This window comes from Sorex fumeus, unplaced genomic scaffold (genome assembly GCF_029834395.1).
Source record: "Sorex fumeus unplaced genomic scaffold, SorFum_2.1 ptg000122l, whole genome shotgun sequence".
Taxonomy (NCBI): domain Eukaryota; kingdom Metazoa; phylum Chordata; class Mammalia; order Eulipotyphla; family Soricidae; genus Sorex; species Sorex fumeus.
The window spans coordinates 26,633,881-26,705,969 of record NW_026606179.1 but is presented as its reverse complement, the minus strand read 5'-3'; the positions used below and the strand labels follow the sequence as shown (position 1 = coordinate 26,705,969).

Below are 72,089 nucleotides of genomic sequence, written 5' to 3'. Positions count from 1 at the left end.
TTTATTCAGCCACTGATTAGCTGATTGAATTGTGCATGAACTCCGCCTTACTTTTTTTTTCTTTTTCCATTTTTTATAATTTTATTTATTGAATCACCATGAGAGCGGTTACAAAGCTTTTGGGTCTAAGTTTCGGTCATACAATGAAACACCCGTACCTTCACCAGTGCCCATTCTCCACCACCAAAAATCCCAGTATACCCCCATCCCACACCCTCCCCCTGCCTGTGGGGCAGATGATTTCTACCTTACTCTCTTTCTACTTTGATCACATTCACTATTTCGACACCAGACCCACCATTATTTAAGATTTTACCCCAACACTCAGATCTGCTGAAAAGGCAACAATAGACAATTTGTGTTCTATTGCTGGTTATGAATAACATATGATGTAGTGTGGCTGCAGTAGGGCCATGTGGTTTTGAAATTCTGAAATTTTAACACTTAAATCTGTAGGGATTTCTGCCAAAAGCCACTGGGTTTAGAGATCTGCTCCTGAGTCTCTGGGATCATGGCCTTTGAGCAGCTTGATGAGGAGCCAAAGAGGCCATTCGTGAGCGATGACTTGGGGTCTCATTGGGGTGGGGAAGACAGGCCCGGCTCCACCTCCCCCCCATCCCGTGAAACCCAACAAGTTTCATCACTGCGGGCCCAAGCCTGACTGTTCAATGGCCTCTGGAGGATGACAGCCACCAAGTCGCCAAGAGGGAGCAGGCGGAGGGACAGCACCCATTCCCCCCTGGGGTGGCCCGGTGACAGTAACCTACTGCGGGGTCCGGACACATTTCTGACAAAAGCTGCTGGGTTTCGAGATTTGTTTCTGAGTCTCTGGGATCAAGGCCGTTGAGCAGCTTGATGAGGAGCCAGAGAGACCGTTTGTGGGCGATGACTTGGGGTCTCATTAGGGTGGGGAGGACAGGCCCGGCTCCACCTCCCCCCTTCCATCCCGTGAGACCCAACAAGTTTTGTCACTGTGGGCCCAAGCCTGACTGTCCAATGGCCTCTGGAGGATGACAGCCACCAAGTCGCCAAAAGGGAGCAGGAGGAGGGACAACACCCTTTCCTCCCTGGGGTGGCCCGGCGACAGTAACGTACTGTGGAGTCCGGATGCATTTCTGCCAAACACCACTGGGTTTTGAGATTTGTTTCTGAGTCTCTGGGATCATGGCCGTTAAGCAGCTTGATCAGGAGCCAGAGAGGCCATTTGTGGGCGATGACTTGGGTTCTCGTTGGGGTGGGGAGGACAAGCCTGGCTCCACCCTCATCCTGTGAGGCCCTGTGTGTCTCATCACTGGGGGCCCAAATGTGACTATCCAGTGGCCTCAGACGAATGGCGGCCCAGTGGGAATAGGCCAAGGCACGAAACCTATTCCCATCTGGGTTGGCCCAGCACCGGTAGCCTACTGCAGAGACCTGACGCATTTCTACCTGAAGCCACTGGGTTCTGAGATTTGTTTCTGAGTCTCTGGGATCATGTCCATTAAGCAGTTCAATCAGGAACCAAAGAGGCCTTGCCTCCAATTATATAGCTGAGCCAGAGGTGGTTTGTGGGTGTGTTTCCCACATACCTAACTTTTGGCCGTTTACTTTCTTGGTAAACTTTGCCCCAAGTTTTTGGTGTCTGGCCAAAGGCACAGCAGCAATTTGGGGGTATCTGGAAGTTTGAAGGCGCCATCATGCTGCTGATGCACTCGCCTCACAGGTACAGATTGACCTGCTGGTGGCACCATACCCCCGACAACTTTAATATTAAAGTCCTTTAGATTTCATAGAAGTCATGATTAACATTAATAAATAAAAGCGACACAGCTATCAATCCATTTACAGTGGAATATCAATATAGAATCCTAAAGACGGCTGGAAAGGAGACAATAAGAACAAACTCTCTGCCCCTCTTAGAACGAATCCCTGGAGCCTGGTCTTCATTTCTCTCCTAGTCCCCCTCTGTTCCAGCGATGGTAGTCTTTGCTCTGCTCAGCTTGCTGGCCTGAACAACAGAATATCAAGATTTCTCTAGGGACTTTCCCAAAGCATCTTGAACACAAGAACCATCGTACCATAGATTGACCTAAGTCCTGATGGGGCATACTGAACTACACTGGCAAAGAACATGGCTGGGGGCTGGAGCAATAGTGCAGCAGGTAGGGTGTTTGCCTTGCATGCATCCAATCCTGGTTCAATCCCTGGCATCCCATATGGTCTTCCAAGCACTTCCAGGAGTAATTTCTGAGTGCAGAGCCAGTGGTAAACCCTGAGAGTACCACTGGATGTGACGCAAAACACACACACACACACACACACACACACACACACACACATACACACAGAGAAGCACAGGGCTCAGCCAATAGCATTGCATATCATTGGGCCTTTTGCTGTTTTCTTTCCATAAAACAACCTTAATCAAAGAGAAAACATGGGATAGGAACATTGGTTTGATCTCTGGCACTGCATAGCTCCCTGAGCACTGCCAGGTGAAACCCTGGAGATCTTCAAGCATTGTTGTGGCCTTGATAGCTCCTGGCACAGCAGTGCCCGGGCATCAGTACTTGAACTCTCTAGCCCTGTTAGCCAAGAATCACAGGAGCCATCATCCTAGGTCCCATATTCAGTACTCAGGAAGCCTCCCCCTTCCAATTCCCCAGAAAAAAAGGTCCCCACTGGACCAACCTTCATCTTCCTTCCAAAATATTTCTGTCCTCCCCTTTCTAGGTGAGGTCACGCTTACCCACTACAGGCCAGCAGAAGACGGGGTCCAGAGCTCCAAGTTAACACCTAACCTCCAGTGTGGTCAAGATTTGGTGCCTCCCTATTTTCTAAATGCATAAAACAATGGGGGAAAGGGTTTATTCTATTCCCATAATTAATCATGGAATGTCCTTTCCATCTGTAGAAGATACAAGCCTCCTAGTTCAATTTTTTTCTTAATAGAAAATTTTCATTATACATATATATATACATACATACATATCCACAAGACTGATGATGAAAACAAAATTTCATGAAAAAAAAACAAACAAATCTCAACTAAGTCTTTTCAAGATCTGTTGGTATTTTCTGTACTGCCACTTTGCAGAACAGTTTGTTGTTCATGCTCTGACTCGGGAACTTTCTGAGATGGACTGTTCTCAAAAAACTGTTTCTCAGAGAGGTGGCACAAACAAGTGAGTCACAGTCATTCTGTGGACAGGTGGACTGAGAAAGAAGTTCAGAGGGCATTTTAGAGTGATTTACAACATCTCAAGAAGAAATATATCATCATCCTTTATCCTCTGTCGAGTCTGGAGCTAAATTCACACCTTTTTTTCTCCCCATCACTTAAAATCAAATTCTTGCCCTTAATACTTCTTTTCAGAACTGCACCAAAAGAGATGATGTCTCCTCTTGCATATGAATTACCCAAAGTGTACAAGAGTAAACCCCACAGGAGTGAACTGAAGTCTTAGTCCAACTACATTTAAAGCTGCTAAGCTTGGTTTAAGACAAAGGAGTCCTTTCATTTTAGAAGACACTTAGGACAGTTTATGTCACCCAGCACAGATGCACTGAAATTGACTGTGGGCGGAACTATAAAGAGAGCATATGCTCTGGTCTTTGTTTCTGAGCCAGGTAGGATGATGAATTCTGATATGGGACTAAGGCAAACCACAGCATCTGTCTCCCCTGCACACACCTGTCTGGACAGTGGTCTCAGACCCTCTTTCACCATGCATCTGAAACAAGTGGTCCATTTTCAGCTGAGATTATACAGATGGATTCTCAATTATTTGATGAAAGGAGTGAACAATACAAAGCATGATGTTTTATCTAAGTATAAAGGTATTATACGTTTGTCCTCCAATTATTTCAGATACGTTTTGACTTTTTCTTTAAAAAGGACTGAAGTAGATAAACAAAACAAAACAAAAAAAAAACAGAAGAGACTTTTCCTCTTACTAATTTCTACCTACCCTACGTATTTCTGGTTTCACTGCTAAACGTCTTCAAGACATGAATGAAAGGTGCCACAAGGGGGTGTCAGAGATCAGGAAATCCAGAAGCCGGTTTGAAGCTAGTCAAAAGGCAACTTTGCATTTTAATCTAATAAACTAAGCAGTTCATCTTGGGAGAACTATACTTTGATAATGGCTCATATCTTTGCTACAATGAATTTCTATCATAGCCAATTTGATTAATGTATGTACCCTGCGGTTATATGGACATACACTTATCAAATTGGTCAAAGAACCCAAATCTCTGTATAAGCATCAAGAATTTTAAGTACTGAGGCCAGAGAGACTGTACAGTGGGTAAGGTGCTTGTATTGCACACGGTGGACCTGGGTTAGATTTCTGGAAATCCGTATGATCCTCCAAGCCCTCCAGGAATGTACACAGAATTCAGAGCCCGGAATAAATCCTGAGTACCACTAAGCGTAGCTCCAAAACAAACAAATAAACAAAAAAGAATTTTAAGTTCTTAGTGCTCTTATCCCCTTAGACCTTATGCAAGCAGAAATCTTACTTATCTACTTCAGTCCTTTTCTGAGACAGTTCATTTAGAGATACTCTTAACAGGGGTCCTTTACAAAGAATGACCCAAGGAAGGAACACTGGCAGGGTGGGATTATTTGAAGGGTAAGAACAAGGATGAGGGGCTAGAGCAATAGCACAGTGGGTAGGGTGCTTGCCTTGCATGCGGCCAACTGTGTTCGATTCCCAGCATCCCTTATGGTCCCCCGTGCACACTGCCAGGAGTAATTCCTGAGTGTAAAGCCAGGAGTGACTCCTGAGCATCGCTGGGTATGACTGCAAAAGCAAAAAAAAAAGAATAAGGATGAACACTAGAGAAACTGACAGAGAATGATAGGCCAGTGCAAGGGTATATATCAAGGCTAGCTGGTTGCTGCTGTAGACAGCCATGGATCAATCTCTGGAAACTTTTGAGAGTTTTTAGAAGGGAGTCGCAGAACTCCCTGCCTGGCTTCCCTTCACTGAGAGTTCCTGGGGAATATTTATCTACACTTTCAAGTTCATATGTGATATGTGTACCAATGGGCATTTTCTCTCTCCACATCACAGCATTATGGAAACCTTGGGGCTCAAAGGGGGAAAAAATGTGCTCAAGGTAAGGTGCTATCTGGACAAAGCAAACCAAAGTCTGCTCAATCACTTCACTATAGCCCCAGCTAGAGTCAGAGTTGAAACCAGATATTCTAGGACCCAAGAAATGGTAGAAATAGTTCACCCCATGTACTGCTCAGGTGTACTCAACCTGCATTAAAAGTAACACGTCACCAAGTCTTCAAGGCAGAGGGTGGTCAAACTGTCACTGAAAATGGATGCAGAACCAAAATCCTTCAACTCCTTCCTATTCTAAATTTTTCTGGTCCTGATTGGTATCATCCGAGTGCCAGATAAGGTAATCCTACCTCCCGGAGTTCTAAGTTCCTGTTTGCTTCCTCTTTGCTGCTGTGACTTCCCATCCACCTATATCAGAGGTGTATCAGCCTTCCATCAAACCCCATGACACTAAACAAGCTGGTCCTTCCTCAGTCTTGAGCAACAGTGCCTAATGGCAGTCAAGATTTATTTTCTCTGCCGCTATAATTGTTACTTTGCTTTTCATTGTGGTAAAATATAATCAGTATACAATCCTGTAGCATTAATTATATCCACAATGTGGCACAGCTATTACTACTCACTACTTCCACATCTTTTTTCATCACACCAAACAGAAACTTTACATAATTGAGAACTTTGTAACTTAACCCTCCTCCTTCCAGACACTAGGAATTTCTGGGCTACTTCCTATCAATTCACCTATTTTGTAAATTCCTATAAGTAGAATTATATAATATTTGATTGTTTGTGGCTGACTTATTTTATTAAACATAATGTTTTCAAGGTTCATCTGTGGTATACCATGAATTACAATTGCATTATTTTTTATGGCTAAATAATATTCCATTGGGGCTGGAGCAATAGTACAGTGGGTAGGGTATTCGCCTTGCATGCAGTCAACCCAACCCAGTTTTTATCCTCAGCATCTCATATAGTCCCTTGAACACCGCCAGGACTAATTCCTGAGTGCAGAGCCAGGAATAACCCCTGAGCATTGCCGGTGTGACCCAAAAGATCAAAAAAGAAAAAAAAATCCAGTGGTGTTTGTTTGTTTGGTTTGGGTTTGGGGGTCATAGCTGGTGGTACTCAGGATTACTCCTGGTTCTGTTCTCAGAGATCACTCCTGGTGGGGCTCAGGGGACAATATAGAGTGTTGGGGATCAAACCTGGGTCCGATGCATGCAAGGCAAGCACCTTACATGCATGTATGCCTTACCTGTACCTGCCAGCAACTGGAAGCACCATTCTTGCATAGTTAGGGAAGGGAACACTATGACAGTGGTAGAGGGAAGTGGTCATTCTGGAGGAGAGGGGCTGCTGGAAGGACATAAAGCATTATGCGTGAAGTAACAGTACTGTAATCCACCATCCACGGTAGCAATTGCATCCACGGTCCTCCCGTTGTTCATCGATTTGCTCGAGTGGGCCCAGTAATGTCTCCATGGTGAGACTTCTTGTTACTGTGTTTGGCATATCGAATACGTCACGGGGAGCTTGCCAGGCTCTGCCGTGCAGGCGAGATACTCTCGGTAGCTTGCTGGGCTCTCCAAGAGGGGCGGAGGAATCAAACTCAGGTTGGCCATGTTGGCTACATGCAAGCCTACCACTGTGCTATGGCTCCAGCCCACTGTAATCCACAGGGCCCAAAAAAGAAAAGTTTATAAGTGGCTATCGTAGAGGCAAACTAGTGGGTGAAAGGGAATCTGGGGACACTGGTGAAGGGAAGTAGACACTGGTGAAGGGATTGGTGTTGGAACATTGTCTGAAACTCAATCATGAAAATCTCTAATTCATAACGACTGAATAAAAGAATAAAAATTAAAAGAAAATTTTTAAAAGAACTGCTATTTCCTATGGTGGCTGAACCATTATATGTATTTATTTTGGGTTCGGGGACACTCATTGTGATCCTTGGGGGCTGTTTGCAGTGATGCTTAGGGATCAGATGATGCTGGGATCAAATCCAGGCCTCCAGCATGCAAAGCAAGCGCTCCAGCCCTGTGAGCTATCTCTCCAGCCCACAAAATGATTAGGATTTGGTTTCTTTGTGTTTTTTTTTTTGTGTGTGTGGTGCTGGGGATCACCTCACACATACATGACAAGTGCTCTATGACTGAACTACATGCTCTCTAGCATGCCCCATTTTGTGTTACCAGCAATCAGGCACAGGATTTCATTATCTTCACATCTTCAGCATTAATTCTTTTCAATAATAATCATCTAACGAGTTTAAAGTAGTATTTCATTATGGTTTTGATCTCCCTTTCCCTCATGGTTAATATTGCTGAACTTCTTTTCGTATGCTTATTTTCTATTTTGTGTAGCTTCTTTAAAGCTTCTATTCAAGTCCCCTGACCATTTTCAATTAACTTACTAGTTTGTTTTTGGATTGTAGGAGCTCTCGCGTATTCTGGTTATTAAACTCTCATAGAAAGGGGCCAGAGATGTGGCCCAGTGGCTGAGTACTTGCTTGGCACGTGTGAGGCCAGGTTTGATTCCTGAACCTGCCACATAAAAATAAAATTAGAAGCGGGGGGGCTCCCAGGTAATGCTCAGGTTGTATGAGCCCCACAGGGGATGCTCAGTCAACTGTGAGGGTGCTTCAGTGCCAGACCTGAGGATAAGACGCTGCATCTCAGCATCCAGAATTCAGGGTTTCTGGCTCATCTCAGGGCACCTTGTCCTGTCATGCTGCAGATACCTGACTGTGTCTTCTGCACAAAATATGTTCTGGTGGGTTTTAACAGAAGTCCATGCCATCTTCAACCTCAGGTTGAACAGTTGTTGCTCACCCCTTCCCCAGCTCCAGCTCCACTTGGTGGCAGTAGTTCAGCCTCTGTTGGCCTACAAGAGGCAGAAGTCTGTCAGGTCTCAGTTGTTAACCAGGAGCCAGTTTCCAGCATTCCTAGCAGCAGGATCAAACAGTGTCCTGCGGATACTAAAGACCTATGCTGCAACTCCCGTATGCGGCTTCCCACAGACCTCATGGGCATGTTACCCATCAGCGTGGCTACCGACTCTGCAGGGAAAGAGCAGATTTCTGTAAATCAATCTCTGGTTCCCATGTCCTCAAAACTGACAGACTGGACTGGAGTGATAGCACAGCGGGTAGGGCGTTTGCCTTACACGCGGCCAACCCTGGTTCAATTCCCAGCATCCCATATGGTCCCCTGAGCACCACCAGAAGTAATTCCTGAGTGTAGAGCTAGGAGTAACCCCTGTGCATTGCCAGGTGTGACACAAAAAGCAAAAACAAACAAACAAACAAAAAAAACAAAAAAACTGACAGACTGGCAATCTTCTGATGAATGCATTAGAGAAATCACTGGATGCTTCCCTATAGTTCTGGGTACCAAACTCTACTTCTCTCATAGCAGTAGGTTCTTACCTTACAAGGGGCGCCCTAGCATGTCCCAAGTCAGTGGTGCCCCCATCCATCTTGACAATTTGCAAGTCCCCTCAGTTCTCCTAGGATTCCCTTTCTATCCCTGGCACACATGCACCTTCTCACTAGGACACCCAGTTTTTTGCCATGTGCAACTCACCAGTCCACTGAACCTAATGTTCCAACAGGGCTGTCCTGCCCAGGATAGAGTGAGACTGTGAGCACTGAGGTGTGAGTTTATTTATGCTCTTTGGATTCTTAGTTTACTAATGCCATTTTGAGGGTAGTGTTTAGGCAGCATCCCCATTTGGTTCCCAACCCTCAGCACTGTCCTAAGCACATGGCAAAAGAGTCAGTCAACATTGATCGGCTTGACTGATGAATCCAGGAATCAAACTTATTCCCTTGGAACTTCCCTCAAGACATGAGGAAGTTTAACAGAATTGCCCAAGTAAAGTAGATGTCCTCAGGGCCAAAAAAGCAACTTATGGAGGGGCCAGAGTGATAGCACAGTGGGCAGGGCATTTGCCTTGCACGCAGCCGACTCAGGTTCGATCTCCGGCATTCCATATGTTTCCCTAGCACCGCCAGAAGTAATTCCTGGGTGAAGAGTCAGGAGTAACCCATGAGCATCGCTGGGTGTGACCCAAAAAGGAAAAAAAAAAAGCAACTTCGGGAAAGTTTTAATAAGATCTATATATTAGACAATAGTACCTTATCAGTTATTATTTCCTGATTTTAATAATGGAGCTGTATTTGTATAAGAGAATATCCTTGTTTTTAGAAAATATAAACATAGTAAACTAAAATTCAGGTTATAATTTCCAATATATACTAAATTTTAGGACAGAATACAACAACTATATTTTACTGATAGCATTTATTTTTACTCTACAATGATTTATTTTATATATAACTTTTACATTTCCATCTGTAACTTTTAGGAAGAAAGGGAATATACAGTCAAAACCAATCTTAAGTATTTCAGGAAAAAATTATACATCTATTTCAATTGCTAGAGAATGATAAAAAACTAACGTGATTGCATGAACGCAGTTGGAGCATGAGACTTTATGGAGGATCTGTGTTCTTTGTCCAATTATTGCTACTTTTATGAGAGTTGGAGAAAATTCAAAATTAATTCAAATAAATGATTTCTACGAGCAGATTTTATCAATAATAAACCAATGAGTTTCATTAAGTTCAAAAGCAAGGAACAAATATTGACTCCTTGAGAGTGACTCTGGAATGTTCCCTGGGAATAAAAATGGGACAAAAAGTCCTGAACAGATTCTACTTTAAGCGGGTACAAAATAAGATTTGCAATTATCTTTGAAATTAAACCTCTCAACTATTAAAAATGCTTTTATCAATGTGTTAGTGAACTAAAATTTAGGTTATAATTTATTTCCATTATATGCTACATTGTAGGACAGAATAGATCAACTATATTTTACTTATAATATTTATTTTTACTATACAATTAGCTACTTTATATACAACTTTTATATTTTTGTAACTTTTATTCTTGAGGGAGAATTCTCTGGCATCCTTTACTTACAGGATCATCACAAAAAGTTCACTTTTCTAATAACCTGCATCAACTGTCAAAGTTTCCATTGCTCCCGCCGCAACCTCACTCGCCCTGTGGGCCTCCGTCCTCTCCTGCAGAGGGAGCACGGGCTCTTCCTATGACCTGCTGGGATTCTCGTCCATCCTTGTAGGGTCTTTCCAGCTCACGCACTATCTGAGTGATTTGCTCTTCTTTTTTATTGTCTTGAACATACTGCAATCAGACCCTGTGCAACATGAAACCAGGAGAAATTCCTATGTTAAGAAGAAAAAGAAACGTTTGTTTTGGTTTGGTTTTGGAGCTGAGCTCTGGGTTTACTCCTCTCTTTGCACTCAGGGATCACTCCTGGTGGTACTTGGGGGACCACATGAGGTGCCAGGGGTCGCACACAGATTGACCACGTGCAAGGAAAATGTCCTACCCGCTGTAGTATCACTCCAGCCAAAAAAAATTTGATTGACATGTGCGCATGTTTGCAGGATTTCTCCTTCCTTGTAAGGGAGATGCCCCCAGGGACAAGGAGACAGAGAAGACAGAGCCATGCATTGGGGGCTTGATCGGACACCTGTGTCCTTCGGCTTATGAGCAGCTCAGCACTCACTACTTCAGCAGGCCAAAGTGGAGTCAGGGATCTTTGTGGTATTGCTGCCTTGTTTTGCCATCAGAGGATGACAAGAAGGTCAGAGACCTTTATGCAAGGCTTCTTTGAACTGACAATGGCTCTAATTGTGTAATCCAAATACTCCTTATTTCCTGAGAGTTCCTCAGTTGTTAACTGTTAGGATTCACACACACAATGACTCTTTATTTATTTATTTTTTTGGGAGGGGGAATCCTCATATTTCTATTAAAATTTTTTTTTTCACAGTGACTGTTAAGTGAAGTGGCGGGGGGGGGGAACTTTAAGAGGGATGGAAAGGATGGATGGTGGAGGAAGTTTTGTAATTTTTCTTCATTCCAGTAGAACCACAAGACAGGGATGTACACATCACAGCAGCTTGTGCAAACAGCAGCGTGGCAGCCAACAGGAGGAAGTGCTGAGGGATCCACAGTTTCGGGCGATGCTGATGATGGGGCACTGGGCATTCGTCAGCCTCTTCACAAACAGCCTTCCTGGTGGGGTGGGGGTTAGGGAATGGAGGTGGTGCTGGTCATGTGGGCACTCTGCATGGGCAGACAAGGAGGATTTCTGAACCTTTACTCAATTTTGTTATGGAACGTTAAACATTTCTTTTTTTTTTAAATTTTTTTTCTTTTGGGTCATACCCGGCAATTCACAGGGGTTACTCCTGGCTTTGCACTCAGGAATTACTCCTGGCAGTTCTTGGGGGACCATATGGGATGCCTGGAATCGAACCTGGGTCAGCCATGTGCAAGACAAACACCCTACCCACTGTGTTATCGCTCCAGCCCTGACAATTCTTAAAAATAATAAAGCCATTATATGACTGAAATTCAATCATAAACAACTTTGTAAATATGCTTAACAGTGTGATTCAATTTTAAAAAAATAATAAAAGCCTTGGGGTCAGAGAGAGATTACAGCAGAAGGAGCAAGTGGTCAGTGGTCAACCAGGTTTGATGACTGGCACTCTGGAGAGTTTCTTGAGACCGCCAAGAATGATTTCTAGGTACAGAGCCCAGAGTAAGACCTGAGCACTGCTGGGTGTGGCTCCAGAACAAAAAAGAAATAAATAATAAAATCTATTAAAATGCCAGGATATTTTATTATTTCTATTGTTTTTCTTTTTGGGTCACACCCAGCGATGCACAGGGGTCACTCCTGGCTCAAGCGCTTAGGAATTACTCCTGGTAGTGCTTGAGGGACCATATGGAATGCTAGGAATCAAACCTGGGTCGGTTGCGTGCGAGGCAAACGCCCTACCTGCTGTGCTATTGCTCCAGCCCAAAATGCCAGGACGTTTTAAAGTGGCTTCCATGCTTGAAATTGGAGGCAATAATCATACTTGCCATTTTCCTTGCGTTTCCAACTCTGAGCTGTGAGCTGTCTGTGTCTCATCCCATTGATGTCAGTGGTAAAACAACCTAATTTTAACAAAAGTACCTTTGATTTGATATTGAATTTCCCCTTTCCCATTCTTTGGTGAGGGGGTAGTGTTTCTGGGGGCCATCAACACCACCTAACCCTTCCTTGTACCTAAAGACCCCTCTAAGGGCTTGCCATCAAAGACCATCTCCGCCATCACCCCCTCACTTCCTGTCTCTTCCTTGCTGGAGTCGCACATCAGGTTCTGGGGCTCACACTGGCTGTGGTACTCACAGGGCTTGCACATACTCTCACAGTGGTGATGCACATGTGCTTGCCAGGGGCTCACCCTTGTGTTGTGCTTGAGCACATTCTGGTGGTGCAGCTGGCCGGTGGTTTCCTGTGATCTCTACTTGGGAACTCTTCAGGGCTTCCACTTCCTGGAGCTGCTGTGTTCTCTTGGTGGTGATCACTGGGAGTGACACCCCCTGCTGCGGTGCTCACACAGAGCCTGCCACGGTACGGATGGGAATGACTTGCAGCACTGGGAAACCTAGACCACAGCTGCTGGGATGATCTCTATGGAAGCACCGGGGCCCAAACCCTCAGCCTGAGGCCCACAAACAGTCATTAAGAGCCGCGGAGCTGAGGGTCAATCTTCTTTTCCCTACTGTCTGGCGCCTGCTGAGATTGCTATTCTCATCTTTATTTATTTATTGCTTTACTTTTGCTTTTGAGGTCATACCCAGAGATGCTCAGGGGTTACTCCTGGCTCTGCACTCAGGAATTACTCCTGGCGGTGCTTGGGGAACCTTATGGGATGCTGGGAATTGAGCCCGGGTCAACTGCTTATAGGCCAAACGTCCTACCCACTGTACCATGGCTCCGGCCCCAGACTGACATTCTCAGAGGACTGCAGGGAACAGGTGGGTGTGTCTTTCTTCCAGATTCTCTCCACTGTGGTCACTTCCAGCCCCCAGACACTCCAGCATCCTCTACCCATAAACCCTGTCAGTGGAAGACCTGAGCTTTCACTCAATTTTATTATGGACCTCAAACATTTCTTTAAAAATAATAAATCCTTGGAGCTGGAGTAATAGCACAGCAGGTAGGGCATTTGCCTTACATGTGGCCCGACCTGGGTTTGATTCCCAGCATCCCATATGGTCCCCTGAGCATGGCCAGGAGTAATTCCTGAGTGCATGAATCAGGAGTAACCCCTGTGCATCGCTGGGTGTGAACCAAAAGCAAAGTAATAATAATAATAATGACAACAATAACAATAATAAGGACTTGGGACCCAGAGAGATATTGCAGCAGGCAGGACATAATCCCAGAAACACGTGCCAACATGAGAATTTCTGAGCATTCTCCAGTTTCCTGTGCTGGGCCTTGGAGACTAAGCTCAGCCCAGCAAGCACCCAGCTGGGAAATCAGGGCAGACTCCCTCTTCCTGCTGGACCCCAGTTCATGTAGATGTGTGACTCAGTCCAGAATCTTAGCATCTCTGCAGTCTCCTTTTACCATCAGACCTCACGGTAAGGGGGTCATGGTCACTTTAAAGGGAGGCTAGGCAACAGCAACCAAGATCTTAAAAGTTAGTCAAGTAGACCTGCCCTTGAGATTTCATATGTAAGACGTGTGTAGCAGGGAACCTCCTAACCACCTATTTGATTGTACAGAATGGAAAAGTAAGTCAAAGACTGGGGAGATAGTTCACACAGGAGCATGCACATGTTTTGCATCTAGAAGCCCCTTTCAATCCCATAACACATGGTTCCCTGAACATCTCCAGGAGGAGCCCCCAAGCACAGAGCCAGGAGCAGTCCCTAAAACCAAAAACAAAAGTTTTTATTTTATTTTATTTATTTAATTTTACTTTTTGGGTTACACCCGGCAGTGCTCAGGGCTTACTCCTGGCTCTGCACTCAGGAATTACTCCTGGCGGTACACAAGTGAACCCTATGGGATGCCTGGAATTGAACCCAGGTCGGCCGTGTGCACGGCAAATGCTCTCTTCTCTGTGTAATCACTCAGGCCCTTATTATTATTTTATTAATTGGGGAAAAGGTTGCAGGTCCACATCTGGCGGTGCTCAGGGCTTACTCCTGTCTCAGGGGAAACCATATGCACCTCCAGGGATCAAACCAGGGCCAGCTGCTTGGAAAGTCAAGCACCTTGCCTCCTCCTGTACTATGTCTCCAAAATCAAAAAAAATGTTTACGATAAAAATCAATTTTAAAACTAGTAAAGGCCTGCAGAGGGCGCTCCTGCACATGCCTGTGAAAGGACGTGCAGAGCGGATTTGAGCTCAGGATTCCAGTTGGCCTCCAGCTCTGTCTGGAACAGTATGGGAAGGGGTGGGGAGAATGTCACTTGGAAACTGATCAGTTTGACTTAAAATTTGGCCCAGGTGAGAGAAGCAGAGATGAGGAGTAAGGGTAGGGTACACTGGGAGGTAGCATAGATCAGGCAAATGTTTATATTTCCTCCAAATTCACATGTTGAAGCCCCTGTGACTACAGTGATATTTATTAGAAGCGTCCTTGGGAGGAGAGGAGGTTTGGTCAGGTGACAAGGCTGGGACATGGGAATGGGTTAGGAAGTTGAGGTGACAGGGGAGTGCGCTCTCTCTCTCTCTCTCTTTCTCTCTCTCTTCCTCCTCTCTTTTCTTTCTCTCTCTCCTCTCTCCTTTATCTCCTCTCTCTTCTCTTTCCTTTATCTTCTCCCTCCCTCCCTCTTTCCTCCCTCCCTCCCTCCTTCTCTTTTCCTCTTCTCTGTTCTCTCTGTTCTCTCTCTCTCTCTGTCTCTCTCTCTCTCTCTTTCTCTTCCCACCCCCCCTGCTCTATGAAGACCCTGGCGGTGGTATCTGCAAGCCTGAACCCAGATTTCTAACCCCCAGGCCCTGGAGAACCCAGTGATTTCTTTGGTTTCTGATTGGGACAGGAGACTGCAGAGTGCAAGAGGTGGGCAGCAGGGATGGGTATGAAAAGGAGCAGACAGGACTAGGGGGTGGGTCCACCTTATGGTGATTCAATGTGGGGTAGACAGAAAGGGTCATCTGGATGACTGTTGGATCTCGGCTCATGCAGGCGACTGAGCTGTTCTAGGAGGATTGCGGAGAGATGCTTGGGTGGGCAGGGGTCTGGGGGGGTCAGACTCCAGAGCTCCAGCCAACAGATGTCTGAGCAAGGAGGGGGTGAAGGGTGGGGGTCTGAAACTGAAGTCTAGAGGGTCTATGGCTATCCAGGAAGTCCCCTCTTCACAGCCCACCCACATACTCCCCCACTGCCCCAGCCCTTACTGCCACTCACTCAGGCTGCGTCACTAGAAGAAGCCCTCTGGGCTGTCCTAGAGACATGAACCAGGAACTAGGAACCGAGATCCTTTACCAGCTGTTGATGCTTGTTCCTTCTGTCCTGGGCAACCTTCTCATTGCCGCTCCAGACCCAGTGGGACGCCCTCCTTCATTCTTCCTTTGAACTCCACAGTCTCCCTGGAGCCCTCTTCTACTGACCAAGAGCTGAGTGTGGGGGCTGATAAAATGATCCAAGGGGTAGAGCAAATGCCAGACCCTGAGTTCCATCCCCAGGGTCACATGGCCCCCAGAGCCCTGCTGGGTGTGGTCCTAGTTTTAAGGTAAAGGTAAAGGTAAAGGCCCTCCCGTTGATCGTCGATTTGCTCGAGCGGGCCCAGTAACGTCTCCATTGGAGACTTTGTTGTTACTGTGTCTGGCATATCGAATACTCTCGGTAGCTTGCTGGGCTCTCCGAGAGGGGCGGAGGAATCGAACTCGGGTCGGCCATGTTGGCCGCTTGTAAGGCAAACGCCCTACCGCTGTGCTATCGCTCCAGCCTAGTTTTAAAATAATAATAATAATAATTCATTTAAAAAGCATAAGATTTGAGTCTATTCTTGCCTGTTTTCCCAGGCAGGAAATGGACAAGGAGATTTCTGCAGGAGGAGCAAGGAGATCCAGCGCAAGAACAGGCGAGAAGGGTGACGGTGGGTACGGAAGGCTTCGCTGTCAGAATTCAGAGCTTGGCACTTAGCTTAATCTGAAAATATTTGCCAACCTATTATGAATAACAATATTTGCAGCTTAAAATGCCTTTACCTCCACAGCTCCAAAGTATGAAGAGGAGCTTCCACCCAGACAAAGATGTGCTTGCTGTGATTGAGCAAATTGACACAGGGAGCTTACCCACCTAATTGTTGGCACCTCCTGCTCTGTGCCTCCCCAGGGTCACAGCTGACCCGCTGACAAACACATTAGAGAACAGCAAGGAAGGGGGTCCACGGACCCAGGCCACAGCACCCCCCAACTCCTCTGATGTGATGGGGTGGGGGTCAGTGGGGAGAGGAGAAAAAGATCCAGAAAACCATTGGTTCATTAAAAAAACACAGGGGACAGAGTGATAGTACAGTGGGGAGGGCACCTGCCTTTCATGCAACCCACTAGGGTTCAATTCCCAGCACCCCCTATGACCCCCGGGCTCCACCAGGAATGAACCCTGAGCACAGAGCTAGGAATCAGTTCTGAGCACAGCCAGATTTGGCCCCAAAACAAAAAACCAATTGCTGATACCTCAGTTAACTAGTTTATTTTAGGGAAAAGTTATTTGGAAATTTAGAGCGCGGATAAGGTGTAGCAGCCTTCTGAGGGACTGTCCCATTTCCCATAGCCAGGAGTTTGGTTTCTGTGTCAGCTGAGCACTTGGCAACGCCTTTTCTGGAGGAGTCTTCACCGGCAACCCACCAGGGTCCTGTTGTAGCCACCCTGTTCTCTGCACCACTGTGAGTTACCACAGGCAGGACCTCTCCCTGAGGATGTGGCCAAACTTCAGAAAAGAAACAAAGAAAATTGAACAAGAAAAAGCTGGGAAAGCAGGCTGCCTTGGAAAAGGAAGTCCAGGGAGGTGTTCTGGAGGAGCTGGGTTCTACACTCTACACCAAATGATAAGAAGGAGCCAAGAAAGGGTCTGGGGGGGAAAACAGATGAGTTGAAGGAGCATCCAGAACAAAGATGCAGAAGCCAAGTGCAGGACTGGAAGGTGGATGTCTGGGGGCACCTGGGAACCTGTAAGAACAGTTCTTCTTGGCTAACCTTTCTTAACCAGGCACCCAGATCCCCACACCACACACAGGAAGTGGGAGCAGAGGCTGGGCCAGGTCCTTTGAAAATATCTTCAGGACCAAGGTCCTGGAGCTTCCAAGCTCCATCGCTATTCCCCACAAAAGGAGATGTTTATAGCAAACAGGTAATGAACCACTGCAGCATTGTCGAGAGCGCAAAGCTTGTTTTTGCTAACCCAGAATATTCCCCCTTTAAATCCTTAGCAGGACAAGGCAGGACTCCGGCACTCTTGTCAGTTCTGTGACTTCAGGGAAAGAATGTGATCCCTCTCACCCCACCCCAGGTGAAGTGGGGGCAGCTGGCTGGCAGAGGCTATGTCTGATGTCATTGTCATCTCTCCAGTGTTTTGATGCCCCATTAAAGAGAAGCTACCGAAGAGCCTTAAAGCACGGCCACATCAGATTATTCAGAGCGAGAGACGTGATGGTAGGATGGGGAGAGACCAGCAGGTAGAGAATCAGATGATAGTACACATAGAAAGATAAAGATAATAATAGATAAACAGAAAGATTAGTGATCGATGGTAATGCATAGAGAATGAGAGATGAATTATATGTACACACATACCTACTTAGGACAATGATAGATAGGTAGATGGTGGATAGGTAAAGAAACTGAAACTGTCTTCTGAAAATGGGGAAACCCCCAACATGTTGTCCCGTGCTGGTGCAGCCCTGGAGAGTGGTTTTGTGATATCTGCAGCAGACCAGGAAGCACTTGGAGGCCATGGCCCCAGGACCTTCACCGTGTGGACAGGAAGCCATCATTCGGTTGCCTGCAGTCTCCAGGTTCAAGACCCAAGTCTTGGGGACATTTTTCAGTGGTGGCTGCAATGAAGATGTATATGGGGAAGCAGCAGGCACCAGATCTCATCTTGCTTCCTGGAGGAGAGGTGGAGCTGGCCCTGAAGAGCGGCTGGTTTGAGACACATTTTGATGGGCCCATAATCTATGCAGCTCACGTTCAGGGCAGGGACTGAGCACAGTTGGGAAAAGGTCTGTCACCTCCAAAGCCAGCCTAGAGCCTGCCACATACTTAAATATTGACTTCCTGTACACGGGACCTGCTGATGTTACCAATCAATGCGGGTGTGGGACTCGAGCCTGCTTTGTTCTGCCCAGAGCTGATGTAGGGTTAAGTTCCGAGGGGCATAGTTCTGAAGTACCACCCAGTTCTATGTGAACAGACAGGCTGGCTCAACAAGGGATCGGCAACTGCATCTGTCACATCTGATAGCCAAGCCAGGACCTCAGATGTCTTTTCAGAATCCAAAAAATGATTTGCTGAAATTCACCCTCCTTTCCTGTGTAGTAAAGGCCCTTTCTGGGGACCCAGCCTCGCCTGCCTCCTTGGAAACAACCTCTCAAGTCCTGGTTATTCACACAATTCTTTGCACTGGATGGCCCCCCACTTAGAGCTCCCAGTTTCAAGGGCTTCCTGCTATTATTCCAGGCTCACTCTCCCTTAAGCAAAGGAGCTGTAGACCAGGAGCTGTATGTATAGAACTCTTTCCCCCAGTTACCCTCCAGGGGAGTGTGTGTGGTTTGAGGTCAAGGGGACATGTGTTTAAATTATACCACGGGGGTGAGGAGGTGTCTACAGCACACAATGCAGTCAAGGGGCTTTTCAGTTCGTATTCTGTATTTTTACATGCAGATTATTTCATATACGGCTTCTGATGGACTCATTTACTGAGAAGCTAAAGATACTCTTAAATGCCTAAAAATAAACCTGAACTGCTAAAAATTCAGATTTTTCTCTCCTTCGCCTCCACCAGCTGGGCCTGTCTGCTTTCACTCCAACACCATCAGGAGCTACAAACAAGATTTACAAAAGCGAACAAGTTTACACGGGCCTGATTAGCAGATTCTCTTTTATCTTCAATTTGCCAAAACATTTTGAGGATGTTATTATCGAGACAGACTCTTTTTCATTCCTTCTTTTTCCCTTCTTCCTTTTCTCCCTCCCCTTCTTTTTCTTCCTTTCTTCTATCCTTTCCTCCCTCTCTCCTCTGGCCCTCTTTAGCTATCCTTCTTTCCCTCCCCATTTTTCCTAATTTTTGTAACTCATGCTCTTTAATTTAGTATTTAGGAAAAGTTTTGTCCAAATGCAACCTTCTAAAATTTCAGAGCCGGATCTGCTATACCTCCTTTGTTTATTTCATTATTTTAAGAGACTCCTGGTTTTTATGAACACCATTTGGATCACCTAAGGGCCAGTTAAGAATAAACCTGTTAAACCAATAAATTGCATTCACCCTCATTTCCAGAGGAACCCTTTTAAATAAATATCTGCTGTAGAAATAAATCAGATAAATTAATAAGAGCTCCCTCCTCCCCCAAAACCAAACAGTGACCAGTAATGGTTATCAGACCAGTTAAAAGAATAAACCTATTAAATAAATAAATTTGCTCTACACCAATTTATGTCACCAATGTACTTAAGGGGAAACCTTTTAAAGGAGTAGATTTACAGTGCACACACAGAGATCTCCACTGGGTATGTGTAATTATGCATAAGAAAGGCATTACTTTTAAAGTGGATGAATGGGCGATACTTTTTTGATTTACTGTTAGAAACAGAAAAATGGTAATGGCATGAAATAAGCGTTTGCAAACCCATTTTGGAAGACAGGAAATGCTTGATTTACCTAGGGCACCCATCATGTTCTGTATTTCAGATCGAAGTAGATAAATGGCAAGGCAAATGGATATTTGGGGGGAAATCTATAGCCTTTCTGTCAACTCTGAAAGTTAAATGTTTGGAATAAAAACGCAGAGAGTGTCTATGTGCGAGGAAGGAATCACGATTCATCAGCAATCTAGCAAATGGAAGTGGGAAGAGCTTACCTGGGGAGGTGTGGGACTCCAGGCAAATCTGGGATCCAGAGAATCTTGCTTCCCTTCAGCCTCTAAACTATGCCTCCAGTGCTCTTTTTATTCAACTCCTACCTGTACTTGCAACTCTGCTATGCTCCACCCACCTAAAGGAGAAGGGACTGAGCACTACAGCGATGGGCTATTAATCCCTAATCATTACCATATGCAAGTTCTTGGTAAACGCCAACTTGTACATGCACCTTTGTCAGTTGCTGTTTATAGACACCTGCAAGAAATGTCTGCATTATCTGAGTGTTGGGGTAAAATCTCAAATAATAATGATGGGTCTGGTGTCAAAATACTGAATGTGATCAAAGTAGAGAGGGAGACTAATGTAGAAATCATCTGCCCCACAGGTAGGGGGAGGGTGTGAAATGGGGGTATACTGGGGTTGTTGGGGGTGGAGAATGGGCACTGGTGAAGGGACGGGTGTTTCATTGTATGACCGAGACTTGGACCCGAAGGCTTTGTAACTGTTCTCACAGTGATTGAATAAATAAAATTATAAAAAAAATGGAAAAAAAAAAAGAAAAGAAATGTCTGCATTATTTCCAGAGGCAGAAGTCAGTCTATAGAGATTGGTCCAGGATCTCAGGAGCCATGTTTACACTCAAATAAAAGATCGAAATTGGAGCCCAACCCCTACTTTCCCTAACTAGAGATCTTCCCTTCCATGATCTCATGAGCTGTATCCTCTATTTTAGCCCTTTGCATATAGCAAAACTCTGCTAGTTAAACTATCAGACTAGGCAAGATGGGGCCCAGATTTCAGTCCCAGCTCTGGGTGCGAAATCGTAGCAGAGTCACAAACTCTTAGCTTCTGCACTTCCAAAGTGAGTATCAAAAAGTTCGAAAGTCAGGGCACTTACCATGGCCATTGGTCAGTAAAGAGGGACAATTCCATGTTCAAGGAAGCCAAAGAAAAAGGGTTGGCCGGGTGACAGGCTGTATGCCTCATGGCTCCATGCCAGATGCTCCGAGGAGTCAACGAAGAAAGAAGGGTGCAGTCGGTGCTGGGCATGCAGAGCAGAGCAGGTGAGTGGGCTGGGATGGAGAGTAGAGTGAAGAGCCAGAGAAGAAATGGCCAGGCAAACGTCTGGAGGTGGCCAAGTGCACAGAGGATCTGGGAGACTGGAAGGAGCATTCTGCACACGCCGGGTGCCATGGTCAGAACACTTGACACAGGATGCATCTCTGAAGGGGCTCTCATGACAGACAGGGAGCTGCCCCCTCAACCCACCTCAGCCTGGCCTCTAGTGAGCAGCCAGGAGGGCCCCAAGCTCCCTCCTCTGGGGGGTCTCTGAGTGAATGGTTTCTGATGGGTGCAGACTGCCTTGCCTTCTGCCTGCACACCCATGTCTCATGCCTGGCACACACCCTCCACCCTGCCAGGGTCCTCTTTACGCAGGCTCAGCAAAGAGGCCGGCTGAGAACCTGGTGCTGGCAGATTTACACAGTCAGACGAGCTAATATCTTTTGACCGGCTTAAGAATAAATACAGCCCAACAAATTGTCGTTTTTATGGGTATTTACAACCAAGGCACTTTGTAAACCTAAGAACTAATATTTCCCACAGGAAATCTGGCTCTCAATTTTTGATAAATTATTGGAAATTCAAACCAAGCCCAGCCCAGGGTTCTCTCCTCACTGCTTTTGGCTCCAGAGGTGTGGCCTTCAAGCACAGAGGCTTGTCTCGGCCTGAATCACAGGAGGGCCTGGGCAGACTGAGGGCGCTTAATTAAATGATGATGCCATTAGTAATGATCACAAGTGCTTATGTAGCAATTACTGGGTCCCAGGCACTCTTCCAAGTTCTTGTCAAATATTAATTCAACAAACTTATCAGGCAGGGACCATTCCTATTCCCATTTTGCAGATGAGGAAACTGAGGCAGAGAAGGCTGAAAGTCGAACTCTCAAATTGGGTCCCCGGTCCCAGAGACAAAAATAAAATTAAATTTTAGGCAAAAAATGAAGCCTTTAAACACTTCTAAACCTTTAGCGCATGTTGGAGAGGGGCTCATGTGCCTTGCCTGTGTGGGACCCTGGATTAGATCCCAGAAATTTTTACACAAAGGGTCCAGGCCCTGCCCCAGACCAGCTGCAAGCCACAAAGGTCATGGAAAGTGCTGCTTCAGGCAGTCATAGGGGAAGGGCACACACACAGGGCGGGCCTGTCCTCTACCTATTTGACCCTTCTCAAAAGGGCTTTCCAATCTTGCTGCTGGTGCACCGTTAACAATTTTATTTTATTTTATGTTATTTTATTTATTTATTTGCCTTTTGGGTCACACCTGGCAATGCACAGGGGTTACTCCTGGCTCATGCACTCAGAAATTACTCCTGGTGGTTCTCAGGGGACCCTATGGCATACTGGGAATCGAACCCGGGTGGCCATGTGCAAGGAACACCTTCTACCCGCTGTGCTATCACTCCAGCCCCCACCGCTAACAATTTTAAAGCCCCTCCCATTCAGATATTAGGAAGTGGGGGCCCAGGTACGGCACCATCCACTTTTCACTTATGCCTTGTCCAGGGAGGAGGTCAGGGAAGGTCAAGAAAGGTCATCCACATGCACTGAATGAATGGCTGAGCATGTGTTCTTGTTCCATGAGGGTGACTCTCTCCCTAAGGCTGCGATGCCCCTTCCAGAGCCTCAAAGGAACCCTGGTAGAGGTACCATCCCAGGAGGCCTCCCCCTACTCCCAGCCTAGGCTCAGGCTCTGGTCACTATGGGCCCAGAGGATCAGAACTCTGCCTAGCTCAGGGGCCACAGTCTGTGTGGCCCTACTTCCCCAGCTTTCGCAGAGACACACATGCCTCCTCCTGTCACTTCCTGGGCCCCCCAAGGTCATGAGGAGGGCATTTCTGAGGTCCAGGCCATAAGGGAGGGGATTCCAGTGGACCTCGAGGCAAGAAGTAGGGTGGCCCCTGACCAGGGACTTCCCTCTGATAAGGACTAAATATCCCAGCAGAGACATTCTTACCCTTTGCTTCTTGAGGTGCATTGATGACAGGTTTTATTTCTTCTCTTCTCCCCAGTCCAGACTTGTCAGTGATCTGCTTCATATCTGATGACACAAAGTGTCACTGAGGCCCAGTTGCCACTCACAACAGGCAAGACCCAGCAACCGGGAGAAGCTAGGCCAAGACAGATGCATGGCTCTGTGGCAAGCCCTGCATCCAGGCCCCCCAAACCAGGCTTGGCTGCAGAGGATGGGTAGAGTGGAGACCAGAAATGACCTCTGGACAGTCCACTCTGCCCTAGACCATGATCCCCTGGCACCCAGGGAAGGCGTTCAAACAAAAGACAAGCTTTTGAGGAATGTGCTTGTAGCCCCTGAGTCCCTTCGGCACAGAAGCATCTGCCTCCATGAGCATAGTTAGGGCTGCCTTCCGGGAAGCTGGGGTGCCCACAGCTCCCCCCACCCCGCACCCGCTATCCCGGCTGTGACAAACAGGCATCTCCGCCCCTTCAATGTTGTTCCAGAGAACAACAATCCAAAACAAACATCCCAACTCAGCAAACATACTTTTTTGACAGCTTGAACATTAGAAGAAAAAAAGAGCCAACAAATGTTGCCTCCACAGCAGAGCCCTCTCCCCATGTGCTCAGCCTGGGGACTCCCTTGGTCACTGCTGGGGATGGCAAGATCCTCCATCCTCCAGCGCCTGTTCGCCTGGGGCCCGAGGGGCAGGCCTGACTCAGGAGCTGACCACTGGGCCCTGATTATCCCAGCTGGCCTAGTAGGTGGCCCTAACTAGGGACCTGGGAGAGCTCTGAGCTTCTAGCCGGAGTCGGAAAACATGGGCAGAGGACACAGAAAGAGAAGGAAGAGGGCATTTTGGTCACTGAGGGGGACAGTGTCACCTGTTAGCCAGTCTCACAGTCAAACAGCCCCAGGTTGGACCCCTCTGGACTCCATGTAAAAAGCAGAGAGGGTTATTTGATTTGATGCCTTCCAAGGTCTTGAGAGGGATCCTGAGACATTGTCCACAGATTCAGGGAGCAACTGGGTGTGTGTGTTGTAGGTGATGGGTTGAGTCAAGGTGCTGCCTGGGACAGAAATGTGGCAGGAAAAATTCATGAGGAGAAACCCAGACCCTCCTACTAATAAGGACATGTGGAGAGAGCAGCCCTTTCTGGGTGAGGAAGTTGAGGTGGCACCAGACACTTACTCAGAGGTGGGCCTCCCTTTTCTGCACACAGGACAGAACAATGCCTCACACGGTTCGAGCCTGAGCTGACATAGGACTGAACTGCGCCCCCTCCAAAATCCATATGCTGGATCAATAGCCAGGATGATAGCCAGCACAATATTCCTAGTCCCTCAGAATGTGCTGGAACTCGGAGATGTCCTTTAAAGAAGTAGCGATGCTACTACTTTATAGGTGGGAGAAAGGGGCTGTCAGGGGAATGTGACTGATGTCCTGAGGAGACAAAGATGTAGACACTCTGAGGAACAACCACGGGAAGACGTGAGTCACTTAAAGAGAAGTCCCAGATGACTGATGTGCAGTCCCAGATCTGTGAGCACGCAAACCCCTATGTTAAGCACTCTCCACCCCTTAATAATTATGGCAGTCCTAGCAAACAAATATGTGTAGATTCACCCAATCAGGTTTTAAGGGGGTTCACTCCTTCCCATATCCCCTTGTGTGATGTTTCTGCTTACAGAAGAGGAACTTCCCTTTCCCATGTTCTCCCCACTGCCCAGGGCCGGGAAAGGGCCAAGCCAGGCTTCTGGCATTTCTTGGTTCTTCTCCATCAACTATTTTAAATATTGTGATACTTCACACCATCTGACTATCCTTTAAGTATGATCAGTGTGGCTATATTTTGGGGAAATCTAACAGAAGAATACTTGCACCTCCCTTGTCCCAGATACTGTGCCTCTGCCAATGCAACCCAATTGAGCACTGGTTCGCTATTGCTCTTCACTCTGGTGCTGGACTGCATGTCCAGCACACCTCTTCACACAGACTCTTCCGGAGGAGGTCCTTCATTCTGTGTCTTCTCCTTGGGCTGGAGGACCCCACATGTATTCTTTTTAAGCCTAGTCATGGATGTTATTGTGAACCTCAGCCTGGGAGCGGGCACTGCTGGGGCTGGGGTAGGTGGGGAGATGCTGACACTGTATCTGCAGTGCTGACTGCTAGACCACCTGCCAGCCCCACATTGGTCACCCTTCAGCATGCCCTTGGCAGTTAGAGGATAGGTCTCTCTCCTCCTGGACTTCTTTACCCTGTGAAGCTAGAGTTGCTCCCGTTACGTCAGGTGATTTTGTTTCCCCCAAGGTTCAGCTTTGGTTCTCCCAAAGAAATCAGAAGAAGACTGCAGGGCTGGAGCGATAGCACAGTGGGTAGGGCATTTGCCTTGCATGTGGTATACCCGGGTTTGATTCCCACATGGGATGATGACCATCTTATATGGTCCCCCAAGCACCACCAGGAGTAATTCCTGGGTGCATTAACCAGGAGTAACCCCTGAGCATCACCCAAAAACCAAAAAAAAAAAAAGAAGAAGGCAGCATCCATTCGCTTGACGAGTCCGTTTGTGAGTCCTGGTTTCTTGAGCTTCAGAGGTAAGGGAAGCACTGTCAATCACACTAACCTAGAGCAGCAAATCCCAGGACCCACCGGCCATGTCTGCATTCCTTGCAGACTTGCCCTTTCCGATACTTGAGCAGTGCAGTCTTTGGCCAGTGAGTAAAAAACCACTTTAACTCTCCTCCTATCAAAACACCCATGAAAGCAGAGGCCTATGAGCTATTTTTCCTAAGCACACACGCAAGGCACCTGAGACCATCAGAGTGTATTTGTTAACCCCACACTGCCAGAACTTTTGTGGACACAGGCACCGTCAGGCACCCCAGAGTCCACATGACAGACTCAGACACTCAGCGGCCAGGAGCAGGCATCATCAGAGGTGTTCCTAGAGGTACACAGCCTCAGGGTCCCTTGACAGTCAGAGAGGAGGGAGTCGTTGCTTCTCCAGGGCCCACACAGGGTGAAGAGGGCTTAGCTCTGTTCTAAAAGTCCACGGGACTAAGTCAGAGGAATCAGGTGTTCCGTGAGACCCGTCACTGTGGAAGACAGCTGCAGGGAAGCATCCCTAGCCAGGACTTTCCAGGGAGGGGAGGCTCTCTCTGATCCCCGCTGGAGTCCCCTTCCCTCTAGACTGGGTTCTCAGCACCCAACACACTGGAATTTCCTGCCTGCTGCACATTCTGGGCAGGAAGCAGTGTTCCCAGCAGAGTTCTCTAGCCAGTGGAGCAATTTCGCCCCCTGTAGGACCTGTGACAATGTCTGGGCTCCTGTGGAATTTGCCTGGAGACGAGTTTTGGATTCTTACAAACCGGGGCAAAGATTTCACTGTTTGGGGCTGGAGCGATAGTACAGTGGGTAAGGTGTTTGCCTTGCACGCAGCTGACCCAGGTTCTATTCCCAGCATCCCATATGATGGTCCGCCAAGCACTGCCAGGAGTAATTCCTGAGTGCAGAGCCAGGAGTAACCCCTGAGCATTGCTGCTGGGTGTGACCCAAAAAAGCAAAAAAATAAAAAAAAATAATTCCACTGTTATCTGATAGGCAGAGGATGAGAATTTAGGATGAGGATGGCATATGGCATAATAACAAAGATGTGGTGGGGGGCGGGGTCACAAAATGTCAACAGATTCGAGGTTTGCCCTGGGCCCAGGGAGACTGTGGGGACTGTCTGTGGGGCAGAGGATCAACTGCACCTGGACAAATAGGCTGAGGTACACCCCTCACATAAGAGGGACAGAGCAAGGCGGGGGGGGGGGGGGGCGAAGAGAGGGGGAAAGAGGGTTGGTTCCAGGTGGCCATGTTCTGGTATGCCACTTCAGAGACAGAGTTCTAGAACCGAACTCAGCCTTCAGGGAAGCAGAGCAGTTTATTCCAGCATGTTCCAGTTGAGTTTGTAAGCTAGACATTTAAGCATGCTGTGCCCACACCAACATCATGCTCGGTCAAAAATCGCTGGGCAGGGTTGAGCAGGTAGGGCAGGGAGAGGACCCTGTAGGATCTGCAGGCAGGGGATGGCTGATCTGTGCAGGCACATTGCCAGGTGCAGGAGGTGCTCACGATAGGCCAACATCACCACCAACAGTGATTGTCATAGGGGTGTGCAAAGGAATGGGGAGGCAGGTAGGAGCTCCTGGTGGCCATTAACTTGAGGTACGTAGGCTCCCCACTTGGGCCTCCAACCCTGCTGCCGCAGGTGAGAGGTCTTCTTCCTCCTCCTCCCCTTCTTCTTCTTCCTCTTCCTCTTCCTCTTCCTCCTCTTCCTCCTCCTCCTCCCCCTCCTCCTCCTCCTCCTCCTCCTCTTCTTCTTTTTCTTCTTCTTCTTCTTCTTCTTCTTCTTCTTCTTCTTCTTCTTCTTCTTCTTCTTCTTCTTCTTCTTCTTCTTCTATTTTATATATTTTTTTTGCTTTTTGGGGTCACACCCAGCGATACTCAGGGGTTACTCCTGGTTCATGCACTCAGGAATTGGAATTACTCCTGGCAGTGCTCAGGGGACCATATGGGATGCTGGGAAACAAACCTGGATTGGCTGAGTGGAAAGCAAACACCCTACCCGCTATGCTATTGCTCCAGCCCCAGGAGGTCTTCTTTTGCCACCAGCTTTGAGTGCTGCCAGGACACTCACACTCCCCACCCCCACCCCAGGCAGCATACACACTGGAATTCACGTCTAGAAACATTGAAGCAGCAAATCTTTGAAATCATCACTATGCCCAGATAAGGAAACTGAGGCACCAACTTGTGTAAAGTGTCTTACACGGAGGGAGCGGAGAGGCCTGGTTTAGCCGGACTGGCCGGTTCCTACGGCTCTGTCAGTGCCTTTCCACCCGCTGCCCCTCGGGTGTGGGAGGGTAGGGTTTTCCAAATACCAGCATTCTTGAGTCTCCAAGGTTGCGTCCAGGTTCTGCTTCACTGACTACAGAGCTGTCACGGGAGCCCCGTCCTAGCCTGGCCAGTGTAGGTGACACCATAGGCACTGTTGGTTCTAATCCACAGAGAGCCTTGTGAGATGGCTCAGGGGGTGGATAACTAGGACAGTCAGGATAACCATGAGTAGAAGTGCTCACTTTCCACCTAACCTCCTGTGTGGCAAGAAAGTTCCATCTTTGTTCTCCAAGAGCCTTCTGCTCAGTCCTGAGGCCAGCTATGTTACTGACCAAAGGGTTCCTTTGGAGTCTTGGCCAGGAGACAGCTCAAGAGAGGGTCCTTGGGGCTAGAGCAATAGCACAGAAAGAAGGTAGGGCATTTGCCTTGCACATGGCCAATCTGGGCTCAATTCCTAGTATCCTATATGGTCCCCTGAGTACCACCAGGAGTAATTCCTGAGTACAGAGCCAGGAGTAACCCCTGTTCATCGCTGGGCGTGACCCAAAAAGAAAAAAAAAGGAGGGGTCCTTGCTATCGGAGGGTGGTCCGAAGAGCTACAAGAAGAAACTTACCACACATCTCACTGCCAAATGGGCCTCCAACCGGGCCTCTGCTTGTGTTGCATCTTGCAAAAATTAAAATTAGTCATCAAACAGAAAGCCCCATTTTAACCCATGAAGAGCCACAGAAAATTCATGAAGACCCTCCACTGTCACTAGGCCCAGGCTGATTTTCATGAAAAAGGCAATGGTTGCTCCTGGCCTGGAATAAGAATGTGAGCTGTGGGGCTGGAGAGATAGCATAGTGGGTAGGGCATTTGCCTTGCACGCGGCCGACCCGGGTTCAATTCCCAGCATCCCATATGGTCCCCTGAGCACCGCCAGGAGCAACTCCTGAGTGCAGAGCCAGGAGTAACCCCTATGCATCACTGGGTGTGACCCAAAAACAAAAACAAAAACAAAAAAAAGAATGTGAGCTGATTGAGACCAGAGAGGTACTACAGCAGGTCGGACAATTGCCTTGCACATGCCTTGCACATGGCCAACCTAGGTTCAGTCTCCAGCATTCCATAAGAACCTCGAGCCCCACCCATGTCACCCCAGACTAAAAGGCCTGGAATAAGCCTTGAGAACAGCCAAGTGTAGGTCACAAAAGAAAAATGTGAACTGACTCGAATGCAGAGTCCTGGCATGTTGGTCAGGGATAAGGGAGTGGGGCAGTCACATTTGCTCAGGTTGGGAAGTTGAAAACAAGGACTACTGAGCTTCACTCAAGAGTTAGACACAGGAGATGGAGTGATAGTATAGTGGGGAGGGCGTTTGTCCTGAACATGATTGACCCGATCCATCCATCCATCCATGGCATCCCATAAGGTCCTCCCCAGCAATGAGTGCAGAGCCAGGAGTCAGGCCTGACCATCACTGGGTGTGAACCAAAAAGCTGAAGGAAGAAAGAAAAAAGAATTTGAGATGAATTCTGGAGCCCTTTTGCCTGGACTCCAGCTTGATTCCAGCTTTGTGGATTTGGGCAGGTTCTGTAACACCTCTGTGCCTCACTTTTCCCTTCTTTAAAATGGAGCAGTTGGAGAGCCTCTTTGAGAGATCAGCAAGGCAGCATAAGCAAGTGCTTAGCGTGACTTTGTTAGTTTATACTAAGTCCTAGTTCTCATCATCATTATATATGGATGCACATATTATCATTGTGTACTTGGACTGAATCTGAGTTTAAGGGAAATCTGACAACCAGCAGAAAGGGGGCATAGCTTGGAGAAAGCTCTAAGAGTGAACCGAGTATTTCTGGGCAAAAGGGACAGGACAATTGACCTAGATATGGGCTCCACCAGGTAGTGGGGGCAGCAGGAGCAGCAAGGGACTGCCCTGTACCCACTCCCAGCACTGGCACTAAGCAGGCTGCTCCTTCTCCTCCTCCTTCTTTATTCTCTCTATTTTTTTTTTTTGTTTTAGAAAGAAAACTCATTTTGCAACAGTATGCGGCAGCCAGTAAAAACACGTTAATCTTTAACGTGTTAGCAAAACAGCCTCCAATTTGAATATTGGCTCTTCCTCCCATCTGTGGCAGTCTGCAGATATTTTAGAGTGGCAGTGTGCCTCATCCACACGCCAGCCGGCAGCGGGTGCCCTAGTGCCTCAGCATCCCCCCTCCCCCCTACAGAAGGCCCTCTTGTCCCAGACTCTGCATCCCAACCCTAGCCCTCTCTGCTGCCTCTGCAGCGTATGAGGTCCACAGAGGGCTCATCCCACCACCTCCTAGTCTAAATTTGCAGATCGTGCAGACTGGCAAAACTATCGCCCTCCCCAAATGGAGAAACCGTGATTTGTCAAGGAAAACTGAAAGAGGGAGAGAGAGAGGGAGAGGGAGAGAGAAAGAGAGAGGGAGAGAGAGAGAGAGAGAGAGAAAGAGAGAGAGAGAGAGAAGCAGTAGCATCTGAGATCCCCTTTAATTCATCAAAGAAAGGAAGGAAACCTTGATATCAAAAAAGAGAAGTTCTAAACAAAAAAATATTTAAAAAAAATTAAAAACAGGTCTTTGGATTGGAGTGATAAACACGGTGGGTAGGGCATTTGCCTTGCACACAGCTGACCCGTGTTCGAGTACCAGCATTCCACATAGTCCCCCTGAGCACCGCCAGGAGTAATTCCTGAGTGCAGAGCCAGGAGTAACCACTGTGCATCGTGGGTGTGACCAAAAAAGAAAAAAAAAAATAAAAACAGGTCTTTAAACTGAGCTCAGGACAGTACTGTCCATAAGGAATAAAACCAACACCAGGGAATTTGCAGCTTGACTCAGAGGGTTGTGAATGCAGCACCCTAGGTGTGCCCACTGGACCCCAAAGTACTGTGGATCAGCAGTCCCCAACTGCCCTTCGAGACAACCACATCCAAACGCTTAGTCTTTGGGAAACATACGCTGCTCCAGAGCTTGTCAAGTGGCAAAGAATCTAGGGAGGAATAAATAGCAATATTTTATAAGTTTTAAATTGCTATTTTAACACAAATACCAGAGCAACTATAGCATAAATCAACAGAGACACCCAAAAGTATGTTTGTACAAGAAATGTAATAAGCTGGTATGAAAAACAGTGTCAACTGGTGCAGATGGCAGAAAAAGCCAATATTCAAATGTATGCTGTTTTACTAACACATTAAAGATCAACATTTTGCTACCTGCTGCTCATGATAGCAGGATTTAAAACACACACACACACACACACAACACACATATACTCGTGCATGATATTCTAACCCAGAGAATGAAAGATTCTTAAAGAAATTGTCAAGCACTTTCTATACTTCATCTGGTGGTTTTAAAGCTTCCATGATTCTGAGAAAAATTTGCATCTGAGAATGTGGCTTACCCCCTATCGGCCTGATGTTTGAGAATACTGGGAAAGGCAGAGGAGAAAATGTCAGGGTTGGAGCACTTAGTGGTCTCCAGGATTGATTAGGGGAACAGTGAGGGCAGCATTTTCCTCGCTACACTTTAACAGGCCCTCTCTGTGCACAGCACATGGCCTCTTTCAAGGTGCCTTTGCAGTTGATCTGCAAGACCTAAATAGCTTCAAGGTGATCAGGATGGGGGAGCATTAGCCTCACATGGCGTATGGGCAGAATGAGACTCAGAGAGTCTAAAGGGAGTAGATGAAGAATCCAAATCCGCAGGGTGAGCTCATTCCCCTCTGGAGGATGTCTGAGAGCTTCGGCTGCCTGGACTCAGGCAGCCTGAGCTCAAACCTTAGCTCTGGCACACCTCCCCTTGGCTGTGCTTTGATTTTGTTTTGTTTTGCTTGGGTCTGGGGGATTGAGCCACACCCCGCAGAACTCAGGGTCTCCAGAGCCAGGAGCAGACACTGTGTGGTACTGGGCATCTAGCCAGGGTTCCCACGTGCAAGACAAGGGCTTTAACTCCTGTATTATCCCACCAGCCCTCCCCATGGACAGGTGATCTTCTCTAGGAGCATCTCCTGCTTAGTCTGAGAGATGAAAATATCAAGTCCCTCCCAAGGTAGAGTTCTGAAGTCCAAGCGGGGTAGAGAGGAAAGAGCTGACCAGTGAAGAGCCAGCCTGCCTGCCCTCAGCCCAGGCTACCAGAATATGTGTTACCAAAACAGATGGCCACCTGCCTCCACACACAGGGGTCCTCAGGACACTCATGGGATGGGCTAGCTGCTCAGCCTCAGCCCTCGTGCTCTCCACTGTAGACCCCTACTTCATGGGCCAGTTGACTTGACCCAGGGCTGGTCTCTCTGCTCTCTCTCTCGCTCTCTCTCTCTTTCTCTCTCTCTCTCTCTCTCTCTCTCTCTCTCTCTCTCTCTCTCTCTCTCCCTGTCCCTCCACCTCCCCCCACCTCTTTCTCATGCTTGGGCACTCTCTTTTTCTTTGGTTTGGTTTGGTTTGGTGTTTGGGGCCACACCCGACAGTGCTCAGGAGTTGCTTTTGGCTCCACACTTAAGAATTACTCCTGGGTTCTTGAAACCGAGAAGTTTACTGCAGAGATGCTTCTGGACCTATTTTTTTTTTTTTTTTGCTTTTTGGGTTACACCCAGCAATGCACAGGGGTTACTCCTGGCTCTGCACTCAGGAATTAGTCCTGGCAGTGCTCAGGGGACCATCATAAGAGATGCTGGGACTCAAAACCAGGTAGGCCACGTGCAAGGCAAACGCCCTACCTGCTGTACTCTTCCTCCAGCGCCCTGGACTCTAATTATTTAAAATGTTAGAATTCCAGGAACATCTCATGCTATTCATAACAAGCAATACAAAATAAATTTATCTAACATCTGCCTGTTGGACAGGTTCGAGTGGTGGCGGGAAAAATTCAAAATAATGGTGGTGAAAAGGTGTACTGGTGTTGGGATTGGTGTTGAAATATTGAATGTGATCCATTATTGTGAACATCTTTATGAAAATAAATTTGTTTAAAAAAGAACTACTCCTGGGGATGCTCTAGGAACCATATGGGATTCTGGGGATCAAACTCAGGTCAGTTACATGCAAGGCAAGCACCCTACCCACTGCACTATCTCTCCAACCCCAAAATCTCTCTGGTCTTTTGAGTCACCCAGAAGCCAGACACTCAAATATCCCAGGGATTTGAGCAGTGCTGTTCCATGTGTCAGTACATATGTGTGGATACCAGATGGACAGACGGGGAAACTCATGATGACCGTAGTGTATCCACCAAATAGACCAAACTCCAAGTCTACTAACAACCCAAACAGGAGAAAAGGTAGACACCCATGCAGGGCCAAGGGGAGTCTCTGCGCAGTCCTTGGGTATGTGAACATTTGAACCTGTCCCCTCTGTGGCCAGACACATGCCCAGGAGAAGTCCACTGAGTCCCATGTCCAAAGTCACTCCTCGATGGCCACTGGAAATGGCCCTGTGTACCGGCCCTCAAGGGGCTGTTCAGGAGAATTGGACTGCTGGGCTGTGAGGCTGAATCACACTTAGAGAATGATACACTTACCACAACATCATTGTGATTTGGGTTTTTTGTTTTTGGGGGGTGTTTTTTGAGGGAAGCACACCTGACAGTTCTCAGGGCTTACTCCTGGCTCTGCACCCAGAGATCACTCAAAAAAGGGGCTAGGGAGACTAAATGGGGATGCCAGAGATCAAACCCAGGTTGACTGCTTGCAAGAAAGCATTGTACCTACTGTATTATCACCTGACCCCATTATTGGAATTTTTTGTTTTGTTTTGTTTTTGGGTCACACCCAGCGATGCACAGGGGTTACTACTGGCTCTACACTCAGGAATCACTCCTGGCGGTGCTTGAAGGACCGTATGGGATGCTGGGAATTGAACTCAGGTTGGCCGCATGCAAGGCAAATGCCCTACCTGCTGTGCTATCACTCCAGCCCCCCAATCATTGTGATTTTTAATATCCTCTCAAGTCCCCATAAAGTACACTACAATCCTCTCAACACTGCTCTGGTCTAATGGGGTAACTGCAATAGCATGTGATACACGCTCCATTCATTGAATTATCTCTCAGCTCCAGTGTCTTTATTTCTTGGGAAACACCTTTTATAAACTTTTGTCTAAGTCAATAGACAAGGACTAACGAAAGAGGGATTGTCAGAATGGACCACAATAGACCTGGGCTGACCTGCCCCCCACTGTGGCCCTTCAGGGCAGGGCAGGAATTTATGCCAGAGGCTTGTATTAGTCACAGTTACTCTCACAGTCTCGTCCAAGGGCCCTGGCACCCCTCCCGCTTCAGAGAGGAGCCAAAAGCGACACCAACACCAGCACCCTATTACGTTGCCACTTTCCCATAATGAATGTGACTTTAGCAACTTTGCTGAGTGTTTTTAAAAACAGCTTATTTTCACCAAAGCATCATTACCAGCAAATTTGTTACAGCTTCCAAACCAGCTTCACAAAATCACCTGCAACTCACGGTTACAAAGTACCTCCTTCTTCACAAGTGCCTACACATACTCAGTGGGGACAGTTAGCTGAGAAGGAACGCCCGTTGCAGTGCCAGCATTCACTTTGAGTCCAGCAGGGACCAGACAGGGCAGGAAGCATCTATACTTCCTTACATCAGTGTGACAACTGACTCTGGCACCTCATCACATGAAAATGCTGCAGATGTTGATGGTACCCGAAATTATTGCCGTTGGATCTCTGCACAGTGACCCAGTTATCCAACCTTTCTCCTCTATATTTAGACAGATGATAGATTATTAAGAGGGTTGGATGGATGATAGATTAAAATACTGATGAGAGAGAAATTTGCAATCACACAAGAAATATTTTTTATCTTTTTTTGTTCTATCAATAAATGGTACAATATTACTCCTAGCCTTACCTTTCCCTACTTTCTCAACACATGCCTTGGAGCTCTTCCTTTGCTGCCCTGTGCTATGAATCACACTGGGAACTCAATCAGGGGGGCATGCCAAAGGGCAAGTGGAGGCTGGAACCAGGAATCAGCCTTGCTCACTGCCTGTGTCCGCCCAGAGGCAGGCCTTTTGGGAATTCACCTGCCCAGAGGGAGTCACTTTCTGGGACCCACACAGTTGTTGTCAGGGTGGCTGATCTGTGCACTCCCTGGAGCCCAATGACAAGTGACAATTCCATGTCAAGTAACTGAGTATTTCAGACATTCTGACTGGCATAACTTCACATGAACATCCTTGTCCGTGCCTCCTTTGAGCTGTGTCTCCAGGTAGCTACTTTGAGCTCACCAGAATGCTTATTGTGCCTGTTCAAGGAGGCTGGGACCCCAGGGAGAGAAAGAACGAGTATGCACAAGAAAGAAAGAGAGAAGAAATGTCCCTGCCATAGAGGTAAGCTGGACAGTTGCGGGGGGGGGGGGGGGCTGGCGGGAGGGAAACTGGGTGGATAGATAGATGGGTGGATGGGTGGGTGGGTGGATGCATGCATGCCTCAATGAGAGGATGAATGGATGTGTGGACAATGATAGTGGGAAATGTACACTGGGGAAGAGAAGGTGTTGGAACATTGTATGACTGAAACCCAGCCATAAACAACTTTGGAACTGTTTATTTTCATGGTGATTCAGTTTTTTTTTTTTAAAGTAAATCTCTGGTTCAGAGTGATAGTACAGTGGATGGGAGCTTGCCTTGTATGCAGCCAACTGGGGATGGATCCCCAGCACTCTATATGGTCCCCCAAGCCCTGCCAGGAGTGATATCTAATCTCCAGAGTCAGGAGTAAGCCCTGAGCACAGCTGGGTGTGACCAACTCTCCCCCACCACCACCACTGCACCAACCACATATAAAAATTTAAAAGTTGTCATTGTTTAATACATCAGCCATATGCAGACATAGCAACATTGGTCCTACTCATCCCCAAACTCTCCCTGTCCCACCTACAGCACACACACACACAATCTCTCTCTCTCTCTCTCTCTCTCTCTCTCTCTCTCTCTCTCTCTCTCTCTCTCTTCCCTGCACATACCTGTGCTCACCTCATTTTCACTGGATTCTAGGATTGAGCTTGATGTAGGCCATAACTCGAATTGTTATTTATAGTTGGATCATAAACTTATCACGATCTAATCAATGCATGTCTTTCTTTGTCAAATAAGACTGAAACTAAGGTGGCTTCCAGTTATAAGCCTTGACATAGACTGTTGGAATGCTGGGAATACCAAGGCCTTTCCTATTATCCCTAGGCACATGTCCCCAAATGCTATTATGTAGTGCCCCCCATTGCTCAAACGCCAGCTGCCTCCTTTCTAAAACAATCCCCTCAGCCACGAAATAGACAAGTCGTTTTTTTTATACTAGGGATGTGAGTCATGGGTCTGACTACATGGAGCTGTTTTGATGACTCTGGAGCCTGCAGATTTCTGGGGTCACGGGGCTATTTTCACAGCGCGATGCCCTGGCCGTGCAAGAGAGCTGGTTAGTGGGAGTTCCGGTTATCCAAGTACTGAGCAGGTGCCTTTGCCTGTATTTATACAAGAAATTGAACTAGATGTGAGCCACATGATATTCGAAAATGGGGCTTAAAATCTCCATGTGCCCTCCTCTCTATTGTTGGAAGAGAAAGCATCAGAGTCACCAAAAGTCACATAACATTCTTGGGGTTCATGAATAGTCTTTCAGGGACAGATGGGGTGCTTCTGCAGGATAGCGTTCTGCTCTCAGCTCCCTTCCAACTGACCCCACTCCCTTCTGGGTCTTCCCATCAACTCCTGGCCCTCTTCTGCATCCTTAAATCTATGCCTGGTGTCCTGCTAAGGGGAGCGAGCTCTGGTGAGAGGCAAACGGGGAAGGAAGAGGCTGGAATCTGCTGGGGGCATCTATAAACCAGGGAAATCCAAAGATGCTAGAGCTGCCAGAATTGAGGAGGAAGACAGGAAGGAGCCCCAGGAGGGTTCCTGCCCCACCCACACCTGCATTCTCTACCTGAAGCCTCCGTGACCATGCTTCTGCTGCTTCCAAGCCACTACCTTGCAGGCATTTGTGCAGCAGCCCCCGGAGACTCATGCGGGAATGTGTTCAGAACTCACCATCAGTCTTCCATTCTGGAGGCCACAGGCTCAACCTTTCTCCTCCTTCCCCACATAGATATCCTTGCACCCAGAGGGCATAAGCAATTCTTAGCCCAAGAATTTCAGCAAGTGACTGAAGGCCACATGGAACCAGAGCTAGGCACCCTTCAGCCTCGAGTGACCAGTTTTCCCCAGAGTGGGTACCTCTCCACCCAGGGGATCTGGCCCAAACAGGGGCATGGGGGAGAGGCTGTAATAGCCTTAGATCATGCTCCCGACAGCCACTTTCTGCTTGTTCATTTAAAGAGGGCCCACTCCTGGTGGTGCTGGATCATTTTGCATTTATTTTCCCCTCTGGAAAAGGATCAAATACATTTGGAAACTTCTGCTCCAGACCAGTGTTTCTCCACAGGGGTCATAGGTCCTCCTACCATGGGCCCGCAGGATAGTCCAAGGGGGACACAGGGAAAATTGTATAAATGGGGACCCATGGATGAGACTAAGGGGCTAGCGGGGAGAATAAGGGTGGAGCTCACAGAAAGGAAATAGGTCAGATGGGGGATTTGATTGGAAAAATGTTGAGAAACAGTGTTCTAGACCTTGGCCAGAAGGGTCCTCTGTTTTATTGACTTCCTCCACTCCTCCTTTCAGCTTCCCACCTCTTCTCTTTCCTCCTAGCCTGCCAGCTGGGCTCACCAAAAGGGGTCCTGGAGGGTAGTGTCAAGAGAGCTCTTCCTCCTCCCATGGGCGGGCATGGGTGCTGGCTTTCACCTCCATCAAATGAGAACATCATCCACCTTCTTCCCACTGCATCCTAGTCATGCCTGGGGCATGGGGGTAGGTGATTACCAGGCTGAAGTGTAGAGAGAATTGAGAGCATAGTGGGAAGCTGGGACGCCTGAAAGACCAGAATGGGTAAGGAAGGCATCGAGAGCCAGACTACATGGGGAGGCAGGGGTGGGTGGAAAAACAGACGGTCGACCTCAGGTGGTATACCTGCCGGAAACCTGAGCAGAAAGCCCTTGAGAGGGACAAGAGAGGAAATTACTATGCCAGGGTCCCATGGCTCTTCATTCTGTGACTTGTGACCTGCAGTCCTGGCCTACCAGGGGAGGAGGGCAGAAGCTACAGGGGCACCAGCCTATTGTCATGAAACTGGCATCCATGGGGAGGACACAGCTAGCTCACACACTAATACAATAAGAGCAGGAAGAAAAAAAGAGTGTGACCGCTGGTATTTCAGATGAGTTTATTGTATAAATTTTGAATTCAAGGAGACTGGTCTGTTTGGAGGTCACACCTGACAGTGCTCAGAGCTTGGCGGAGGAGCTCAGAGGTTGCTCAGGGGACCATGTGGTATCAGGGATCGAACCCAGTTCTCTCACACGCCAGGCATCAGCTCCAGCCCTTTGAGTTGTCGTCTCAGCCCGAGGAAGAATTTTAAAAGCTGCTTCTGAAAAGGTAAGTTAGAAAAATAGAATATGCTTTCTCACAGGTTAGACTGTCCAGTGGGTGATACCTATCCATCTATACATTTATGCATTATCAAATTTTTAGAGAAAAATACAAAGAAACGGCTTGGTGAAAAGAAAGTAGGGTGTAGGGGGTGAGGTGAGATGGAGGGAGGCTGTTGCTTAGGAATTTCCTTGGGGAGAAAAATCAGTCATGCCAAGATCTGGGAGATCACTCTCCACGCAGACCAGTGACTAAGAAGAGTCTTTGGGGGCTGGTAGGGTGCTTACCTGGGTTTAACCCCTAGCACCCTATGACACCCTATACAGTCCCCCAGGCATGTCAGGAGTGTTCCCTGAGCACAGAGTCAGGAACCAACCCACTGCTAGTATGGCCCAACTCCCTGTTCCTTCTTTCTTTCTTTCTTTCTTTCTTTCTTTCTTTCTTTCTTTCTTTCTTTCTTTCTTTCTTTCCTCCTTTCTTTCTTTCTTTCTTTCCTCCTTTCTTTCTTTCTTTCTTTCTTTCTTTCTTTCCTCCTTTCTTTCTTTCTTTCTTTCTTTCTTTCTTTCTTTCTTTCTTTCTTACATTATTCACAAGGAGGAGATACGATATTGCTGGTTCCTGGGGCTCCTGGCTCCAGAAAAAAAAAATTAAAATAAAGTTTTTGGTAGAAATAATGGGGTCCTGCTCTGGAAGACAGAAATAAAATCACACGCCTGGAGGGGAAGGAGGGTGCCATGAGGGGAGTTGGGTTTTATCTCCAGAGATAAGGGGAAAGGTCTTAGACTGAGACTCCAGGATTCTGTGTTGAGAGGAAGCCCCCCACCCTCACCCAAGCCTCCATCGGCTGCCTTTTAAAAGTCAGGGCTTTTGGCAGGCCGCTGTGGTAGAGCAAAGTTGTGACATAGTTCGCAGTTCCGTGGGAGGCAGTGGAGACATCTGCTACATTGTAGACACACTTGGACACTTTTCAACACAGTGCTCAGCCTATAATTTCCTACTGCTCCATGCTATGCATGTGGGGAGAGGGCGCTGTGCAGCTTCAGCAGCAGAAGCAGAGAGGGGACATGTCGCTTGGGGCCAGCTGGAGCTCCCAGGTAAGGGATGGCATTTAGGCAGTGGAATTGCCTGTGTGTCTGACCTGGAGCTCTTTGTCCACCCCTCTGGTGGGGGCTTTCGAGGACTTTTCCGCAGAATTCTTTTTTTTTCTATAATTTTTTCATTTTATAAAGTAGTTTTTAAAAATTTTTTTATTTTATAAAGTCTCCTTGCCCCTGCGCCTGGCTGTCCTCACCAGGGCCCCTTGGAGGGGGAGGGTTGAGTTTCTCTCCCCCCCTCCACCCCGCCCCGAGCAGAGCCCCAGCAGCTGAGGACCTCTGGAGCCAGCCATGTCATGCTGGGACCACTCTCCACACCTCCGGACGGGCCTCATGCATGAAAGAACTGGCAGAGGAACCCAGGCATGCGGGTTCCGGGGTTGAGGTCTCCAAGCCTACTCGGATTGGGACTGGGCCTTCTCCACCTAGACCCTCCATCTTCCAGTAGGTAGGCATCACACCCACCAGCTGCCGCCAGCGCCAGGTTGGTCCCATCAACGGCCAAGACCCAGAGAGTATAAAACCCAGCTCCCGGAAGCACATGGCTGCATTTGCGGCTGCGTGACATCTTATTATCTTTTTTTCCTTTTGGAGAACCTGGCAGGCTACCAAAAGTATCCTGCCCGCACGGCAGAGTCTGGCAAACTTCCCGTGTCATATTCAATATGCCAAATACCAGTAACAATGAGGGATCTCATTCTCCTAATCCTGAAAGAGCATTGAAATGGCTCTTTTAAGATCTCAGGGCTAGAAAGAAGGAGACGTTACTGGTGCCTGCTCGAGGAAATCGACGAACAACAGGATGATCATGATCGTGATTTTATAAAGTAGTTCACAATATTTCATTTACATTTAATATTCAAACACCAATCCCACCACTATTCCACGTTCCCACCACCATATTTCGGGTATTTCCATCCCAAATCCCAATTCCTGCCCCAAAGCAGAACTGAATAATATATTTTGTATTGTTTGTTATGAATAACCGCTGAAAATGCTACAAAAAATTATCCTTAGAGGAAAGAGGGTGAAAATTGTTGCATTTCACCCAGAGCCCATTAAGCCCTTCTATAAGAGATCACTAATATGCTGTAAGAAGTTGAGCCTTGTGTGATTTTTTATACATATATATGTAGCACTGTAGCAGTGTCATCCCATTGTTCATTGATTAGCTCGAGCAGGAACCAGTAACGTCTCACAACAAATTGTGAGATTTGTTACTGTTTTTGGCATATCTAGCATGCCAAGGGGAGCTTGCTGGGCTCTGCAGTGCAGGAGGGATACTCTCAGTAACTTGCCAGGCTCTCCGAGAGGGACAGAGGAATTGAACCTGAGTCGGCCGTGTGCAAGGCAAATGCCTTACCCGCTGTGCTATCGCTCAAGCCTATATATATATATATATATATATATATATATATATATATATGTATTTGTCTCTAAGATTGGTTGCCTCCTACTTTGAACTCCATCAAATGTGGTGCAGTACTCTTAGAGAATGGGTAGGGTGTGTGGTATGAAGTGTTGTGCTGCGAATGCAGCCGCATTTCCTCAGAATCCTTAAGGAAGTTGGAGCTTAAAGGAATGCACTTGCCTCCTGCTCCAGCATAGGGCAGTGTTCTCCCTGCTAGCCCTACATCGTGTGCATGAATGCGCACATTTGTCAAGGCTCAGCCATCAACCACCTTCCCTGACCTTAGAGATGCTGAACCCAGCATCTCCTGGTACCTGGTACCAACAATGACCACCACGCACCCCAGACCACTAGCCTTCCCATTCCCTCCCGCACCCCTATGAGAGGTCAGAACTGAGGCCGTTCTGGCCTCTGGGGCTCTCAGAGTCCGAAACTTGAAGACAGGGGCTGGGTAGATAGCACAGTAGGTAGGACACTTACCTTGCACACCACTGACCTTGGTTTGATCCCCAGTACCCCATATTATCTCCTCAGGAGTGATCCCTGAATGCAGAGCCAGGATTAAACCCTGAAAAATGCTGGGTGTGGGCCAAAAACAGAGGAAGGAAGGAAGGAAGGAAGGAAGGAAGGAAGGAAGGAAGGAAGGAAGGAAGTCTTCTGAGACACAAAAGGGCAACATGCAAGCCAGGCTGTGGGCTGTCTGTGCTCAGACAGAGGTTTTACCTGGGTGCAGCTGAGATACCAGGAACATTAGGGGGCATTTGTTTTTTATTCTCCAAGGCTTACCTTGTCAGTGGGGAAGCTTCATACCAAAGGACCAAACCTCTTGCTCCTGATGCAGTTTAGAACTGCCCAGGGAGCTCCACACCCCACAACCATATGCTAGATTAACCGTTAGAGGAGCGGGGAATGGGGGAATGGGACACGGAAGATGTCAGTAGACTCTCTAAATTCCCCAAAAAGATATAGGGCAGGGATATGAGGGGTTTCTGTCTCTAGAAGGTAGGTAGGAGGCTTGGAGGAGTAGGTGGCATTTTAAATGGCACCTATCAAAGGAGGACACCATTTGGATACTAAGAGAGAAGAGGAAGGACAGGAGGGAGAGAGGAAGGACAGATAGAAGGAAGAAGGAAAGGAGGGAAGGAGAGAGGAAAGGGGGGAAGGAAGGAAGGAGGAAGGGAGGGAGGGAGTAAGGGAAGGAGGGAGGGAAAGAGGGAGGGAGGGAAGGAGGGAGGGAGGGGAGGGAGGGAAGGAGGGAGGGAGGGAAGGAGGGAGGGAGGGAAGGAGGGAGGGAAGGAGGGAGGGAGGGGAGGGAGGGAAGGAGGGAGGGAGGGGAGGGAGGGAAGGAGGGAGGGAAGGAGGGAGGGAGGGAAGGAGGGAGAGAGGGAGGGAGGGAGGAAGGAAGGAAGATGCAAAACACTTGGTATCTGCTAAGTGGCATGGAATTCTCAGAAAAGGGTGCCCTCCTAGGCTAGTGAACTTCCAACGGGTGTGGCAGAATGGCTTTGTACAGTGCACTGCTGTGAGTTCAAAGAGTGTGGATGTGCAATATGTGCGTTTGGTGGCTGAGAACCACTTCTCCAGGACGACAAACAGTGACAGACACATGAAGGAATGGGGCCACAGGCTTTTTGGTAGTCAGGGACTGTTTGTTTCTCTTTTTTTCCCTCTACTTCTCTCTTACAGCATTATATAGAAATTGTGAAGGGGGGTACATATAGGTGAGGTTGAACATTACCATAACAGTAAACAGATGTAAAGTCCCTCCTTCAGGGGAAGTTCTAGGAGATTAACTCAGGGACAAAATCTCATCCAGGGGTTTAGAACCCTAGATTACTACAACATCTGCTCAAGGGCGGGATTCCAACACAGGTATATTGCTTTCTCCTCTCCTTAGCTAGTAATCCATTTGTTTCTAGTCATTTTGTATGAACACAGTCAGAGATATATTGAGCTTAAAGGTTGGCTCTTCCTGGGGACATCTTGCTATACATCCAAGACTACAGTCCCAGGCCAGGTTAGTCTTTCCTAATCCCATCAGGGTCCTTATTCAGTTACTTCTTTTGGGGTCAAGACAGAATGTGTTCCATGACTGTGCTCTTAACATTATTATACTTCAAGGGCGCTTAGCATGTCCCTTTTCAATTCCAGGGTAGCTTGCAGCTTGCCCTGTGTCTATCCAAGTCCCTTGCTAGGACCCTCCTTTTGGGGGTGTTAGAAGTAAGAGCAACTGAGACTTCACAATCACCATCACGATCATCTTGTTTTTCGTTGATTGCCTCGAGCAGGCACCAGTAACGTCTCCTTCATCCTAGCTCTGAGATTTTAAAAAGTGCCATATTCAAGGCTCTTTCAGGGTTAGAAGAATGAAACTCATCATTGTTACTGGTATTTGGCATATTGGGAACGCCACGGGGAGTTTGCCAGACTCTGCCGTGTGGGCAGGTTACATTCCGTATCCTTCCAGATTGTCCAAAGTAAGAATGAGATAATAAGATGTCAGGGCCATGCTTCCGGGAGCTGGATTTTATAGTCTCTGGGTCTTGGCCATTGATGAGATTACACAGCGTGGGGGGTGGGGGGGGAGTTGGTGGGTGTGTGTGACCCCTGCCTACTGGAAGATGGAGGATCTGGGTGAAGGACACTCAGCCCCGATCCGAGCAGGCTTGGAGATCGCAGCCCCAGGACCCGCATGCCTTTGTTCCTCTGCCGATACCTTCATGCGTGTGGAGAGTGGTCTCAGCATGGTCGTGGCTGGTTCTAGAGGTCTTCGGCTGCCGGAGCTCTGCTTGGGGCAGGGAGGGAAACTCAACCTGCCCCCCCCCCCTCCAAGGGACCCCGGCGAGGACAGCCAGGCGCAGGGGCAGGGGACTTAAGTCAAGTAAATATGATGAATGCCCAGGAGTAAATATTATTTGGAGTCAATTAACTCCCATGTTACAAAAACATAGCATCAACTATCTTCCTGTGCCTATATAAAAAGGACATTGCTAAACTATGCAAAGGACACAAAGGAAAACAAAAAGCAATATAGGATTATTAGTGCCCGATGGAATTAGGCAAGTCTCAGGAGCACTGTAGTGGGAGTAACTCAATAAATCTAAGCTCCCTGCGGGAGGAGTAAGAACAAACCAAAGTTATCCAACACACTGCATGCACAACTATATGTGGCAACTTTAAGCAAGATGTCAGAACTGGACTAGTAGACTTTGTCAGCCCACTTAGATGCCTCTGCTCTGGAACTGAGAAGTAGGGTGGTGGTGGTGGTGGGTGTGTGTGTGTGTGTGTATGTGTGTGTGTGTGTGTGTGTGTGTGTGTGTGTGTGTACCCTGCCTATGAATCACACAATCCTGGGTCTGGATCGGTGAGTTTATCCAGGGAGGTAGGGGCTATCAGGGACGTGGGGGTAGGGAGAGAGTGTCTAAGGACTTCCCGTTCTCCTCCTACAAGGCAGAATCTGCCCACCTGCAGGAGGGAGCATACCGCAAAGCAGCCGAGGCAGAGCAACAGGAAGTACTTCATCAGCAGAGGGAACTGCATGGATTCCCAACCCGAACCCGGGCCTTGGGGCGACTGCTGCCTGGCGGACAGGACTCAACCCACCCCCTCCCAGCCCACCTAGGGGGGCAGTTCACCGCACGCCAATTACAGGAGCCAATTAATTCGCACTTAACGGGGATATTTTCTTTTACTGCATAGAACTGAGGGGCATAAAACCCTGATTCCTCTTCTGTGGCCTGATCCTGCTCTCCATGTGCTCATATCATTTAATAACTCCTGGTGCAGACCGAGGGCCAGATCTGTGTGGGGCGCTGGGGAGACACACAGGCCGTTCCCCATCAACAATCTGGTGAGGAGGCCAGGCTGGCCATGCTGTTTACACTTCCATTTCCCCTCTGCGGCTCCCAGAAGTTTCCATAAAACCAGATGTAGGTAATCAAAGATTTCCCAGCCCCAAGCAGCTCCGCTCCTAAAGGCTTCCACGGAGGCTGCTCCCTCTGCTGGGGTTTGTGACTCCAAAAGGCCCTTAAAGCAGTCCTCAATCTCTCCCCAGGAAGGGCGCGTCCTGCTCGCCTGTAGACCTGCAATCATTTGTCGACTATTTTATGGTCAATAATAATAGTAATTGCACCGTGGCTGTCCCTGGACTCTTTTCCCGTTACAGTCGGAGTACGTGGTATGCGACCCCACAGCAGTGCAGAGCCTCGTGAACAACATGCTTCTTTTCCATTTTGCAGTCAGAAGGAAGGCAGCTGACTCAGGAACGTGTCTCTGTGCCATCTCCACGGAGATTGGCCCCTTCCTTGGGGGGAGCTTTGCCTCACACTCCTCAGGCAGCTAGCGTGATTGTGTCCTGGGCACCTTCGGAGGATGGTGCCGGGAGATCCAGGGTGACGCTGATTGAGCTCTGCCACTTCACTCCCTCAGCTCTGGGGCCTGGCGCCACCTGCACTGGTGCAATGGGGTCCTCAGGGGACAAAGGCAGGGCTCCCTACAGGTTCCAGAGGACCCAAGTTCTGGGCTTTCTGACCTTGCTCCCGGCAGGTCACCACATTCGTGCCAATGTGAACGAGGCAGGTGGTGACTTCAATGTCCAACAGCACAGACTGCGTGCGTGCAGTTGGGTTTTCCGTCTCCTCACCATCCTCAGCCCCCTTTTCTGAAAATAGCCTTTTCTGGGAATTTCCTCATGGATGTAGTCTTCTTGGCAAGAGGGTGACCCCTTGCTAAGAGGTAGCCCCCCTGCTGCTTCCTTACCGTACAGAGACCAGAATGAGCATAGCTCTGATTCTATCCAACCTCAGAGGCTTCCAGGGCTGGGGTGAGAGCCTGTTCCAAGGGTGGAAGGATGAGGTGGGGGGCAGGACAGAGGTACAATGGGCAGCCCCGGTTTCTGCAGGGAATTCTCTTGGTGGTTGGAGTCAGTTCTATAGTCTGCAGCCGTGAGTCATCGCTGGGGGTGATCAGACTTCAGGGGGCCGGAGCACCTGCTGTGTGCCAGTCCCCTCTGCCGTCTTTGTGATTGGCATGGTATTATTATCAGTGGCAAGCTATTATTACCCACTTCCCTAATGAGGATCCTGAGGTACTGATCATTCTGGAATAAAATCCTCTTGCAAGGCTGCTGACCACGGTGGATCGGGGGAGCCGCAGCCGCTGGTGCCCAGATGGTCCCAAGGGAGGGGGTTCAGCAGGCTGTTCCCAGAGCGGGGGCCAGGAGACTGGTCGGGTTTTTGCCATGTAGGGGAAAAAAATAAGCTTTCCTTACCAGACAAGAATGACAATTTACAGAAAATTATGCTCTGAATTCATAATCTGGAATGAGCGGAAATGGTATTCTATAGTAATCCATCCCAACTGACTCGCTATTGTACACGCACCTGCTAACAGTTTTTAAGCTGGGACTTTATGGAAAGGACATTTTGATCGCTTTTGAAGTTTGCTGAGCCATTCCCCCCTCTCTCCGGCATACGGCCTTTGTGCTGGAAATTTCCCTCGCGGCCTCCTGCAGCACCGGCAGACAGGCACGTGGCCCACACACGAGCACGCACACAGCCGCAGCCCCTCGCGTGGCTCGACTCTGGTGGGGGTTTGCAGGTGCTAAGCTGAGCGATGGAAGCTGGGAGAGAGAAATAGCAGTTGGCACCTGTGCATGCTTGCCTAAGGAGCTGCAAATGGGTACCCGCTGGATTTAGAAATGCTTCTCAGTGCTCGATTGAGGGAGAGAGGGCAGGGGAGGGAGGCCACAGGGTGGCTGAGGTGCCCCAGCCATGCAGGGTTCTGAGGACCACAAGGTGCTGGGCAGGAAGGCGACCAGCAATTATTCACCTGATCACATGCCCAGTCTCAGCCACACCACAGAAACTCCTCAGGGGGAGACTCCAGGCCTCCCACCTAAGGGCAGAGGGGGCATGAGGCAGGAATCGTGTTGCCAACATGCTTTCATGCTTTGCCTGGTGCCTAGATCTAGTGGGAACTGGGGGAGCACTTCTGGCCTGAGTCAGCCCAGTGAGAGAATCCTCTGCTGAGCACAGCAAATCACATTGATGTAGGCAAGGGGGCCTGGATCTCCAGGGCCTGCTCTTTTGGGGCCCCACTGACACAGAGACTCAGAGGATGGTGGGGGGAGGGGTTCAGGAGGGGCCTAGGTAGAGGCAGCAGGAAGGATATTTCCACTGAACCATCAGGAAAGTCAGGACCATGCCAATATATGCCCTGGCAATGACATGGGATATGAGGAAGTGGACCAAGAACATGTAGAACAAAATCTAGGATCATCTGAAATTGACCGCAGAGGGACTGATAAATAAACTAAAGAAACTTGATCCCAAAGAAGCAAGGAACAGGGAGCTGGGCTCTTACGCAGAGGAGGTTCCAAGAAATGATAGCACTGTAGCACTGTCCTCCCATTGTTCATCGATTTTGCTTGAGCGGGTACCAGTAATATCTCTGTTGTGAGACTTGTTGTTACTGTTTTTGGCATATCAAATATGTCACAGGTAGCTATAGGCAGCTTGCCAGGTTTTGCCATGCAGGCGGGGTACTCTTGGTAGCTTGCCGGGCTCTCTGAAAGGGACGGAGGAATCGAACCAGGGTCAGCCGTGTGCAAACACCCTACCCGCTGTGCTATTGCTCCAGCCCCCCCGCCCCAAGAAATGACAGCCCTAATAAAGAAAGAGGAGCCACAGAGATGGTTCAACCAGTAGTGTCCATGCCTAGCATCTTTAAGGTCCTGAGTCTGATCACTGCACCTCATGGCCACCAGGCATTGCCAGATGTTGTTCTCATGGCTCTCAGGAGTCCACTGCTGGGCATGCAACCAACATTTAGATTCAAACTCTGAGGGCCGAATTAACATTTTTTAAAAGAAAGAAAGTACAAATAGCACATACAATGAGATTCTATTTATTTTTTCATTTTAAACAAGAAGTTTATTTAAACAACAAGATGCTTGACTTGAAGCGAAAACTATCTAGGATTCATTTCTTTTAGAGTAATTTATCCCTATTTAAAGACAGATTGCCCTACACATAACAGCTACGTACAAAAAAAGTTATAAAATTGTCCTTGGTTTTACAATGATAAATGAAAAACATTAAAATTCTCCAATCAAACAAGGTATGCGATAATTTTTATGTTGTTCTTTTTTTGTTAAACATTGAGAGCAAAATAACTTACTGGAATATAAAGATAAGAGCTGAATGAGCATGCCACTAATGGAGAAAGGGGGTATTTTCACAGAACCAATATTTTTTCCCCATCACATCTCCATCTGATGTCAATCAAAACATACCATTGGCCATTTAGTTAAAAAAAAATGCAATGCTTGTGCACATACACCAGTTACTTTATGTACAATAAAGGAATGGGGAAGGAGAGAATGAAAGAATAAAGAAAACTATACTGTAGTAGTCAGGATGTGGTGGAACCAAATTGTGGTTTTCGAATTGCGAATGTCTTCCTGATCTGGAGGAGCTGAGTTCTGGAGGAGAGTCGCTGGCTCTCTTAGTAGACACCTCCTGTCTGATGCTGGAACACATCAATTGTATCTTCATCCTCCATTTCCAACTGTGCAGGTGTGTCTGTTTCATTGATTGGCTGCCCATCAAATCGGAATCTGATCTGCCTCATTGACAAACCCTGTCATTCACAATAGGCTTTCATTAGTTTACTGAGTGGTGTATGCCTCTTAATCTTAAACTGCACCACAGAACCATCCTGACCCGCCACCTTCAAATTAATATGATCATTGTTCTCGGTCTTGACACCTTCCTTGGGTTTTTCATCGGCCATGGCAAACGCTGGAAATCTCCTCAGTGACCGCTTCACAAAAGAGGTACCAGGTCCGCACCGAATGCACACACAAGAAGCACCTATTTATTTATTTTTTTCAATTGTATGAAACAACAGAGCTGTGATCAGGCACATGTACAATACAGAGATATACCTCATGTTCAGAGAAAGTTGTGCAAAGAAGCACTCTCCACACCACCCTTCATCACCCCAGAGCTGGGGAGCAGTGGGGGAATTCATCTTATCCATAACATTTGCATTTATCTCTTCTTTATCATCATAGATGCTTCAGCACTTGAAAAGTAATAATTTCTTTAAAAGCAAGAAAAAAAAGTCTCAGCATTCAAGTCCAACTTTCCAAATACTCTTCTTCTTGGAAGACCTGCTCAGTGCCCCACTTATTCCAACCATATGAGATCTCTTCCTCACTGAGCTTCCTTAGCTTCCTTAGTAACTCCTGGTTGGATTTACAGACTGGCAGCTAGTTCAAACTTGCAGTGTCCCACATGCCTGAGAAGTTCAGGAAATCCAGCCATGTGAATCAGGAAGCTTTGCTGTCTGATTTCCTATGCCACAATCAATTTCCAACCAAGTATTTGTAAATTCCACAACAATACTTTGAACCCACAGCAAACATCACAACTAAAAAGAAATGAAAGAGAATCCCAGCGGCCATCATCTTTCAGAACCAAATAAAAAGCCCAGGTACTCAGAATCAGTGATGGCAAACTCCAGGCCTCATGAGTTAGGGAAGGGACCGGTCCTTCCCATCTCCCCACCCTTATGGGACCCTGGATGTTACGCCCATGAGCTGCCACCAGTGACTATTTAAGCTCATTAATGGCCGTGATCCAGAGACACACAAAAGAATCTTGGAACCGAGCAGCTCACTACAGAGATTTCTCCAGACCCTAATTTTCTAAAACTTTAGATTTCTAGGAAGTGAGCACGGCTGTGCAACATCCTATGTTATTCATAGCAGGCAATACAAATAAATTATCTAGCATCTGCCTGTTTGGCAGGTTTGAGTGGTGGTGGGAAATTCAAAATAATGGTGGTGGGAAGTTGTGATGGTGATGGGACTGGTGTCGAAATATTGAACATAATCCATTATTGTGAACAACTTTATGAAAATTTTTTAAAAATGAACGAAATGGAAGACTTCCATGGTCACAAAATGCTACCTCTGGTGGGCATGTGTATGAACACCACCACCATAACATGCGTGCCTCCAAACCCCAAAGATCACATGATCAAGCACTGCAGCTCAAAGTAACAACCTCAGCAAGCACTACAACCAAGGATGTGCATCTCAATTTTGTGTGACCCCAGCAAGCATCACAGTTAGAAATGTGTGCGTTGGAGTCAGAGAGATAATACAGTATATAGGGCATTTGTCTTGCATGTGACCAACTTGGGTTCCATACCCGGCATCCCATATGGTCTCCCAGGCTCCCATTAATAATTCCTGAGTGTGGAGCCAGGAGTAAGCCGTGAGCACTGTCTGGTGTGGCCTGCAAAATAAAAAAATAAATAAATAAAAATAAATGTGTGAGCACCACACTCAGACATGTATGCAGCCTCCCATCATTACAGTACCACCAGAGTGACAAAAGAAGGAGGAGACAGAGGATAATAAGCACTGTAGTACTATCCTCCCGTTGTTCATCGATTTGCTCGAGTGGCACCAGTAACATCTCACAACAAATTGTGAGACTTGTTGTCACTGTTATTGGCATACTGAATACACCACAGGGAGTTTGCCAGGCTCTGCCATGCAGGCTAGATACTCTCAGTAGCTTGCGGGGCTCTCTGGGCCACATGCAAGGCAAACGCCCTACCTGCTGAGCTATCGCTCCAGCCTAGAGGATAATAAATGAACAAGTAATTTTTTCTACAGTGTCATTCAGCCCATATACAATTGGCTTTTGCCATGGACCGGGGCAAAGGAGGCTGAGGTCCATGGCTGAGACTGTGGTCAAGAAGGCCAGCTGGCTTCCCATGGGAACACTGATAACTGCATTAGAGCCAAAGAGAGCGCTCAATAGGCCGAGCATACGTGTTACATGTGGGGGACCCAGGGTCTATCTGGAGCACTACATGTTCCCCCAAGCACCTCAGGGAGTGACCCCTGAGGGAGTATACGTGTTACATGTGGGGGACCCAGGGTCTATCCGGAGCACTACATGTTCCCCCAAGCACCTCAGGGAGTGACCCCAGTAGCAGTCCTGAGAATCACTGGGTATGAGTCAAAAATAAAAACAAAACAAAACAACTTCAGAGCTGGAGAGATCATTTGGGGTTAGGGTGCTCACTTTGCATGCAGCTGACGTTGGTTTGATCCCCGGCATCTCCTTGAACACAAGGGACCCCTTGTGTACCACCAGGAGAAGTTCCTGAGTGAAGAGCCGGGAGTAATCCCTGAGCATGGCTGGTGTGGCACAAAACCCCCCAAAGCTCAAAACAATAACAACAAAAAGAACCATCAAAAGCATCACAAGTGGTGGCAAGGATTTAAAGAAACCAGAACCCTCACTTACTGGTAATAAGAATATAGAAATGATGCAGCTTCTTTGGAAAACACACTGGCAGCTCCTAAACTAATCAGAATTACCATATAATCCAGCAATTTCACTCCTAGGTACAGACATCAGAGAAATAAAAACATACTTTCCCACAAAAACTTGTACCCCGGATATTTGTAGCAGCATTATTCACAATTATCAAGAGATGAACACAAGCTAAATGTCCATAACTGTTCATGGATAAGTCAAGCACTGTATATAAATAATGGATTATCAGTCATAAGAATACCACAACATGAACCTTTAAAAGCATTATGTTAAGTAAAATAAGTCAGTCACAAAAGATCATATACAATACGTAATACATACTATATGTTCCAGTCTATGAAAACTCAAATCAGAAAAAATGTAAGAGACAGAAAGTAGATTAGTGGTTGCTTAGGACTGGAAAGAGGGTGTTAATCATTTAAAATAATGAAAATGTCATAAAATTTGCTTTGTGATGACTGGACATATCTGCAAAATACTAAAATTCATGAAATTATTCAGTTGCATGCGACTGACCAGACCGACCTGAGTTTGATTCCTCCGCCCCTCTCAGAGAGCCCAGCAAGCTACCAAGAGTATCTCATCCGCATGGCAAAGCCTGGCAAGCTACCTATGATATATATTCGTTATGCCAAACACAGTAGCAACAAGTCTTACAATGGAGACATTGCTGGGCCCGCTCAAGCAAACTGATGAACAATGGGAGGACAGTGTTACAGTGCTACAGTGCTGAGTATTATTATTTATCATCTTTTCTTTTTAACCACACCTGACAGTGCTTGGGGATGATTTCTAATCTGAGGGTCATTCAGTGCCAGGCATGGAAAACAGGGCTCCCACAAGCAAAATATGTGCTCCAGCCCTTTGATCGAACCACCTGGCCTGAAATATTTACTTTATTTTATTTTTAAATTGATTTATTTTTAATTGAATTGCACAAATTACAAAATTACAAGGTTGAGTTCCAGGCATGCAATGTTCACCAATTCCTTCACCAATGTCCACCTCCCTCCACCAATGTCCCCAGTTTCCCTCCTTCTCACTACCAACATTTCCCCTGCAGCCCAGCCTGCTTCTAAGGTAGGCACATTTTTTTCCCTTCTCTTTCCTTTTAGGCATGGTGGTTTCCAACACTGTTGCTAATAGGGTATCATGAACTCTACCTCCTATAACACCTCATCCTCCTCCAGGATGACCCATTTCCTCCATCTCCATCATTATTTATTTTAAATGTGTGAATTATATGATGTGAATTATATCTCAGTGAGATTGCTTTCAAAAAGAGCAAAAGCAAATGCATTTCAACCATCGGACAAACCCAGAGTGGTCTATGTCCTATAAGACAACTGATCTGTAATGGTCCAAAAGTGAGAGTAATGGGAAGAAAGGAGTGTACACGGGGATAGAAGCTGTTCTACATAGACAGAGAACGAAGATAAGACACAACAACCTACAGTGATGCCAGGACTTCAATTGGACTCTGGTTAAAAAAAAAAACTGCAAAAGAGTTAGTGGGAGGGATACTGGGATCCGTGGTGGTGGGAAATGGGCACTGGTGGAAGGGATGGATATTCGAAATAAATTAAAAAAAAAAAACAGAGTCAACAGGGGCCATTTAACATGGACTAGATAATAAATGAAATAATGAATGGGATTCTAAGATGCATGCATGCTATTTTGTTTATGAAGAACCATTTCTTTTCTTAGGAGACGCATGCAGAAGTATTTAAGTTTGAAGTTTCATGACACCTGCAATTGCCTAGCAAAAATAAAATGTGTTTGAGGAGAAAATGAGAAAAGGAAATATTGTATAGCAAAATATTAACAGTTGGTGATTCTAAGCAGAAGTTAACAAATATTCATTATATTATCCATTTGATGTTTTGATAAATTTAATAAATGAGTCAAAATGATAGTTTTTCTTTTGTTTCTTTCCAAGACCCTGAATGTTGCTTTAATGATATTCTTCTCTATCCCACACCTCCAAAGTCATTAAAGTTCAGTTCTGTAAGACCAGACACCCTGGGACTCTGAACCCCACCAGCCCTTTGCCTCCCTGGGGATCACAGAAGTCCTCAAGCGCCTGTTCCCTACATGTCAGCTCAGAGTCTCCCCATAAGCCTGAGGAAGGTAACGCTTACCTTAGTCTGCATCCCCATTCTGAGTCTCCCAGCCCCGCCATTTGCCCCATCCCAGCACTTTTCAAGTGAGTTTCCAATCCCAGAGTCTTCTCCATACCTTTCCCTCTGCTCAGAGCCGCCTCTTCCTGCCAATTCCTTCAGTTCAGCTTCACAACTCAAGCATCAGATACTTCAGAAGGGGTCCTCCTTGACATTATCTCTTCTTCCCAGCTCAAATAAGGTTTCAAAGATACTCTCCCTGCTTCTAGAGCATGCCTGGCCCTGTCCTAACCTGAGGACTAACATGACCGCAGCCTCCATGACCGTGCTCTGATCTGAAATGAGGTGTGCCCTGATGAGAGTCTCAGCTTCCTGTGGATGGTATCCTCGGGATATCTCCTACTTGCTCACATGTGAATCCAATACATTGAAATAGGAAATGTTCCCCCCTAGTATCTGTGATGTGGACGTCGGCATGGCCAGTCTCTCCTTGAGGACTCAAGGACAAGGCAGCCGAGCATTGCCCACTTCTCCCCAACCTGAGCACACAGGAGTGTGTTGTAACGAATGTTACAAACATGAAGATAGATAATACTGAACTGACCAATGGGGGACTACTTTGATAGAGGAAGAAAGAGCATTTCTCTTTGCCCCTTAAGACAGTAAGCAAGACTCCAACCACATTTAAGACCTGCCTGCTGATAGTCTTGTATGATCAGCATAAGCCCAACTGCTGGTTTTTGGGTGTGCTGTCTGTATTAGAGGGTGTGGACACAGAGAACATCACCAGGCCTAGTGTAAAAGATGTGAATGCCCCAGCATTGGCTTGTAGCATCACCTCTGCCACTCTTCCAGTGTTTCCTTTAACATAGAGTCACAGCTTTACCCTATAGGGTTCACCAGGGCAGGTGGTGACAGAAAGTTAAAGGCCTGACCCAACATAGAAGTTGAAGCTTGAGGTTTGACTCCCTCTATTCTCCGTGTTGATCTCAACACCACTCCTTCACACAGCTATATGTTAAACGTAGCTTCCAGAGAACCCAAGCATGCAACTGACCTCCATTCATCCTTCTTCTAAGGCAAAAGGGTTTTCTTACAGCCAAGAATGAGTCTCCTGGGCTGGAGAAATAGTATGGTGGGTACAGAGCTTGCCTTGCATGTGACCAACCCGGGTTCATTTCCCCAACATTCCATATAGTCCATATAGTCCCCTGACAATGCCAAGAGTGATTCCTGAGTGCAGAGTCAGGAGTAACCCCTGAGTATCACTGAGTGCGCCCCCCCCCCACACACACACACAAGAGAAGAATGTCCTTCAACTGTGGGCAGGGCCAGCTTCCTTGTGCCTGTTGTCTTCCACCTTGACAACAACAGGCCAGGCACATCCTGGAAAGGGATGACTAACATCCTAAAGATGCTGGCAGTTCATGGATGAGGTTTGACTCCCTCTATTCTCCGTGTTGCCTCCAGAGATGCCCTTTGTTTCTGTATGGTCTTAGGTAGTCACTTCCCCTTTCTGGACTGCCATGAGCATGAAAGGTGATGGCCACATATCAGTGTGTTCACGGCACGGAGGTGAGGGGGCAGGAAAGAAAATTAGGGCTTTCATGAGGAGTCCACAGATGGGCCACCTCCCCTGAAAAGAGAAGAGCTCTTCCCTGCTGCCTCTACCTAATATTCACCAGCTCTAAGCCCTGGGGCTGTGGTCTACTTTCTTAGCAGGATATGTTCTTATTTTGTGAACATATCTTATCTGTTCGTGACCAGCCCATCTGATTGGGCTGGTCATGTAATGAGATTTAAAGACGACCGCTGGACTAGAGCTGTTACCGACTGGATTCCACGGGATGTCAAAAGACCGCGTGGCTGCCCACCTACCAGATGGTCAGACTTCTTCTTTGTCAAGATCATGAACGATCGGTTTGAGGCTCTTCATGTTCCCAGAGCGAACAGATGCCATTGGGCTACACTAGCACACGACAGGGACAAATGGAGATGTTACTGGCGCCCGCTCGAGCAAATCGACGACTAACGGGAAGTTAAGTGATTAAGTGATCTTATCTGTTCATTTATTCTACCTGGTCCTAACTTTGACCAAGTCACTATCTTGTTTGACTTGAGCCACTGTTTTCTGTGCCTCCAGAATGTGTTCACTGCATACATCCATACTCTCCTCAGTGACAGTTAAACATGCACATAAGATGAACCACTCTCCTACTTAAAAACCCTTCCAGGGTGTCAAGTAGTATTAGAGCAATACCCAGATTTCCTCCTACCACTTTGAAGGTCTCAAAACATCCACCTGCCTGCCTCTCTCTCACATCCCCTGCCCCACCCCCACTATCCCAGTCTACTCTTGCTCTCCCAATGCTTGCTTTTTGCTATTTCGCTAACACACCAACATACCAGTTTGCCCTTTGTACACAATATTCCCTCTGCCTGGGACACTTTGCACACAGCTCTTTTTTCCTATGCTGTATGCGCTCATACTCAGGCCTCAGGTCAAATACCTTCTGTTGAAAAGGTCTTCCTCCTAGGTGTCTGCTCCTCATACAGTTACTTCACAAGTCCTTATAACTGGTGGGATCCATCTTATCTTGTTGGTCTACTTAGCTGTGCCCACTCTTCCACCCTGAAGACACCTCTTTGATCATCTCTCCCCTCCACCCCTGTGAGAGAACTGGCTTTGGCACATGACGGTTCATTGAAGACCGCATGTATTTATGTATTGTAGTGGATGGATGGTGAATGGATGAATGGATGAAAGCTGGCATCCTTAACTAGCACAGGCAGGTGGAAGGAGTGTGTGGCTGTGTTGGCTGAGGGAGCTCTTTAGATGAAGACCAGGATGGTGCAGTGTGCTTCTGTTGTCTTCCGTTTCATGTTTTCACCATATGGTATGCAGCATTCTGGGCTGCACTGCAGATGCTCTAACTTGGAACTTTCTTGCTTTTGTGTGTTAATAACATAAAGATGGAATAGAGTTTACCACACATTTTGTGTTTGCTAACTATCTACATATATATACATATACATATATATGTGTATATATATATACATATATATATATATAAAACAGACTGTACTAGCCAACCTACTTGTGAAGCAGAAAGAAAACAGAGCAATTAGAGAGGGGGGGAGCAGCAAGGCAAGTGTTAGCTGAGAATGTGGCCAAATCTCCAGTGGGATACTCTGTGCTTCTCCAGAGAGGCTCCAGGCAGGAAGTATGGAGCAGGTGGGAAGAGAGAACGTACGAACCCATGACCCCATTCATTACCTCCCCAAACATGCCGTACATGGGGTGTTTGTCTGGGCTCCTGGCCCTGTAGCTTCCTGCATCTTGTGGTTTCCTCCCTACATCGCCCTCAGCCCCCACACACCTGACAGATGTCACTCCCGTATGGGCCACTCTGCCTCTAATCTCTGGTTTCTCTCTTCCACACTCTCACCCACCATGCATGCGGTCTGCTCGCTCACCTCCTGGCCTTCATTTTCTCTCTTTCCCTCAAATATTCGAATCCTGAGGGTCTCCTGTTTGCCTGCTCTGACAGAAAAGGGCCCAAAACTTGTAAACAAGCATATAATTGCAAAACATATCCAGTGCCACAGAGAATGAAAAATAGGAGCTTAAATGAAAGGAATCCTCCACCCCTCTTGGAGAGCCTGGCAAGCTACCGAGAGTATCTCGCCCGCACAGCAGAGCCTGGCAAGCTCCCCGTGACATAGTCGATATGCCAAACACAGTAACAACAAGTCCCATGATGGAGACGTTACTGGGCCCGCTCGAGCAAATCGATGAACAACGGGAGGACCGTGACCGTGACAAATGAAAGGAGAAAATTAAGCATTTATTCCATCATTTGAGCTCTATTTTAGGGCAACCAAATACCCTGATTACTATGGGTAGTTTAATTAATTAATTAATTAATTGGGCTTTTTGGGTCACACCCAGCGATGCTCAGGGCTTACCCCTGGCTCTGCACTCAGGAATCACTCCTGGAGGTGCTTAGGGGACCATATGGGATGCCGGGGATCAAACCCGGGTTATCCATATGCGAGGCAAATGCCCTCCCCACTGGACTATCATTCTGGGCCCCTGGGAAGTTTCTTTAGAGAAGACACAGTGAACCCATCCAAAAGAGTGTGTGGCACTTGGGGCAGAGTTATGGTTCTCCTGACAATGGTTTAGGATCCCCCATGCCCAGAGATGACTATCAAGCAGAAGACTTGGAATCTGTTTTGTTAAAGTTCTTTACAGACTGCTCCCTATCGCATATCAAGGTAGATGACTCGAACACACTGTCCCTCACACCCCTCCCACGCCCAGAGTCTGTCTCTAATATGAAAGTAATGAAGGAAAAAGAAAACCACTATTTTTGCAAGCCCTAATCAAATAAATATCTCAGGAAATATTTGTCAGTGGGTACACTATTAAGTGTAGGATTGGTGAGTAATTTCACCATGGAAGGATGAGACTGTCACCACCTGAACCCACTGGGCATTGTAAAGGGGAAACACCAGCCCTTCTTCAGAGGCAGAGATGGCACAGGAAGCAGCTCAGCTGCAGACAAGAATGGAATCTGCCTTGACTCTATAAGAGCGTGCATTTGCCTGCAGAGAATACAAGAACCCAGAAGTGAAATAGCTCCATGAAGAAGCACATGGAAGAATCTAGAACACATGGAGATGATGGAGGAGATGCCCTACACAAGAGTAGTCAAGAATGTACTTTTCTAGAGAGGAAAGCAAATAATTCACTTACTTGGTGTGTCATGCAAGTCCTGTTGAGACTGATTTACATCACTGTTTTTTTTTTTTAAAAAAGCATTTGATACTGAATGCCCTGAACAAACACCATGAGCTCTTATCACCTGTATTGTAAACCATAATGCACAAAAGGAAAAGGAGTGAGAGCAAGAAAGAAAGTGCCTCCCATAGAGGGAAGTTGGAGGGAAGAGGGGTGTTGGTGGTGGGAAATGTACACTGGTGGAGGGATGGGTGCTTGATCATTGTATAACTGAAACCCAGTTATGAACAGTTTTGTAATGGTCTATCTCACAGATATTCAATAAAAAAATTTTTTTAAAGTAATGTGGAGTTCATGCCCAATTCAATCAGTTTAATCAATGGCTGAATAAATTGCAGTACTCCTACATAAAAATAAAATAAAACAAAACACATAAAAAATAAATTTTAAAAACTGTATTTAAGGAGCTGGAGTGATAGCACAGTGGGTAGGGCATTTACCTTGCACATGACACACCCGGGTTCAATCCCCAGCATCCTATTTGGTCCTCCAGCACTGCCAGGAGAAATTCCTGAGTGCCTGAGTGCAAATCCAGGAGTAAACCCTGAAAATTGCTGGGTGTGACCCAAAAAGACAAAAAAATTAAAAATGTACTTGAGACAACTGGGAAATATGATTTTTAAACAGTCATAAACAATTCCAAGAATCATTCATTCTGTTAGGCATACTACTGCATTAGGGTTACATAAGACAACAAGCACACTTTTTTAGAAGTGCACTAAAAATGTGATGGGGAATTCACCTGAAAATGCCTCAACAAAGAAAAACAAAATCCCGAGAGGTCCATGAAACAAAAGAGACTGAAGTTTTATTATTGAATCTGTAGTATAAATAGATGAGGGTTTGCTTGTTTGAAACTTTTACAATAAACAAAAACAAATCCAATCTGCTTAGAGAACTCTGAGAATAACTGACTTGAGATAAAAACCATCTCACGGAGACAGCGTGACCCAGGAAAGGCCTTCCTTGGGTAGGTGCTCGGGGGCAGGAATGACGCTGAAGGAGCCTCACTGGGAAAACTGTGGAGTCTATGGAGAAAAGGAGCAACCACACCCAAAAAACCGAGTCCAGGGAAGTTAGGAAAGGGGATATGAACAGGCTGACTGGGGTAAAGGGAGAGGTGGGGGAAAGGCCCAGAACTCTATCACCTGAACCTCAAGACTCCAGACCACAGAACAAAAGGGACCGTTTCAGAAGTAGGGGGCTGGTTCTTAAGAGATGAGACACTTTTCCAAAATGAGCAACAAAGCTTCTACGGTTTTCAGAAGAAGCAAGTTTGCTTGGATTTGCCTAAGTAAATTTCTCTTACTCATACCTCCCCGTCAGGGAATTGAACCCTGGTCTCCAGCACATTGGGCGGGGATACTCACCACTATACTAATGAGGATGGTAGTAAATTTCTTTTAAAGAGCCACCCTAGGAAAACATTCAAGGGACAGTCCAGGCAGCAGATATTGTTCGCAGGACAGTAGCGAAAAGAGACATGGAGAGACTGGAAATATTGTGGGGCCAGCAAGCCACTGCCAGCCTGCTCTGGTGACAGGTAAAACAAAAAGGAAGCTCAAGCGAGATACCAGCTTTGGGCTTTGAGCAACTGAGCTAAGGGTAGTACTGAGTGGAGAAGAAGGCGGGGCAGGCTGGGGAATCCAGAGCTCACCTTTTGAGCATCTTGCAATGCCTGGAGACCAGGAGGGGAGAGGTGAGTGGGCAGGTTCAGCTTGCAAGGTAGTGGGACCAGACCAACTGTGGAGAGAGAAGCTGGAACTTGAATGCAAAAAGAGGATCCAAAAGGCCTAAGGAAGAGCCAGGGAATGGAATAGAAACCTGGCAAGCACAATGGCTCTCAAAAAGATGGGAGTGGGGTGCCATGTGCATCACTCCTGAGTGAGCTGAGACATATGCCTGGAAAGTGCTTTTTTACTTAAAACTGCGCCAAACTGCGCCATCCCTCTTCTCCCTACGTGGGGACCAGGAACCCTGCTGCCTGGCACTGCCCAACCCTACCATCTGTGTGATGACCAGGGGCTTTTGTTCCTCCTTTCCTGGTGGTGAGATGGGGGAAGCATTTTAAGGACAGGATCAGTGGAAGTAACTCCTGCAGTCACTCAACATACGCTTGACAGTACCTTCTACGGGTAGAGCCCATTAAAATGACACTGTCACTGCCCAGGGACTTGGTGCAGTGGTAGGGCACCTGCCTTCCACTTATGATGCTGCATGTTTGTTTCCCTTTTTGTTTGTGGCCACACCAGCAGTCTTCAGGGTTTACTCTTGGATCTGTGCTCAGTGGCCATTCCTGGAAGAGCTTAGGGGACGATATGGGGTTCCAGGGATAGAACTTGTGTTGACTGAATGCCAGGGAAAGGCCTTGCCTTCAGCTGCACAATCACTCCAGCTACAGGTTTGTTTGTTTTTAAGCCACACCCAGCTGTGCTTAGAAGCTGCTTAGGAAATACTCCCAACTCTGTGCTCAGAGCTGCTCCTCGCATAGTTCAAAGCACGACCCCTTTGAGCTATTGCTCCATTCCAGAGGCTGCAAGTTTGATCCCTAGCACTGCCTCACTTCTGCCAACGTCCCTAGTGCACCATACCCATGGGTACGACCCCGATAAAATGAGACAAATACAATAAAGGGAAGGGGAAAAATGGTACTGCAGCGACTTCCTCACAAGGGGTATGAGACAGGGAACTTGATCAACTGTCCCCAAACAAGGCAACTGAGCTCATTAATTCCCACCAAAACCAGAACAAATCCAAGAGAGCAGGGGGACAGACCATGACAGGACAACCTTCCCTCCCCCCGAGCCTCTGCCAGAGGCCTGTGACTTAACTCCTCTCACATCCACCCTTTTCAGGATCCTGCAGCCTGAGGAGGAAGTCAATGCACTGGAAGGTGAAATGTCTTTGCCAGATTGCCCTGAGATGGAGCTGGAGCAGCAACCCAGGTCTCCCAGTTCCTTCTGCCTCTGCATAGCTCTGGGGTCCCACTGCGCAGGACTTCCCACAACAGGACTAAACCCTTACTGCAGAGGGGCTGTCCCTTCGCTAGGGAGTTCACACCCCTGCTCACTATTGACTCCTCCTTTCCTGACTCTGACCACAGAGGATCTGTCAGTTCAGATGACATCAGCTCACAACGTGTGAGTCATCCATTCTGCTTCCAGTTCTCTTTTACATGCTCTGCTTTTTAAAGGAGAACTCCTCAGTGTATGAAGCTTTTTTACACCTAATATTTGCTCATTTCCTTTTCTTTTTAAATTGTAGCAAGACACATGTAACATCAAATTTGCTATCTAAACTGTTTCCCAGTGTGCGGTCCAGAGGTGTCACATGCCCACACATGGCTGGGCAGCTATCACTACCATCCATCAGAACCTTTTCATTTGACATAAAAGAGGCTCGGTCCCACTACTCTCCTTTCCCCTCTCCTAGCCTGGCCACCCCCATTCTACTTCCTGTTGCTATGGCCTTGACTTCTTCAGAGCAGAAATCACACCATCATCTTCGGCTTTAAACAGAAAGAGATCAGGCCTCAGGCACTTGGCCTGTCCCTTGTTTCCCCCTGTGTACTTAAAGGCACTTCCAGATGCTTCCCAGCGCTTTGTGGCCTTGAGGCCCCATTTTCCACTTAGAGGCTGGAGTCATAGGTTTTCCATCAAACAAACAGATTGAGGTGGGCAATCTAATTAGGCAAAGACTGACTGCAGAGCTCTCCAGAGGTCTGAGAGGTTAGGAGGGTGGGCAGCTCCCAGAGCAGAGCCCTCTGTGTGTGTCCTCCATACCAATCCTCAACACACCTCAGCACAAGAATGTGCCCCCGACTCCAAACACAGGCCCAGCTTCCCAGCACCATCTGGAAAAGGTTTGCTATACCTCTCACCTTTGCCCCCTTATCCATTCATCCATTCACTTATTTATTCAGAAAACCTGACTGTCCAGCCCTTATGCTGGGCTCTGAGGAATGTTCAGGCCTCTAGGCCTAGGCTCGGAAGACTCCCAGTCTGGCCCCTCCTCAATGCCTTCTGCCTTTCCTACTTCTTGTTCACTTAGTCCTGGCCCTCCCTCATCTCTGGTCAGCACTGAATCTGCAGGTGGGCATCTCAAGGTCGGACATCTACAGCGGGCAGGTTCATGCCTATAGCTATTGAGTGAAGTTGCCCCAACCATCTGTTTCCTTGCACAGATGTGGGTCCAAATTTGCCAAACCATCCTAGTGCTCAAAAGCACCACATGTGTATAAGAATTTGATTTTTTCCCCCTAGCATTCTGTGGGCCATAGGAATCTGTGTGTGACCTCTGTCCAGTCGTGTTTACTGTGAATCCTGCTCAGTGATACCTGCCTACAGCAGGGTTCTAGGAATTTCTGGAGGGTTGGGGGAAGCCTAGACCCACTAGCACTTGACTAGAGGCATATAGGGCCTGCTGAGTCTGTGGGGTTGATTGTCAAGTAGATGCCTATGTGACTAAGGAAATAATTGAGGGATATTGCCAGGGAAGTCAGAATTCCTGGGGGAATTGAGACAGTAACCCAGGCCTCATACTCCCAGAACCATGTGTGAGTCGGCAATGCCAGTATGGGTTTCTAGATCCAGCAGAGAAACACATGAATAGGGTTCTGAGCAATGGGAGCCCTAGGTGGGCACAAATAGACAAAATTTTGAGAGTCCATCACCCTTTCATCAACCATAGTACTCATGATTCTCTTAAGAGAGACCTAATCTCAAGTGGGTAAATAAATACATTTAAAAATTTCATCTGTTTAAAATGTTCCATCACCTGGACGGTTCTAGCAACCTGGTCTTGTGTTTGATTGAATTTAGGCACCAAAAGAATGAGAAGCTTACCTCCCTTCACTTCAGTTTCTGGTCCTCCCCTCTATACCCCTAAGTCTCCAAAGACTCCCTCTAAGGACTGTCACACCAGTCAGCAAAATAGCCTCCTGCATCCTGGCCCACTTTGTCAGCTTAGCAACTTCACATGTTTTTATTGACCCAGTTTAGGTCTTGGGCCTACCTTAAGCCAATAACATATTCAGAAATAGGATGCTCCAGTTGACCAAGCTTCACCAGTTGTACTTGAAGAAAAATGAGAATGGAGATTCAAGGGCCTTCTCTCTGAGCCCTTAATCTATGCCTTGCTGCTTCACCTGTCTACAGATAACCCAGAATGAGATTGAAGTGAAAACAGGATATGGAGGTCAGGCTTAGAACAAAGTACTCTTGTGCCTTTGCCCGTGGTGAGGGAGCAACTTTCTGCTTCATAACTTTTCCCCCAAGCCCCATTTAATTTCATATTGCCACTCCTTGAAGTGTCTTCAAAAATTAGTCTGCAACTTGGAGCTTAGTGAAAAATACTCAAGTGTGAGCAGCCTTCCTTCTTCTATCATACTCAACCTCAAAAAGTCGATTTAAGTTTTCACTGCCCTGGACTGGAGCGATAGCACAGTGGGTAAAGCATTTGTTTTGCAAGGGGCCAACCCGGGTTTGAATCCCAGCATCCCATATGGTCCCCTGAGCACCGCCAGGAGTAATTCCTGAGTGCAGAGCCAGGAATAACCTCTGTGCATCACTAGATGTGACCCCAAAAGCCAAAATAAATAAATAAATAATCTAGTTTTCACTGCACTGATCACAGCCTTCTTTTAATGAAGTATTGACTAGACTGATTCTCTGGGGTAGGAGGGGACAATGCTAGGGAGGGATGAGACCACTTAGTGGCTTACATCATATGGGCATATCTGAGTGACAACCAAGTCTTGTAGAACATGGATCAGGGCCCTTGATTCCACTTGACCTGGCAGGCCTGTGCAGACAGATTTTCAGGGATGCAGGAGAATGAGAGCCAAGCCTCCAGGGCCTTCCCACACTCGGGTTGCCTGGCACTGGGTCTTGCTTATCCTGCTTGGTCCCTAGCTCACAACTCATACTGGTGCAGCCAAATTGGCCCCTCTTCTGGTCTTCTGTGTGTAACTTCATGAGAGGCCCTCCTTTGACTAGTCAGGCAGCCAGAGTTGATCAGCTCTGCCCATTCAGCCATTCCTTCCCTGATCAACCCTCTCTGGCTGTAGCACTACTGCTGCTTAACTTCTGTAAGATAGATGCATTTAAGGAGCTGCTAACAGGTATGCACTAGTGTCCTGGGAAAGTACACAGATTGACTGGCCCAGTTTCCCGGGCTTCTGAAGGCTGTGTGGGTCACCAGCTTAAGGAATCCTTTCTGGGAAAGACTTTCTCCTAGCAATTCCCATAGGCTTATTTTTCCTATGATGCTGTTACTATAATTGGCCTCTTTCACAAATGGCAACTATCTACTTCCTAGGTTACTGGGAGGATTAAGTCAGATCATACAGTTCAATCACTTTGTATAGTCCCTGGCAAGCAGCTTTTATAACAATGATAGACAAGACAGAGTTTTCATGATTATAGGAATTTATGCTCCAACCAGTTCAGAATGGGAAATCCTGGTGTTCCATAACCTTGCTGACACTTTTACCAACAGTCATGGATAAATAAATTTTGGTACATTCATTCAAAGAATTATTACACAACCATGGAAAGGACAAACCACTGAAACATTCAGTAACTTGAATAAATCTCACAAATAAAATGCTGAGCACTTAGTAGTTATTGTGACCTAGGAAGTAGATAGTGGCCATCTATGATAAAGGACCTTTATAGTATCTGCATCATAGGATTATTATAAAGTTGAATGTCACTGTAGCACTGTCCTGTTTTTCATCAATTTGCTTGAGCAGGCACCAGTAACCTCTTCATTGTGAGACATGTTGTTACTGTTTTTGGCATATCGTATACGCCACGGGGAGCTTACCAGGCCCTGCCGTGTGGGCAGGATACTCTTGGTAGCTTGCTGGGCTCTCCAAGAGGGACAGAGGAATCAAACCCAGGTCGGCCACATACAAGGCAAACGCCCTACCCCCTATGCTATCGCCCCTATGCTCAGCCATAAAATTGAATACTTTTAAGAATTTAGCCCAACGTTGCCATTTTGGAAACACTGTTTAAGATATCTATTATTGTTAAAATAAAACAACAAAGGGCAACACAGGATTGAGAATTTAGGAGTCTGTGTGCCCTGCTTACCTAGAGTTCTGAACACTTTGGATAACTGAATGCATGATGCTCTTCAATAAGATCTAGGTTCTAACTTCAAGAAGACACTAATAGCAGGTATAGGTGTGTTTGACAAAACAGAAAATGTAACTCAGAAAGATCCCTGGGAGTATTTAGAAAAAACCGAGCACAGAGGCTTTTTGCCAAGTAAAAATTGATGGGTCTAAGAGCTCACTGGGGTGGAGGAACTCAGGGTTCAATCCCTGGCACCAAATGGTTGGTTCCCTGAGTAGAGGCACCAAATGGTTCCCTGAGTAGAGCAGGGCGCTACTCTGGAGCAGAGTCAGGAGTAGTTCCTGAGCACAGCACAGAACCCAGCAATCAAGTTACAATGATTCAATGTCTGTTCCTCTTACTTGCCTATAAGTTCTTTAGGCAAGTATATTTTTTCAAGTATTCATTCATAATAAATACAACTAAAATCCATTCAGGCAAGAAAGGGGTGAGGAGAGAAAAGGAAGAGAGGGACAGGGGCAGTAAGCATGGAAAGCAAGTAGCAAGAAACATGCAGTGGTGAATGTCGGGAAAGGAGGGGGTATGTTCAAGTCACTGAGAGCCTTGAAGTTCTGAGTCTAATGATACTAAAGCACATTACAATTTCTAAGGTCTTCCTTTTTTTTTTTTTTTTTTGTAAAGATCCCTCTCATGCATCAGCCGGGTATGGACCCAACTTTCCAGCGCCATCCATTTTCAGGGCTAGTTGATTTGTGGAGGTTTTGTTTGTTTGGGTTTGCGGGGGCACAAGCCATGCTCAGGGATTATTACTCCTGTCAGTGGTCAAAGGATGACAAGGAGTGCCTGGGATCGAACCCTGGTCGACAGTGAGCAAGGCCTACCCCTACCATCCTACCTGCTGTACAAATCTGTCCCCGGCCCCAGATTTGGCAGGTGAGTTGCTGCTTAGAGGATTCTGATTGCCGCGTCCACCATCCTGCTAGCCCTGCTGTCAGCTCTAAAGCCTTGAGGTGAAAAAGGACAGAGGGTAGCAGGGAGGAGATGAAGGAAGGTGTGGTGAGGAAGCCTGACGGGGTGAGAGCCAGCTTTTGTGCAGCCCACTTAATGTGAATTTGATTTTAATATAAAACTGACAGGAAGCCCTCAGAAGGGCTCTACGCTTTCCAGCCTCAGAAGGTACAAAGGAATACCAGAGAATACGATAATTTTTGGTAATTTAGGGTAATCTGTGAGGAAGGGGCAGACATGGAGGTACACATGGAAGGTGCTCAACTATTATTCGGCGGGGGGGGGAGGAGAGCGGGGGCAAGGGGGTCACCACACCCAGTGGTGCTCAGGGCTTAGTCCTGGAGGTGCCCTAGGCTGGGGATTGAACCCGGGTCTGCCACGTGCAAGACAAGCGCTCTACCTGCCGTCCTATAGGCTCTGGCCCCAGGTACTCAACCCGTTTTTGAAATATTCCAAGTACACAGGAATAGAATGGATGGGCGTCCAGGAGTTAACAGCCGACGCACTGGCCTGCGGTGCCCTAGAGGCAGGAGCCCCCAGGTGATAGGCCCAGCGGTCCGACACTGTGACCTTGAGCGCATCCCCGCCCCGGATTCACAGCCCGGATCCCTACGTCGCGGGGGCGGGGAGGACGTGCAAGGAGGGACCCTGCGGGTGCGCGGTTCGCTCGCCGGCCGGATGGATGGATGAACCGGCGGCCCCTGGGCCCCAGTTCCCGGCCGGCTCCCCTCTCCCACTCTCACACACACACACACACACACACACCCCGCCACCCACTCCGGACTCTTCCCGGGGGGCGGACCCTCGCCTCTCGCAGTGTTGACATTCCACCCGAGCCCGCCACGCGGCTTTTTGCCGCCCCAGCGCCGCGCGGCTCCGCCCCCGCGCCCCGCCCCTCGGTTCGGCCGCGCTCGCGCCCTGACCTCCCCCGCGTCCGACCCGGCGCGGCCCCGCCCCGCGCGCGTCCCACCCCGCGCGGGCTCCGCAGCTCCCGCCGCGCAGGCCCCGCGCGGTCCCCGGGCCCCGCCTCCCCGGCGCGCAGGCCCTGTCAGTGGGCCCCGCCCCCAGCCCCGCCCCAGCGCCCTGCCACGCCCCAACCACGCCCCCATCCACGCCCCGGCCCCGCCTCCAGCGCGCCCGGGCGCCTCGGCCGGCCGGCGCGGCGGCGGGGCGGCGGCGCTCAGGGCGGCCGCTGAGGGGCTGGAGCCCGGCCGGGGCGGGGCGGAGGGTGGCGGGAGGGCGCGAGGGCGGGCCGGGGGCCGGTTCCGCGCGCTGGGATTTTTAAATGTCCCGCTCTCGGCCGGGCGCAGGAGCAGCCGGCGAGGCAGCCTGCGCGGTGTAGGGGGCAGGCGCGGATCCCGCCACCGCCGCGCGCTCGGGCCCGCCGCCTCCTCCCGCTTCCCGGCTTCCCGCTCGCCGCCGCCTGCTGCCTCGGACCTGGGCTCGTGCACCCGCGGAGCCCACCCGCGCCTGCCGCCGACACGGCTTCGGGTAAGGACGGGCGCCGCGGGGGACCCGCTACCGGGGCCGGAGCCGGGGGGTGCGGGAGTGGGGCGAGATCGGGGCCCCGGGGGTCCCCCCGCGGGCGTCAGCCTGAGGTGGGCTCTGAGGCGGGCTCGGGAGGTGGTGGATGAGGTAGACTGAGGCCGCTGCGGAGGAGGAAGAGGAGGACGAGGGGGGCCTGCTCGGGGTGGGGGGGTGGGGGTGGGGGTAGGGGTGGGGGGGCGTCTGGCCTCCCCCCCTCCCCCCCGACCCGGCTTCCGACCCGGCAGCGTGGGCTGTTGGAGGCGCCGCGGGTGACAGGCCACCCGGGCCCATCGGCCATTTTCCCGGCCGGGGCGGCCCGGGAGCTCCCGCCGCCGCCTGTCCCCGCCCGCGCGCGGGGCGGTGGGGGTGGGGGAGGGGGAGGGGTGCCCGGGTCCCCGCTGCCGCCGCCGCTCACCGCACTGCCCGCTCTGTGCCCCCGCAGCCCTGACGTCTGACCCCGCGCCATGCCGAGGGAGCGGCGGGAGAGGTGAGTCCCGGCGGCGCCGGGGTGGGTGGGGGGTGGGGGTGGGGAAGGGGGGAGGGGCGGCCGAGATTTGCGGTGGAGGTGGGGGGGGGGGTTGAACTCACCTGCGGTGCCACTGGGGTCTTGCAGGGATGCCAAGGAACGGGGCACCATGAAAGAGGAAAGTGGCAACGAGGTTTCAGTTCGTTCCAGGAAAAGAAAGGCGAATGTGGCCGTTGTGAGTACAAAGGGGGACAGGTGGGGTAGAATTTGCCTCCCCCCACCCCCACCCCCCCCCTACACACACTCTCCTTATCCCCCCACTCATCCTACCTGGGTTGTTCTGCCCGCATATTTTCAAGAGTGTTTAAGGGTGGTGCATTTTTTGCAAAAAATGGTAACACATCGCCTGACCAACTTTTTTTTCTCTCTTTCTCTCTCTTTCTCTCTCACTCTCTGGACTGTCTGATGTGCCCTTCCGGGATGCCGGTTCTTTGATGGTAGTTTTTGCAGGATCCGGATGAAGAAATCGCCAAAATTGACCGGATGGTGACAAACCAATGTGGTGGTGGTCAGGTAGGTTAAGTTACCCTTGTGGCTTGGGCCTCGCGGGCGGACCTCCCTTTCGTGGTCAAATTGTGTGTCATCCTCCCTTGTCTCCTGCCTGGAGTCCTTTCCTGTGACTTGGCCACAGTTCAGGTGGCTGGACACGGGTGCCTGGCAGTGGGCGCTAACCTCTGACAGCAGTGGGATTCCAGGAAGGGGCCCCTGTTCATGACCTGCACTCCTGACTTGACAAATATGCCCGGGTGTCTGGAAGAACCAGAGCCGGACATCAAATAGCTGGATTCTCTCATTTGCCCTTGAGGAAACAAACTCTTCAGGAAGAAAGTAACTCGGTTCTGCAAGGCAAGGGCGGAGTCCGTTCTCTTGCCTGTCTCCAGGCGGGTGGTAAATCTTCTGACACAGCCCATTGGGTAAGGTGATGAGAGCTTGGTGAATATTCACACCTTCTCTCACATCCTTAGTAGTGTTTTGTCATGGAAGGGTTTAAGGGCCTTTCTTCCCCTGAAGGTCAGACGTCTCATAATTTTCCTCATACTAGAAGTTTTCCCAGCCCAGTCATGGCAGTTGCTGGAGTGATTGATCACTGCTTCCTGGGCCAGAATATCAATAGAGCATTCTGTGTAATTTGTCACTGTTTTTTGTTTTGGGGGTGCCAGACCAGTAGTGTTCAGGGTTTACACCTCACCAGGCTTTGTGCTCGGGATCATCCTGAGTGGGGCTCACGAGACCATATAGGGTACCAGGGACTAAACCGGGGTCAGCTGTGTGCAAGGCAAGCGCCTTACCTGCTAAACCATCTCTTCAGCGCCAACACTTTTTTTTTTTAATTAACTTGTCCACTTCTCTTGCCCCTCCTTTGCAGAGCTCCCCGCCAAATTTCATGCATTCTCACGTTTCATAATATCAGAAGTTTCTAGCCAGAAAAGCCCTTTATTATCTCTCTACCTCCAGAAGTGGCTGGTAACTGTAGTTAGGACTCTGGTAGGGGAAACAGCCTATCTCCAAACGCGCTGATCAGGCCTTCTGACCCTATCCCAGATAAAAGCCGAGCAGGACTAAGCCAAGAGCACTGGTTCCGACTAGGCCACTTATGGGCACCGCATCAGCGTATACGGACTCTAGCAGCTGGGTCTGGAAAATGAAGGACTTCAGAGCTGTGGGCCATGTTGTTTGCAATTACAGTTGTCACTGCGCATTAGACCCTCCTAATTAGCATTTCTGGGCCGCTTCCACTGAATATCAACAAGGGGTTGATTATTTCCTTTTCTAGGAGACATACTTCACTTAAAGAAATTAAGGTATTACATCCTAAGTTCTGTCCACTTTTGTTTTCTCCCCTTTTTTCTTGAAAGCTTCATACCAAGCAAGTTAACTTTTATTAGTGTAAGGTTTTATTTTCCACTTTGTGAAACTGAAGATTGTATATTGTCTTGGCTGTGTTTATTTTTGTGGCTGAATTGAAGTTTCCAACTGAGGATGATGCAAAGCCATCCTTATAGATTTTTTTTTTTCCACTTTGGGAGTAATTTCTATTCTCACGAATACGGTGCCTAGAATACCTTTGACCCTGCCCAAGACCACAGAGAACAGATAGCTTGATACATGAATGGCCTTGTCATTTTCCAATTCAGTGGTTGTCCAGAGATTAGAAGAAACAGGTTTCTGTCCATTTTTATAAAGTAGATAACTTTAGTTTTACATTTATTTGTGGAGCAAATCTTTGTTACTTCTCTGTATAGATTCATGAAGCTAGAATTTGGGGTAACAGAAACTTGCTTAGAAATTATAGATAATTTTTCTCTAGAGTTGTAATTCAACTCAGTCAAACAACCTTGAGCTACTTGTCATGCTAAACTCCATTAACTTTTTCATCAAGACTATGCAACGTTTTATGATCCTTTCCTAGGGCCTTGGTTAATGAAAAAACTAACCTTTTATCTAAAATTTCATTTAATGTAGTCTATCTTAATTTTTTGCATGAAACCTGACTTTTTTTAATTAGAGTGACTTTCTGGGCTTTCTATTCAGTTCCTGTTCAGAACTTAATTTTGCATAAGCTAGTCCTGATAATTAGAACGGGCAGAAGGAAGTCCGGAAGACTTAGGAATGGTCAAAATTGTATTCTTGCTTTTCCATTCACTCATAAAGTCAGGCTGGTCTTCCTTTGTAAGGAAGTAAGCTTCAGACCAATCATGCTGAGTTTTATGAGTAGACACTCAAGTTAAAGAACATGGACTTCATTTATTCTGCTGCTGCATACAGTGATTCCTAAAACCCCCAACTTTGGTTCCTATTTGTCTGCTTATGGCTCACGTAATTTCCCTGTGAACTGCAGGTTGGGAAATGCTGCCATTTTATCTCTAGAGGCCTACTCTCAGCTGTCTCGGCCATCTGGCATAGAGGGTGGTACCAGCTTCTTCTGCCTGTCAAATTAAAATTCATTTTTGAATAAAGAGCAACTTAGAGCTATTGTAATGTGACCCTTTTTGAATCAAGGAAATGTTAGCAGCACATGATACTAGAAATGTAAACGGAGATTGCTCCTCTCGAACAGCTGTTGGCAAGAGGTGTTCTGGGTAATTTGCATGCCCAGTTCTTTGCACATTGAACAAGAGCTTTATCCTGCTTTAGTCTTCTCAATAGTCTTCTCAGTACACCCTGAAAATGCTTGGGCTTCCTCTGAAAGTGACCGGTGTGTTGTAATAACTATCTGATAGTACTTACAGCCCAAGTTTCTATCTCTGTGTATAGTCATTTCAGTCGTTTCTGTCTTCTCCAGTCAATGTTAAAAATCTCCCTGCTTTAAAAAAAAAAAAAGAAAGAAAGAAAGAACAAAAGTTTAAGAGTCTTCAGATTCTGTTTTTTTTTTAAATTTTGACTTTTAGGTCACACGATGCTCAGGGATTACTTCTGGCTCTGCACTTAGGAATCGCTCCTAGCAGTGCTCAGGGGACCATATGGGATGCAGGGGATCAAACCCCAGGTCGACCATGTGCAAGGCAAACATTACCCACTGTATTACGGCTCCAGCCCCAAGAGTCTCCAACTTTAGTAGGAACAGTACTTGCCGTATCTTCTACAAAATCACCGGGGATGGGGGGACCAAAAGCCCTGAAATTCTTTTCAGAGTATGATGATAGTGCCAGGGATATATCGCAAAGGATCAGAGTGTGTACTTTGCATGCTGGAGCTATGAGTTTTACTCCCAGAA

The 72,089-nt window shown here is 47.8% G+C and overlaps 1 protein-coding gene and 1 pseudogene across 2 annotated transcripts in view; one reads left to right on the top strand and one right to left on the bottom strand.

The window, feature by feature from the left end:
- Positions 1-47,857: 47,857 nt before the first annotated feature.
- LOC130043917 (small ubiquitin-related modifier 2-like) lies at positions 47,858-48,803 on the bottom strand (annotated as a pseudogene).
- An 18,695-nt stretch (positions 48,804-67,498) lies between these two features.
- CCNE1 (cyclin E1) overlaps positions 67,499-72,089 on the top strand; it is a 13,779-nt gene continuing 9,188 nt past the window's right edge. The window contains exons 1-4 of one of the 2 annotated variants that reach the window (XM_056136185.1): positions 67,499-67,812; positions 68,291-68,335; positions 68,462-68,549; positions 68,816-68,881. In XM_056136185.1, the coding sequence (XP_055992160.1) occupies positions 68,313-68,335; positions 68,462-68,549; positions 68,816-68,881 (177 nt within the window). In that variant the 5' untranslated portion in view covers positions 67,499-67,812; positions 68,291-68,312. The remainder of the gene's footprint in view (positions 67,813-68,290; positions 68,336-68,461; positions 68,550-68,815; positions 68,882-72,089) is intronic. The other variant, XM_056136186.1, reaches the window with a different exon arrangement.